At 41.7% G+C, this 70,755-nt stretch overlaps 1 protein-coding gene across 1 annotated transcript; it reads left to right on the forward strand.

Moving 5' to 3' along the window:
* The first annotated feature begins 23,667 nt into the window (after positions 1-23,667).
* Positions 23,668-60,697, forward strand: snphb (syntaphilin b). Its single transcript, XM_050063842.1, has 7 exons — positions 23,668-23,858; positions 39,100-39,232; positions 55,226-55,351; positions 56,018-56,125; positions 58,198-58,347; positions 58,548-59,193; positions 59,353-60,697. Exons 2-7 carry the CDS (start codon positions 39,183-39,185, stop codon positions 60,583-60,585), a joined length of 2,313 nt encoding a protein of 770 aa, XP_049919799.1. The 5' UTR covers positions 23,668-23,858; positions 39,100-39,182; the 3' UTR covers positions 60,586-60,697.
* Positions 60,698-70,755: the final 10,058 nt, after the last annotated feature.

Below are 70,755 nucleotides of genomic sequence, written 5' to 3' on the forward strand. Positions count from 1 at the left end.
CCCTGAGGCCCAGCAGGCCTTCACCCGTCTCAAGGAGCTCTTCACATCCGCCCCAGTCCTTAAACACCCTGACCCCGCCTTACAGTTTGTGGTCGAGGTGGATGCTTCGGATTCTGGAGCTGGAGCGGTGCTTTCCCAGAGAGACCCCCAAACCAACAAGCTGCACCCCTGCGCCTTTTTTTCTCGCCGCCTGTCCCCCGCTGAACGTAACTACGACGTGGGGAATAGAGAGTTGCTGGCTGTGGTTTGGGCTCTACAGGAGTGGAGGCACTGGCTGGAGGGCACGACGGTTCCGTTTTTGATTTGGACCGACCACAAGAACCTCGCTTATCTACGCTCCGCCAAGAGGCTAAACCCCCGCCAGGCCCGGTGGGCACTGTTTTTGAGTCGCTTCAACTTTTCCCTCTCCTATCGCCCTGGTTCCCGCAACATTAAGCCGGACGCCCTGTCACGTCTCCACTCTCCTCCCTCGGACTCGGAGAGTCCGGACCCCATCCTCCCTCCCTCCTGCTTCGTGGGAATGGCCTCCTGGGAGGTCGAGTCCATCGTCGCGGAGGCACAAGAGCGGCAGCCCGACCCTGGTACCGGACCCCCCGACCGGAGATTTGTGCCCGACTCGGTCCGTTCTCAGGTCCTCCAGTGGGCCCATTCATCGAAGCTCACGTGTCACCCCGGCTTTCACCGTACTCTCCAGTTCCTCCGTCAAAGCTTCTGGTGGCCCAGTATGTACCGGGACACACGTGAGTTCGTAGCCGCCTGCTCTGTCTGTGCCCGGGGGAAGACCTCTCATCAACCCCCCGCTGGTCTGTTACGCCCTCTGCCCATCCCTAGTCGTCCCTGGTCCCACATCGCTCTGGACTTCATCACGGGGTTGCCCCCGTCAGAAGGTAACACAGTGATATTGACTATCGTTGATCGATTCTCTAAGTCTGTTCATTATGTGCCACTCCCTAAACTGCCTTCTGCCCTCGAGACTGCCCGTCTACTAGAGAACCATGTCTTCAGGCTTCACGGGATTCCTCTCGACGTGGTGTCGGACCGAGGACCCCAGTTTGCGTCACAAGTTTGGAGGGAGTTCTGCAGGGCAGTAGGAGCCACGGCCAGTCTGTCATCAGGCTATCACCCCCAGACCAACGGCCAGACAGAGCGGGCCAACCAGAACCTGGAGTCGGCCCTTCGTTGCGTCGCTGCCCATCACCCAGTCTCATGGAGCTCCCAGCTCCCCTGGATTGAGTACGCCCATAACTCCCTCACCAGTTCGGCCACAGGTATGTCTCCATTCATGTGTTGCCTGGGCTACCAACCCCCCCTCTTCCCAGAACAGGAGGCTGCAGTGGCGGTCCCGTCGGTTCTGGAACATCTCCGGAGGGTGAAAGAGGTGTGGAGGTCCGTCAGGGCAGCGCTCACCCGTTCCGCGGAGAGAAACAAGCGTCTTGCTGACGCCCACCGTTCCTCCGCCCCTGCCTACCGTCCCGGCCAGATGGTGTGGTTGTCGTCACGTGATCTCCCCCTGGATGTCGAGTCACGTAAGCTCTCTCCTCGCTTTGTTGGCCCCTTTGAGATTTTGAAAGTGATTAACCCCTCTGTTGTCAAGCTCAGACTGCCGGATTCCATGAAGATCCATCCTTCGTTCCATGTTTCCCTGCTGAAGCCTGTCAGCCCCAGTGAGCTCAGCCCTCCGACCGTCGCCCCGCCTCCCCCCCGGCTCATTGACGGCCATCCCGCCTTCACGGTGTCTCGGATCCTGGATGTTCGCCCGCGGGGACGGGGGTTCCAGTTTCTGGTGGACTGGGAGGGGTACGGTCCTGAGGAACGGTCATGGATCTCACGGGGCCTGATTCTGGATGATTCTCTGCTCCGGGAGTTCTACGCGGCTCATCCGGACAAGCCTGGGAGAACGCCAGGAGGCGTTCGTTGAGGGGGGGGTTCCCTTTCTGCACCTCACGTCACAGAAGCAGCACATAATGGGCCACTGCAGCCACAGAACCAAGATTCAGTTTGCTATAGAAATGTAATTTGTGACCTTTGGTAAAGAGCTTATTCCTTGCAATACAATGGCACAGTATTTTTAGATTTCCTGAAAGGACTGAACAATCTTGACTTATTTCACCCATTTATTTCAAGATGTGTCCAGCTCATTCAGAAACAAAAAACACACAGCAACAATTAATATAAACAAGCACGTTTATTCAAGATAACTCAATTAAAGCAAACTATTGTGTGTGAAATGAGCAGTCAGTATAGAAGTACAGGTGTTGGGTACTGTGAAACTGTAAGTGCCAACTTAAAACTACCGTTAACACGGAGAAAGGGTAAACTAAACACAATAACACCATACAAAACCAAGCTGAGTGCCTAAAGGGCCACCAGCCTTCTGTGAGGAATACAGATATGGTCATCTTGGAATCATCCATCTTATAAAGGCTCCCAGCAGGTGAGACGAATCCCTTAGTAAGGTTGGAGAGGCCAGGCTATCAAGGAGCACTGAAAGAGACCCTGTTTAGACCTGGTATTAAAATGTATTTTGGGTGATCCAATCACAACTGAACAGCACTAAATACAAGTCTAAACAACCATCAAGGCACACTGTGTTCTCAAACCACTTGCTGAAGAAGTCTAGAAAACATTTGACCACATATCTTTTGTTGTATAAACTCTAATGCATCGTGATGCAAGGACTATGTCATCAGTGCAGGACGTGGTGGTTGTTTTGGTGACAGCGCTTAAAAGAATACTCCGACGATTTGGGAGTTATGCCCTTTCACTATCATTTTCATATTGAGACAACATGATCAATATCTTTTTTGTGTCTGTACATCCAGTGGCTGGGTCTCAGCGGTTAGCATTGCAGCTTAGCTTAGCGAATACAGTTGAAGTCTATAGGGGGTCAGTAGCCTACTCGGTAAAAGTGAACAAATAAACGTTAAAGAAACCCTGAAGCTGGCATTTCTACACGTGCATTTAAAATAAACATGTTTAAACATTAATTCGAAAAACGAGAGTCCTTTTTAGTCGTTTGATACAAAGTTTGATACAAGGAACTATAGTGTATTTACGTCCTGCGCTGTGATCCATGGAGGGATACACCGGTGAGCAGGCACAAGCACAGACGTAGCCTGTAAACAAAACGATATCTCCCGACTACAGTAGCTGCAATTGACGACTTTGAGCATGATTTTGAAGAGTTTCTTTTAGCAGACACAGATCCAGAGCCATACCTGTTTGAGCTGGAGTACACAGATGAGGAACTCCAGGTGTTGGATGCTGAGCGGGCGAGAAGAGAGGCTGAATCCTCCCAGGCAGTGGAACAGCAAGGGGCCGAGGGGAGACGGAGGTCAGGGGAGGATTGGTGGTGTAGCTGCGGGGCTTGCCAACCTATGCCTACGGAGGTGGAATCATTTTGCTGCACAGAATGGGATTAGGTGCTACCATCGTTGGGGACGCTAGAGATATATCACCAGGAGTAAAACCGCTGCAGAGAGTGCATCACAAGGAGTGAAAACTTTGCAGCAATCACTAATCCTGGCGTGATCGAAACATTTTTTCATGAAAAAATGCCCCAGGCCTGCAGGAGCTGATGGACAGCTTTCAGTCGAGTGAGTAATATCATCCGTGTCGTCTCTTTGTTTGGTTTTAGTAACCTAGCGTGCCTGTCCCAGAGCCAGCTGCAGCTGTTGCTCACCGGTGTATCCCTCCACGCAGGACGTAAACACACTATACTTCCATGTATCAAACTTCTTCTAAAACGACTAAAAAGGACTCTCGTTTTAAACTTCTTCTAAAACGACTAAAAAGGACTCTCGTTTTTTGAATTAATGTTTAAACATGCTTGTGCAGAAATGCCAGCTTCAGGGTTTCTGTCAAGTTTATTTGTTCACTTTTACCGAGTAGGGTACTGACCCCCTATAAGTGCAATGCTAACCGCTGAGACCCAGCCACTGGACGTACAGACACAAAAAAGATATCGATCATGTTATCTCAATATGAAAATGATAGAGAAAGGGCATAACTCCCAAATCGTTGGAGTATTCCTTTAAAGCTTTATAACTCACCCTTTTTATGTCGAGTAGGCTGAAATGGTGCGTGACCAACCATCCCATGGAAGAAGACGTGTTGAATTCTACTGACAGTGATATCTCCAGTTGTACTGACGCAACAGCTAGCATGACTAGCAAGCATGCTGCAGAGCAGCTTGCAAAAGTGTGGATGTAGTAACTGTGCAAGGGGCAGTAACGAAATCTGAACACAAGCAGTCAGCTGAAGACGCATGATAGGCACAGATGTGAACATGTGGGTCTAAACAGGCTCTGAGAGAAAAAGAGGCCAAAAAATAGTCATACAGCCCAGAGATATCACAGTCAATACACTAAAATTATGTGTTATGTCTTTTCTTGCAAGAGTTGAATTTATGTTTCCTGTTGGCTTCCAACGTGTGCTCCAGTTTCTACCATAAAGATGAACATTTTGCCTCAATTCCTTGATTCTCCAGTCTTCTCTGGTGCTCCTGTTCTGGCCATGCCAGTGACTCCAATGTGACTCTGAATGGGCCCTGTACAGATGATAGAAAAGTGGATGGGAGATTGCTGGTTGGAATCAAATTGATGCTACCATGATATTATCTTATGGGTCGTGCATTGGTCAGTCGTGGTGGTGAGCAGGTTCATGGATGGACCAAGCTGCTTCTCAGAGGCACAGGGCAGTGTTATAGAAGTCTTAGAGAGAGAGAGTACTTGGATTGGTGGGAAATACAGATTACCCTGCTTATTGCCTTCAGCCCTTGCTTGTTGCATCATTTCGGCTGCAAATGATGCCACAGCTCTTGTGACGTAGCTCTTCGTGTCTATTTACATGGCATGTCTACATTCCACTGTAAACACACCAATTGATTCAACCACAGGGTGTGACAATGAGATGCTGCTTCCTCTTCAAAAACACATAAACCAATGTGTGACTGAAGAATCGTGTTTCTTTGTTTAGGCCATTGTTTGCACAGGATGTCTCCAAGACTCACAGTTGTTGTTGGAACTTAATTAATGTTTGCTCCCCCTCAGTTGTCAATAGTGAATATTCATGTTTTAAACAGCACACACCCTCATTTTACATTTCCTCTTAATGAAAAGGAAAAAAAATAATGACAGTATAAGTCATATCCACATCATGTTATATGAATATAATGTAGTTTTTTACTCACCATTTTGTGTCTTTGCAATTTCTTTTGAAACTTTAAATTAACGTAAAGCACTTTAGACAAAGGTGATTACCAATGCCTTTAATAGCTTTGTTAATTGATAGTTGTAATGATAATCCATACCACTGACTAGGTTTCACAATTGGTATTTACAAAATTGACAGCTGAACAGGCTAAATTATATGTTGCAATCTCCACCTTCACTACCAGAGGCTCAAAATTACAAAATCTCCCTGTAGTTAGAATGATTCATGGCCTGTAATCACTTGAGGCTACCCCACACACATACACACACACACACACACACAGAGCGCGGAGCCTGCAGGATTGTTAAAGACAGTACTCATCCCTTTCACCACCTGTTCACACTGCTGCCCTCTGGAAGACACTGAAATGCTGCACCTCCCGACTGAGGAAGATTTTTTACACAGCCATACACAAACTAAACTCTCCCCCCAAAAATCCCCCTCCCTTCCCCACCACCACAACAATTTGAAATTGCACTACCATGGACAGATGTACAAAAACTACATATATCTTGTCCTTTTTATAGCACCTTATTTAGCATATTTATCATAATTCAGCCTCATCCTGTTTTAATGTGAGGGTATGTGAGTGTGTGTTTGGGCAAACTGAATGGAACAGTTTTTCTTTTATGAGGGACAGCAAATTGCATTCTGTGTGAACGTACAATGACAACAAGAGCATTCATTCTTTCACTCATTACGGTATTATAGGAATCTTTCAGTGTTGCTGCTTAAGTTCAAAGTGTCACAGTATTTGCAGTCGTGGCATTATTGATGCATTCTCATATACAGGACCTTTCAAGTATAGAACAAAACATGGCAAATTGCAATTTACAGGATTTTTTGGAAAATCATAAATTGGACTACGAAGAAACTTTGGCGACCACACAGACAATATATTTGAGGGGTTATATATGAATTTTTTGGGATGTCATTTTGTTGTGGGCTTCAGTTAACCGAAATTACTACTACAGTTACTATTCTATAAATAACCTCTAGTAGTATCTATCTATCCAGATAGTTTGTTTTCTTTTTTTAATCCAGGCTTGTAAATATATAAATGGAATTTCATTTATCTCTTTGCAGAATTGGTGCCCAATAGAATGGGGATGGACAGAACAGATAAGCCACAGAATTAACTGTCTCCAGTTTTCATGGGAATATTTTCTACTGGAAAGTGTTGAAAATGTGTTGAAGAGTGTTGAAATACGCATCTCTATTGTATTAAGAAAAGTCTCTGAGTAACTTCCTCAAACACAAAGGACAAAAAAACAACAATCTCACTACAGCTGGTAGTTAAAAGTTGGCAGCCCTGCTCAAGTATTCTCAAACCAGACAGCATGCATACTAAATACGTCTGACTGACTTTTGAGTGTGCTGTTGATGGATGCTTTTCTCCCACAATTTTATATTCAAAGGATATGGAGGAGTTCTGACAGCTGTAAAAATTAAAATAAATTATGGGTAGTGATGAAACAGCTCCTGAAAGATGATGGAAAACAAAATAACCTTCAGAAAAGACAATCTAAGAACTAAGTCAATTACTTACAGCCACTGAGGTATTTAACCTGGCCTGACCTCGCTGATGCACTTGCCACAGTTTCTTTGGTTGTGTTCTTCAGAAAACGAACTGCAGGCTCCAGTTGCAAACAATCATATTTATTCATACCAGCATGCATAAGGTTGAATAAATGTCCATTTCTTCATTTTTCATCCTAAACAGAACACCCAACTTTTAGCATGTTGAACAATCTCCTGCGCCACAGCAGTCAAAAACCATTTGCCCTTCCAGGGTCAAACACCTGGCACCAACAATGTCCTTCCTACCTTCATTTACCAAGCTCAAATAGCCAAAGTAAACCCCAGTGCCGGGGGGTCTGATCCTGGACTGCCCCACCTTTCTAGCAGAAACCGCAACCTCCATCTTCATGCCTGTCAGTTCTTGGAGGTCACTCCCAGGGGCGTTGCTAGGCACACAGCTGTGCAGGGACACAGGCCTCCAGTCAGAAGCCAACCTCCGCCCCCTAGTTTAATTTGGAGTCGCAATTTGCGAGACTCATGTTTTTGGCGTTGACACAACAGATAAGAAGTTTGAACCACTAGACTTTAAACCAGATGATCTTACCTCCCTCCACCTCATTCTCATCTCTCCTTGTTGCTTCCCTGTCCCTGCCTCCTCTGTTCTGCAAAAAGAATTTCCTTATGTCCATGATGACGGTAATCCATCAATGTGTAGTGGTATTATATACTTTTGGTACAAGGGCTTTACTTGACAACATGTGTGGGCTACTGTCTGCTGATAAATTTGCACCGTGGCCCGCAGCAGCTTGCCTTCCAACTCCAATTTTGCGCTCCACTTTTAACACAGATTTCACGAGTGACACCTACTCATGGAATAAATTGAAAGCAGATAAATCATAAACACAAATATTACTGATGTGCTACTGCGGTGCTATGCTCTTCAGTGTTTTGAGTGACCACAGTGTAGGTTTGGGAAAAACTGAAAACTGATTAGTGTGTATGGGAAGAAAGGGAAGGGAAAGCTTTTACTGATTTTTCTTTTTAGTAACAGAGTTGTCTTCACTGTGTTTGGGCATTTATGATATTACCTCTGTTGCTCTGGGGAAGATACTCTCACAAGAGACAGAGGAGGCTGGTGAATACTAAGACTGTAGTGCCACACAAGAGATGAGGATAAACATTTTTTTGCTTATTTAGTTTTCAAGCTGATCTTTTTAATCAAGAAACCTCGTTTATCATCAATCATGATTTTCTGAAAATGAGAAAAGCCTTGATGTGAAGCGGAAAGTACTTGACACACTTAAGTAAAAGGATTATAGTGTATATAGATTTCATATTATTTCATGTTTATGATATTTAATTTGTGTCATATTTCTATCCTTATTTAGCACTCAATTACTTTTTTCCTTATTTCTCTTGCCTCTGACTCTTGAGCTGCTGTAACATGAATTTCCCCACCATGGGATTAATAAAGCCTTATCTTAAAAATGTAACTTTTAATGCGACTATCTGTGACAGGTTAGATTAATGGGGCTCACCATTACTGTGTCTTTGTGGAACTGAATCTAATCCAGATTTTGCCAAAATACTAAAAGACCCACTAAAGTTTCCTTTGTTGATTATAGTGAGTAAGCTGTAAGTACTTGACATGCCTCGGAGCCTCAGTATCATACATATCATTCGGTTACTTTGTAACCTTGGTTCTCTGAGTGAGGAGATTATCTCCCCACCCAGTAGTTATATCATAACTATGGGAATTATTCCCATCTGGGGTAATGGACATGGAAAATAAATAATCTTTAAGACACACCACTTAATGTGGCCGGCATGCACCAGGCTATAAAAGCACCACCTTGCGCATGCACCCACTGATTAACATTGATTGGAACAGGTGCAGAGAGGCCTTGAGCCTGGAGAGATTATCGCCTCACTCAGAGAACCAAGGTTACAAAGTAACCGAACGTTCTCTATCGTATCGAGATGATCTCCCCACCCAGTATTTATATCATAACTATGGGAACCCTTTAAGACACACCAAGGGCCACCCCCCCCCATCATCAAAACGGGAAGGGGTGGGACCCTGACCCCCACAGTCCGCTCACCCCCTTATGAAACTGTAATAATAGAGGCGGGGGAGCACCCTGATAGGCCCCCGTCCCCCACTACCAGTCCTACCACACCTAGCGCTTAGCTGGCTGCGGGCCCTGAGAAAGGGCTGGTGGACGTCTGCCAAAATGAATGGCAACAGGCTTCCCTTTGCCTAGCAGACACGCAGAAGCAGTTCATGCATGAAGCCGGATTATCACGAGCAGACACTGCTTCCCCAAAAATTCCCAAACTTAAAACACAGTTGTCATGTTTCTTGTTTGTTTTTTTTCCACAAGAAGGGTCCTGCCAGCTTACATCCTCTCTCTCTCTCTCTCTCTCTCTCTCCTTTTATTTATTTTTTATTTTTTTTTGAAGAGTGACATCACTGTAGCGTGACCAGAAAGTGCACTCTGTAGCTATAGCAATAGTGCTGCTAACTTTCTTTAATTAGTTTCAACAAACAGCATGTTAGTGTGGCCACAGTATGGATTATTTCCTTTGACACCGGACAGTGGGACACTTTCACTGGAGGGAGATGTTTTTGTTGTAATGAGGAAATGGGAAGCCTCCACAGGCGCAAACCGGAAAACCAGCTCCACCTCGCTGTGGCTAACTGTGCAGATAAGCTACTCGCTGCCCCCTGACTCTATCGGGTTGGAGCAAGCAACTTAACCCCTGAGGAACGTCGCAAACTGCCCCCCAACTCTGTCAGCAACAACCTCCTAGAGGAATGCAGCACGCTGCCCCCTGACTGAGTTACTGTACGTTCACACCAGAAGCTTCCAAAGAGGCAAAGTCTGTCGCGGACGCCCAAGAAGCACGAAAACTATTCATGGCAGCTTTGGTCGCTCTAGTCGCTCATCACGTGAATCACTGAACGTTCGATCATGCTTGTCAATTTAAAGGAGCCGCAAAGCGGACTACTGGCTTGAAAGCAGCGTAGTTGCTGCTTGCTGTTGTCCAGTCAAAAAGCTCAGCTGGCCTACAGAAAGTTGTTGATGTTTGGTCAGTGAAAACAGAAAAACAGAAAAGGTATGTCATCCGATTCAAACCAAGCAAGAAAGACTTGCATGCTATGTCGCAACATTAGCCAGCAATTCTCTCCTCTATTACTAGCATTACACACTTTAAAACTCACTAGACCAACCAGCTACCTCCGCAACGCGGTCCCAAGCCTTTTTATTTTGGTCTCTGTAACCAAACAGCGACACATTATAAAGGACTGAGTGGGCGCAAACGCAAGTAATAACCTTCTCAATATCCATTGTCGAAACAAGTGTGCTGTAGGGACCAAAGTTACATGGCTTGTTCTCTGGAACCCGCTTAATTGAAACACGTCAGCATTCCAACTGGTTGCCGCCGAACCGCATCAGAGCTCATTACCATAAAGTTAAAAGAGTTTGAACTCTCTTTCTGCTCTCACGTCGACTCCGACAGGTGGAAATCCATGAATCAGTGGGTGCATGCACAAGGTGCGGCTTTTATAGCCTGGCGCATGCTGGCCACGTAAAGTGGTGTGTCTTAAAGAAGATTTATTTTCCATGTAGATTCCCCCAGACGGGGATAATTCTTATAGTTATGATGTAACTACTGGGTGGAGAGATAATCTCAATATGAAGAGAACCACTAGTTACAGGCAAGTTAATAACACAGACACTGGGGTGTTTGGTTACTCTTACAGGGCACAGGTTAGCACTGCGATCACTATATTGATCACATCCCTCTTTTTTTCGTTCTCATTCCAAACTCATCAAATACCGCTGCTTTGACAGTGATTTCGGTATCAGACACCTTCGGCAAAAGCCACCTTTCGCGGCAGTATGATACACTGCTGCATGGCATCAGTTTGAAATGCTCCCTGTGACAACACAATATAAGGAGCTGGGAGGTCCCTATAGGGTGGGCAGAAAAGGGGAAGTGGATGGGTCCAACAAACCCTGGACTTTAACCCAGGAGCGGGCTGTTCACTTCCTGTATGAATGTAGAGCCAAGCCATTTATTTCAAAACCCAACCACACTTGTGAACAAAAATGATCTAAAGCTCAATCCTGAGGCTGTTCTGTAAATAGTTTTCTGATAAATAATAAATATAGCAACTTCTAATCAATCCATATCCAACTTCTGGTTAAATCCCACTCATTTAAGGTTTAAGTCCCACCCACCTCTGGTTTAAACCCCGTCCATTCCAAGTACAGACACAGACACAGATAATTTAATTGGTTGAACTGATACAAATACAGATGCAGGTAATGGTGTACTCACATGTCTTTAATTGCTATCATGGTATGGCATGGCTTCATAAGATTGCTCGTGTTGAAATTAGCAACACTAGTGCCACCTCTCACACCTAAAGCCTTGCATACTGTACAGGTTGCCTTTTTATTGGTGGGACTCTCCAGTGTAAGATGGTGCCAAATTGCAAATTTTTTGTATTCTGCTCATGGCTAACTTTACACTATTTACCCAAAATCAGTTCTTCTTAATCGCTCTAAAACTACTGCCGGTGGTTGCACAGTGCAACTTACTGTGTAGGCTACTCTTTTAGAGCTGCACAAAGAATCAATTTCTGTTTATTATCAACTATAAAAACTCTAAATAAAAAAACATCTGACAAAAATTGTCAATTCAGTGTGGAAGATACATCCTTAGATGCGCTGGGACACATCACCAGTGATGTTCATGAGATGTGTTTCTTTCAACATCATACACCCTTCCTCAGGTGCTGCAGCCAGGACCAGACCCTGGCTTGTGTCCCAGCAGCATTGGTCCACTGATCTTTCTTCCTGATCCAAAGCCATCTGGAGGCTTGCTCTGCTGCTTCCATGGTTGACTTGATGGCTTTCCTTTTTGCAGCACCACTGCACCCCACCTCAATGGGCTCACAGCATAATGAGAGAGTGAAAGCTTGTCAGGTTATATTGACCACCTCATTATCTTTACTCAACAGGAAAACCCTCCTGCTTCCTGAGTTGTATTAAGTCTATTCTGATGCATTATTGCCAGTTATGTGTTTCAATCCAGGAGTCATGTTAATGATGTTTGAAACAGATGCTTAATAGCACATTTTTCTTTAAATGATTTGCCAGAAGAGGATGAATGACTAGTTTAAAATTAGATGTAAAACAGTGTTGATGAATGACACATCTAACAAGATAATCATAAAACTGATATACTTCAATAGGAAATTAAGTAAATGTGAAAAATGTTTCCAAAAGAAATTAAGAAAGACATTTTCCAGTCTTAAAATATTTAGAATCCTGAGTAGTTCATTATAATTCATTCTAGGAACTTCACTTCGTTTGTTTGCATACTTTCTAATTCCATCCTGTAGTAAGCTAAGTGAGTATAAATTAAGAATACATATTGTAGTGGCATAAATGTTATGCATCCAGTCCATTCTTATCACCACTTTGTAAAACTGCCACCGACACTTTGTCACTTCCCATGACCTGTGATATCAAGGCCCAAGGTCCCCTTTGACGTCTTTGATGAGACAAACGAGACTTTCAACCAACTCCAATGTAAGCCCATCTATGGTAATATTTGATGCTGAGAGCAACTTATGTGGTTTGAACAGTGGGAAAGTCCACATGGGGTGGAAGACAGGGGACATGAATGTGTCAAATAAAACAAGACTGTCACCCAGGGAGAGTTTTGATGGTCGATGCACACTTTTATCACTCACGTTTACGTATTTATGTCATGTTACATAGTTGTAATATAACAAAAGCACTTATTTTAACCCAAACTTGATTACTGCCCTATGGTTGTATACCTCCATGCACCAATCAAGTTTCCCTCAGAGTTTACATCCATGTCTGTAAAAATGTGGATGCGTCACACACATTTTCCCCCCCTACAGCACAGAAGATCTATACGATCAGCACAGTTTCAAGGTAGGCATCCTAGTTTAGTGTCACCAATTCAGTGTCTGACCAAATGTCTCCCCTTCTGTTCCTGAGATATGGTGCTAAATAAGGACCAGAAAGGAGTGTTTTTGCAGAACATTATGATGTCACAGTGCAGTTGTTGCAACTTTGACCTTTTCTGATATAAAACATCATCACTTTATTATTTAATCCTATTGGACATTTCTGTGGAATTCTTGAGTTGTGGCCAAAAACATATTTTGTGAGGTCACGGTGACCTTTGACTTTCAATCACATAATTCTAATCAGTTTATTCTTCAGTCCAAGTGGACATTTGCGTCAAATGTAAAGAAATTCCCTTCAGCTGTTCTTGAGATATTGTGTGTATGAGAACGAGACAGATGCAAGGTAACACTGACTTTGACTTTTGACCACCAAAATCTAGTTAGTTCATCCTCAAGTCCAAGTGAACCTTTGTGCCAAATTTGAAGAAATTCCGTCAAGGCATTCTTGAGATATCGTGTTCACACTAATGAGACAGACAAGGTCACAGTGATCTTGACCTATGACTACCAAAAACTATACAGTTCATAGTTGAATCCAAGTAAATCTTCATGCAAAATTTGAAGAAAAAAAAAAAAAATCCCTCAAGGCATTCTTGAGATATCACGTTCACAGGAATGGGACAGACAGACTACCCGAAAAAGTAATGCCTCTGGCCACAGCTGTTGCCGGCGCAGAGGCATATCTTAATCTTAATCAATCTTAAAATAAAGATCTTTTTCTCAACCTTACTGAAAAAGTCCCCTCTGTACCTTTTCACATGCCCAGATTCCCAACATTTACTACCTCAATCATTGTCATTAGGCTTGATCATGCCACCTGTGCCTAGTTAGACACAGGGTGAAGCCATCAGTTTGTTGGCTTATGTCTCATTTAGTCCATAAAATGTCAAATAAAATAGGGTTATAATAATGAGGTTTATGTGCTTTTTGTTGCAGTGTGTATTAACCATAAGGATGTATTGTAAGTATGATTTTCCCTTCTTTTCACCTGGGCTGCGTTCAGCCCTGACAAAATGTAGCAAAATGTGTATTTAAACAGAAACGGTGGTGCGTTGAACTCTGTTGTATTACAAAGGTGCAATACCAATACTGCGGGGTATTATTATTTAGTTTAGCTCAAAGGGGTCTTATTGGCTTGAAAACCCAACCTTTACACTGCCAAAGCAAGTGTGAAATAAAACAAAAAATGTTTGCATAATAAGTAGAGATCTACCAGACTTTATTTATAAATATGTCACTGATTGGGGACACCTTTGACACACCCACACCTCAAAGCCTGTTGCACACCTTTTTACACAGTTTCAAAGAAACATGACGTTTAACCCAGAAGCTGTAGCAAATCCATAGCAAAAGGGCGCCCACTGCGCACTGTTATTGTGGTCACTGGCAATCTGGGATCAAGAGGAGGGGAAGGACCCCGTAGTGTCTTCCTCCCTCTGTATGACCAGACACCGCTGACCAGTTAAGTCTGTAGGAGCATCTAAATCAACCTAGGGGGAAGTGATTATAAATATTTGCCATAATGAAGCATTAGAGGCATTTAAATGTTTGCCTTTTTCCTGTTAGGTTCAGGTTTCAGTGTAATTTCCCTCTCCGGTTTTCCTTAGTTCCCTGCAGTGGTTTAGCCCAAACAGGCAACCCCCATATGGTGGATTAGTCCAATTAAGGTGGTGCCAGGAAGGGTTATATGAAGCTACTTGGGAATTGACTGTGGGGGAGTTGTTGTCAGTTGCAGCTTGTGGTGAGGTTGTGTTATTTCTCTTTATTTTCTCCATCTTATTTTCTCTCTGCTAAATTTCCTGGAACGTTTGTTCTTCTCTGTTTTATTGGGATTTTTGCTCGATAAAGCCACTTTATTTATATAGCACCTTTCAAGCTTAAACACAATGTGCTTTCTCAGTTAAAAGGTTTATGGAATAAGGACCACATTAAGTTTTAGCTTCACCTTATTGCATAAAAATCAATACAGGAGAAGTTGAGGACAAACAGCAGGGACACAGAATCAACAAACAAACCGGATCTAGAGTGCATGATTACAGTGAAAATTTAAAATATAATATGTTTTTAATAAATAAAATGGGAGAAGGGCTGGACTTTAATAGGCTTTGCATTCAGCATCCTGGTTGCATTTGGTGTGCTTGTCTACAGCGCCTCCCCAAGGTCAAAATTCCCAAAGTGCAGAGAACAGTGGTAAGGATCTGGAAAGCTATACACATTATATTTAATTATTACTTACATAAAGATTCCCACACCACATGAACATACTGAGTAATAAAATACTCTCCACTAGATATTTAAACACCATTTCCAAGGTAAGTATCATTAAGATAATTTAACTGTCTAAATAGATTTTATTTTAACAATGTGTTCAGTATTCTCTGACATTAAAGTGACCATTAGTCACTTTTACAGGACCTTTAAGCCTGCTGACAATTTCTTCAGCAGATTCAGTGATAGTTAAAGGTTACAGTTTGTCAGAAGTCTGGTGTGTTGCTCGAAAACAACAAAGGTAATAAAAGTTGTACACTTTGGTGTTTCTGTGTTTTGAGTAATCACCCCTGACAGCCAGCCTTTTACAGACTCTCTTTTGTGGTTTATTGGACAGAAAATCTTTAATCCACAAAATAACACCACCGTTTCCACTTAAATCCAACAACCTTTTCAAAACACATGTAGTGTCATCGGCTGAAAATCAATAATTATGATTCTAACACACACTTTTTAGGCTTTAAAGGAGCTATATGTAAGAAATCTAAAGCAAATAGTCGTAAAATCCTCCTAATATGTCACAGAGACTAAGGAATAATGTTCATATAACATACTGATCTCACCGACAACAATAGTACAGCCAGAATATTCGCATTTAAAACATTTTCAGACCTCCCGCCGCCCGCCTCCGCCTTGATTAAACGCTGAAAATAAAATAAAAGAGGGAGACAGGTTTTTCCTATTTTATCTTATTTTGTTTTGTTTCTCCCTCTCCTCTCGCTGGAAGCGTCGGACCTCCCGCCTCCCGCTCCCGTCTCAAACACAGAGGTCTCCATCTCCGCTGAGCACGCCCGGCCTGTTAAATAGCCTGTAACCGTAACAACTGTGTGACACAAACTCAGTGCTTTGGTCATTAAATAATGTCGGGCTCGGTTCGGGTTCGGACAGAAATATGCTGCCCGTGCCGCACTCTAACACACACACACACACACACACACAAACACACGGAAAACCGGACATTATCATCAGTTTATAAAAAACCCCAGGGACGTGAAAAGTGGACATGTCCGGGCAAAAGAGGACGTTTGGTCAGCCTAGTTTATGTTTTGAATTTGTGTTTTGGCCTGTTGCGCCACACATCGCCGTCTACCAGTCACGCAGTCAGTAGAGTCTCAGCATCAGTTACAGTTACGACTGAACTACAGCAGCACGGCAAGCAGCATTAGCAGTGTCCCGGTACATAGCATTAGCAGCCGGCTCCTCCTTAGCTGTATCCCGGCAGCAGCAGCAGAGAAGCCGGACTTGCTCGAACGGTCCGCTGGAAAACCGAAGATCAAGGACGCGGCGAGAACGGTCCGCTGGAAAACCGAAGATCAAGGACGCGGCGACGCGGCCCTACCACGGCAGCCGCCCGTGGGCAAACAAATCAGTCTCCAGCGTGCCGCTGTCCAGCAACCTGGAATCTGTAGGGGAGGGGGGGCGGACACGACTCGCGGCAGTATTTTGAATTTGAGTGCAGTAACCGTTTTGACCACATTCTTACATACAGCGCCTTTAACTAAGATTAAAGTTGCAATATCACTACCTTAAGATTTTTTTTTTTACATGCACATTAAATGATTACTTAAAACTCTCTCCACAGACAGCAGTTTTCCTCGGGATGAATAAAGTTCTGTGTTATCCTACCTGAACTTTGACTCGCTGTATTTCGGACACTTGATGCAGTAAATTTGTTTTGCTGCTTTAATCAATGCACACAGAAGCTTGATTGCCCTCCTCGACTGTGGGGGAGGGTGTTCCCAGTCGAAACAAGTTGATTGATGCTTTTTACTCCCCAAAAAAATCATATTAAAAAAAAAAAAATACCAAGAGACACAGTGTCTGGACTATATTGAACACTCAACCCATTTCCAGACATATACCATTTTAAATTCACGGTATCCCGCAGCAGGCATTTTTAATGCTCTTAATGCATTTTTTTTATCAGATATCATTGAATACAGTGTAATTGTTTTTTCAGAACACTTAAATTTAGTTGTTCTCTATTCTCTGACAGCGATCGGTCATGTCTGGCAGAGTAATGTTACTTCTTAACTTGCAAAGTTATAATTAAAGGTGAAATAACGTAATAAAAAGGACTTAAAGACCTTAAACACTGTATCATCATTTAAGATTTTTTTATGTATTTATCTAGCTTTATTGTGATTAAAATCCCCTTGAAAATAGTATTTTGGTGACTCAGACTCTCTCCACATGGAGCCTCCAGTCACAAAATCTTCCTGCCATGACATTGGAAACTTATCCTGATTTCTGATGCTTTTTTAAATTATGACACAGATATATATATACCATGATGTCTGAAACACAGTGAGTCTACATTACCTTACCTTATCTTATATTATCCTATTTTATGTTATCTTAATTCTCTTCAAGGTACATTCATTGAAAGCAGTTGTGACATTAACCAGTTCACCTCACTGTGTAACTTTTGTCCAAAGTCCTTGTCCAGAACACATTATGTAGGACATACTTAGTTGTCTTGTGTTTGAATTTAAGTCAGCATTGCAGCAGAGAGGATCAGCTGCCCAAAAAACTGTTGAGCAGTTGTACCACCACACAGATAAACAAGTCTGAGTTCTACAAAGATGTATAATTTATAGGTAAAATAAAAGCTTCGACATGTGGACATAATGCACACCATTTAGAGAAAGTGATGGTATAGTGCCCTCTGCTGGTAAAGGATTAGTATTACAGTAAATGGCGTTGAAAAATTAAGATAATTAAACAGTGCTCAGACCTACAGTACATGTTCTCATGTACAGTACATGTTGGATGCAGGATCCCATAGGCAAAGAAATACAGACACCATTTCTTACTTATCACAACCATTATTTTTTCCAATACTGCTCTCCATTCCCTCAGTTACTTATTTATCACTTGTTTACACATTTTTCACACTGGCCCTAGCACATTTGGTGCCCTAGGCGAATCGAAGATCCAGATGTTCAGGAGGTTTTTAAATTAGCCACAGAGGTCTCCTCGTCTCCTAAACAAATGGAACCTTGTGATTTAAACCGATAACAACACTGAATAAAGCTGTTTCATGTTAAATAACTGAAAGGTAATGCATCATCTTTAACTTTCAAATCTGAACTGTAATAACAATGTTACTCATTCTCCGATCCTCTCTGGGTTGGCCAAAAACAGCCAGTCAGAGAGGTGGGTCAGTGTGTGGCTCATGTGTTGAAGAAAAATGTTACTTCCTGACCTTTGATGCAGCATTTTCCCCATCCTTTCTGGTACAGTTTAGGTCCTCATGGTGAGCCCTATAGTTTTGCAAATACTCCTCTGAGACAACGCATCATTAACCATGTTAAAATGTGTGTTAGGACCCCAAAATGAAATTCACTGGACACTATATATATGCTATACTAACCCATGCTTGATGAAAGCATTATGAGCCTCATCTGGCCTTATCTTATCTTGCGACTGGACAATGTAATTTTCTATCATTGACCTTTTATGAAGCACCTCTTTTACTTTTCCATGTGCTCTGGTCCGAGTAGGTAGCGCTGCAGCTGGGGCAGCTACATACTGTAAACCGCCCAACGGCCACATGATTGGCCAACGTACCTACACAGTCAGCCTTTGCACCTTAGTCCAGAAGTGGAGGCCCTGAAAAAAATGCTGGATTAGCATTTAACTAGCTATGAAATGTTATGCTTAAATAGAGGTGGTTAAGGTTAGGTTGGAAGAGATGATTCTGAATGTGCCACATTGTGGATTCAGTGCACTGGCATCAGGGGTCTGATTGTCATTATCCACAGCTCATATCTAAACAATAATAATGGTTGTCTCTCAGGTCTATGAGAGCCTGGCAGCCAGTTAACGTCCTGCTGTCAAAATTCCTCGAAAAATGAGTCAACAGTGACCCCTGCAGTCTGGAAGTGAGACCTGTTGGAATGAGCCACAGCGCTGAAGCCCTGTGGTCAAGGTAAGTGCTCTGTTGCCTGCATACAAATGATAAAAAATAATACATAGGCATTAATTTTCCCATATATTTGTACAAGTGGACCCCAAAGTATAAACATCACGTAGACCACATTTTTCAAATTCCCCCCATGTTTCTTATTCAAATTGAGTCCTAACAAGACAGTTTTCAACCTCCGAATCCATATTCTTTCCTGTCTCCTTCACTGGCCACCTGTCCACGTAGCACATCCAAAAAGGACAGAGTGGACCTGGAAGTGCTGTGTCAGAAGAGTGTTCAGTCTGCCCTTCCGATGTTGTTAATGTGTTGCTTGAGTCTTGTTAATAAAGTTTTCCCCGTCTCCCCTACATATTGCATCCCACAACACTGGTATATAATGACAGACACTAGATTCTGCCGTTGCAGGATGAATTTCTCCATGACTGGAGCACCTCCACCCCTGTGTGGATTATATATGAACTTCATTGCCTTGAAGCCCCAGTGGCTGTTCTCTGCTCTGCAAACTTGTCTGATAAATTTGGCTCTGACCTGTACATCTTTAAGGTTTTTTTTTTTTCTGAGTGCTGAGATAACTCTGTTTTCACCTGTTGTTTGTCATGATTGGCTATTAAGTTGGTTTTGTAGGTTTGTATATTGTTTAGAGTAGTAACTACAGGCACAAACTTTTCTGGACTCCCATTGCCATTTCTTTAAGGGTGCTGCTGCCTGACAGCTTCAAAGGAGAGATGGTGAGCTGTGTCAGTGGGAGAGAGAGATGGTAGGGTGCTTTGTTTTATCCATCCGAGGAGCTGCTTGGAGTAACCCCTCCTTCTGGAGCCCTGTCTCACACGTATAGGCTACAGATATTTTGAAAGGCAAACATTTTCCCCTCCATTTTAAAAGATAATTCCGTACACATGGCCTTCGTTTTTCTGTTCAACATGTCCACACAGATAAACAGTAACTGGAGTTTTGATAAATCTTCACTTTAGAAGACGTTTGAAAAAATGAGACCTAAAACTCATGTGAATGAGAGGCCAAAACATGGAGGAAACGTATCTATATACATATAAACAGGGCCTGAGGCTACAGAGAAGGATGGAAATGGAATGATGAAAATCTGCCATGCGGGATATAACAATGACCTTGAATGTGTGTTTTGGATGGAAGAAGCCTTCTGTCCATATTCTGTGTTCATTTCATCCACATTTGTGCACGTTTTCAAAAAGCATACGGATAAGGATGAAATGGAGCAGTACCACCAGAGATTGTGGTGGTGTAGTTTAAACAAGATGCGACCTTAGTAGACAACAAAAAAATTAAATAATGGCAGTACGGAACAAATTGGTAATACAGTAAAAATAGTTATTCGTCCACATGTTGGGATGTATATTAAGACCACATAGACAGTATCTGTTGTGTGAAACTTTTGACTCTGCCCTCTAGTGCCATCTACTGGCTGGATCTATGCCATTATAAAAGAGGCACTGTGGTATGAGGGCAGTGATGTTTATGTTTGAAATGGATGTAGCTTTTTTCATATGTCCGTAATTGTCCGATTTTTTTGAAGTTTCCTTGGGTGAGTAGTCCTGTGCTGTTGTGATTCAAATTTTCAAAAAACACGGTGGTGTCTTAAAAGTTCACAACTGGGTCCAAATTGCACTTTACTTTAATAGAGGGGTGATGGTTATGTAGTCCTGATAGCTTTTCTCTCCATACTGATACACTCCAATGATGTCGTCTAAAAACCTGTAGTAAAAATTAGGGTTCAATCAGCATTTTTCCAGCACCTCTCTTTAGAGCTTTGTGTGGATGGCATGTACCTGTGTCCCATTGCCATGCCCTCCACCTGTAAGTACTGTTTATCATCAAACAAAACATCATGACATTTCAGACAGATTTATAGTAATTGTAGAATTTCTGTGTCTGGTCTGTTACAATCTGGCACTATGGGCCTGCCAGGGAACTGCATCAAGAACTGTCAAGGCATGTGGCTGTTTGGGAATTTTAGGAAGAAGATAAAACTGATTAATTCCTTGTAAAGATTTTAAATGACAGCCCTCACCTGTGTTTGTAGCTGGATACTTTACCTAATTGGTTTGTAATATCTGGGGTTGGCCAACTGCCTGTTAGCCTCCATGGTATACTGTTACTGTTATACCAGTGTGGAGGGTACAGGTCCCTACGCAGCCCCTACCTGTCAAAAACACTCAGGGAGAGAGTGAAAGTCAACCCCCTCTCCAGCAGGCAGATATGAGCCTCATCAGACTGGACTAGCATGGGTAAATTTAAGATGCTAGACAACAATCACCAGGAGAGGTCCACCGAGGCAAGTAGGCCTGGCACCCCACCGAGTGCTCCAGGGATGACCATTTTTCCTGTAGGCTGACATGGAAATTAGCATCACGCTGGTTCCCTTTAAAAAAGCTCATGGGATTTTTCCATTAGATTTAGGATTATTGCTGAAAATAAGCTCTGTGGCAAACAAATGTGACTTAATAGAGGTTTTGCATGGGTCCTGGTCCCTGTTATTCAGCTCCACTGACAGCACCACCACTTTGACTGGTGAATGTGATAGAATGAGGTCCCTATCAGTTTGGATGTCCTGGTTGTAGAAAGTTTGTATATTATTCGTATTGGAGGCTCCTAAAAACCAAATGGGTTTTCTGCCCCTGAAGCTCCAATCAACTAACTTCCTGTTCTCTCTGGTTCTCTCTTTCTGGAGACGTGCTGTCACAGTCACTAACCTACTGGGTGTGCGCACAAAGACCTGAGGGGTGTTTTGTGGGATCAGAGGAGGTCTTATTAATTAGGCCAGCACTGCTTTGAAGACTTCTGTGTCATTATTTTATTGCCTTCCACCTCTTTTGTAAATTTGAGCCTGCCCCGATCTAAAGCCCAAATCCAGCCCTAGTGCCCTGTCACACCCTGAGGAAGCAGCAAGAACAACAGATGTTGTAATTCAGTGGAGAGGCCATCATCTCTCACAGCAAGATTTGACTGAAAAGGTCTGTAGGTTTGTAAAGATTTGCTGTAGGTCTTTAAACTGTATTTGAACTGTTTGTCTCTTTTAATATGTCCCTCGCTCCTATTTGGTCTGTCTTCTACCTCCCTCTTCTTCTTACACTGTTGCAGGGATGACATTTATTCGTAGACTAGCGTCGCCCTGGTTCCCTTGACAAACATTGGATTTTTGGATTATTGCAGAAAATAAGTCTCTGTGGCAAGTTTAATACGTACACATTTTGTTCAACAAGATTATCTTCACAAATTAACACCACTCTTATGATACTTGAGGCGTAACTGCATTACCAGAAGTACAAAGCTAACATTAGGTAATAAACAAACTTTCCCATAGTCGCATGACTCAAACATCGCCACCACAACGAGACTGTGAAGCTGCGGTCAGCGTCGCTCATTCCCACATATGTGTCAGTTCCCAACCTCACCTGCAAACATTCTGACCATTCATGCCTACACAATAAATTGATTATCAATAGACTTGAGTCTTTTTCTGTCCTGCAGGGAACACATGTTTTTTCACTGTGGTATCAACAATTTAATGTCCTGCTCAACCATATGGTAGAGCACATTTTGAGTTACTGTATGTTAATGACAAATGTGTTGAATTTAACCCAACCTGATTGAGCTATCTCTACCATTCGGTTTAGGCATACAATGCTACAAAAACAATCCACTAGATGTCGCTGTGTCTTTAAATAGTTTGGCTGTCAGTTCGCCTCCTACAGGGAGTCAGTGACAAAAAAGTCACTGCAGACATTAGGGCTCTGTGTGGCGAGATTTTGAAAGGTAGTGTGTTTATTCGACATGTTATAGTTTCAGAGGTTTTACTGAACAGATTTATGTAACTTTATACAAAAAATAAAAGTCTGATGAAGGTCAAATCTTTTTAAAAAAAAACTTGTCCTACCAAATGATTGATTTGGACTTTTATGTTAAAGGTAGAGAAGCTGAGCTCGTCTGGTGACCTGTCCAGGGTGTACCCTGCCTCTTGCCCAATGTCAGCAGGGATAGGCTCCAGCCCCCCCGTGACCCTCAAGAGGATAAGCGGTTAGAAAATGGATGAATATATATATATATATAGATAGATAGATAGATAGATATAGATATAGATATGTATGTATGTATGTATACATATAATGAAATAATTTCAGAAGAAGTGAATTTTTTTCTTTCCGTCTAAAGCCATGCTCAACCAAATCTACAGTTTGGTAGAGGATTTTTATTTATTTTTTTAACTACAGGGTCTGTTTAAAAAAAGAAAACATTGCTTTTTGTTATTATAGTCTCAAGGAAATAAAAATGCAATGGATATTTTTTCCATCCCTTTGTCCTTAGAACGTTAAAGGGTTAAGAAAGACATGCATACCTGTCGGTAATAAGTAGTGACACTGTGTTCTGTTTGTTTGTTCTTTGTTTGTTTGTTTGTTTGTTTGTTTTGGGTTTGCTTTATTTATTTATTTACTTAACAGTCATATATTGATGCTCCCTGACGCAAGCCCCTGCATTTAAACGGAGGGCCAAGAGATGAGCTATCCGTCCTCCTACTGTCAACATTGGGATGAAACTGTAGCAAGATGCCGCTGAGTGAATGTCTGTCACATTTAAAGCTGACTTCACCGCGGTGTGTTTCCCTTTAACAAACAATCCAACGTAACGTGACGCAGATGCTTCCATCCTTATACCCTTGTGTCCATCCTCACGCGGCAGCCATCCAGCGCACCTCCTGCATCCCCCTGGCCCAGCCCCCTTCTCCTCTCCTCTCCCTCTCCCCGGGTGTGTGTGCCAGGATCACCGCTCCATCCAGCGGAGCTCTTGGCAGAGAAGCGCAGGGAAACAATGCAAACCGAGACGATGGAGCCGCGAAAGGACTAACGGCGCTACACGGGAAAGGGGGCACAGGTAAGCGAGGCCTGGGCTTGTCATTGAAACCGTCAGTGCTATTGGCCGCGGCAGAACTGTCATTCTGCGAAGGGTGCTCCTCGGGAGTACAGAGAGTGTGGTGCAGCAAGGAAACAGAGTATGATACATTATGGAGTAACCGTGCAGGAAATGTGTGGAGCTTTGTGTTTATTTGGAGCCGAGCTGTTTTCTGCTCTGTCTGTTTATTTTGCTGCAGCTGATGGAGGGATGCTGCGCAGTGCGCTCCGGCAGATGTTTGCGCGTCTTGTCATCCTGTGCGCCCAATGTTTGAGCGTGTAACTCCCCCAGGGCCTTAGGGCGTCAGATGCATGTTGTCCACCGGCGTCAGCGTCATAACATGATATTTAATTGTACTTTTTACGGTGAATGGAGACGTCCCTGAATTCTCCCCCCGGCCCTGCTTTGCGAATCAGCTCACTGTGTCTTAAACCCAAAGTAAGTGACATCCATGTTTGTAGGCAGGGAAGTCGTGACAGGTTGCACAGCGCTGCAGTTTGACCTTGCAGCATTTCTGTTTTTCAGGAACGCAGGTCCCACCTGACAGTTAATACAGGCTCAGCTCTTTTTGTGAGCCTTTCAAATGTTGCCACTGAATTACTGCAATAATATCAACGCTTTATCTGATTTCCTGGAAGGCTGTATGGGGTTAGCTCACTGTTCATTGACTTCCATTTCTCCTGCACATGTTAACTAGAAAAACCATATTCCTTACTGTAACAACACAGTGTTCACTCAGGAATGAATGGATATAGAGTAGAGCTGAGTGAGCGAGATTCTGTCAGAGCTCCCTGAACAACCTTGGCAAAAAAACAAATGCTTTGATGCTCTTATAATTTACTTCTCTGGTACCCAAAAATGCTCAAATGTTGTCCGAATTTGGCATTTGTATACAACAAAGGGCACCACATAGAAGCAGGCACTCTTGAATGAGTGTGTGAACATAGACAGACTTTGAGACAGTGGGCCCCTGGGCAGAGACACATGAAAGTCCTCCCACCCCACTCCAATGTAGGAGCGAGCCATCCAGCATTAAAGGAATGCTTTTGAGTCACTTGTTTACTGTCCTTAAGGACAGGTCACTTTTGTCCTTTGCAGCATGGCCATCTTGTCAGCAGCAGGCTCCTCCATCCTGTTCCTCAGCACTCTCAGCCAATGGCAGCTCTCCTCCTGCACACGTTACACACTAGTGGCGGACTGACCGTCGTCATGGTGACTTGGCAGTCGTTTTCACAGCATGGTGTTTGCTCAGATGCACCCATGGTGGGAAAATCTCTAATTTTGCCTTTTTTTTCTCCTGTGATAATTCTAAGCACAAACACAACTATTGATCTGTAACAGTGTAACACCGCAGCAGTTCTCTCACAGGACCACATGCAACAGTTCATTTCAGGTCTTTATTTGTGCAAAATCGCCAAAGGCTCCTGCATGTTGTTTTTCATTCCTCTTGTTTGCAGTGAATGGCGTCCATCTCCACTTATAGTGCTAATCACACCATTGAACTCCCTGGTAGCTTTTACTGCAGGAGAGGAAAGAGTATTTCCATCTTAGTGGCTGTTGCTGGCTGTGGCCATGTGTTTCCTGTATAGGTGCTCCCGTATACTCTCATAGTCCAAAAACATAATCACCAGAGGTGTGATTGTGAGTGTAAATGTCTGTCTGTCTTTATGTGTCATCCTTGTGATTGTCTTGTGACCTGTCCAGGTGTACCTCGCCTCTCACCCAGTGTCAGCTGGAACTTTTCATCTCAGTTGCTAATAGCTGAGTAGATGTGGGGGAAAGTACAAGTGTAGACGACCCCAGACATCTGAAAATAGTAGTAAGCTTAATGAGATAGTTTAGTAAAACATCATGGAAGACACTGGTTTCCAGACTTTTGGGGCTAGTTCCCCTTTAAAGAAACAGACCATGTCAATATAGCCTGTCAGGAAGGGGCTAAATAAAAGTTAAAGCAAAAAAGGGAACAACTGGTTAGGGTTGCAGCGCTATACCGGTTTCAAGGTATACCATGATATGAAAGTTGACAGTTATCATACTGTGTACATTTGCTTATCTACAATGTTGGTTAAAAAAAAAAAAAGCAGCTGGACGGTCATTTTTCAGTCATTTTTAAAGGGGAGACTTTTTACAACAAAATGATTTCAAGTTTCAATTATAGTGATAAAATGTTTATTCAAACAACAATAACTCTTCAATTTTTGCTTCATTAAGTGTCATTCTGACTGATTATAATATGAATTCTGCAATAACGTGATACTGCGAAACCACAATATTTTCTGAGATGGTTATACCGGAAAATCTCATACCATTGCAACCCTACAACTGGTGTGGCCATTTTTAAAGGGGTCCCTTGAACTCTCACCTCAAAATATCTGAATAAAAATGGGTTCTGTGGTTGCACACAAGTTTCTCATTTTGTTTGTTTGTTTGTGATTAATGTTCAATATTCACCTTTTACCTCTGTTTTGGTCTCCACCAACTCCATAGGGAAATATCTGACTTTTTATCTGCTATGTTACCAAAGAGATATGTTCACCAGCTAGTTGCAAACTGTGTCTGTCTGTCTGTTCAGTGCTGAACTGGTAGTGTTCAGTGTACTTTTTCACTAAAACAGCTGCCTGCTGCAGCTGCAAACAACGCTGATGATGAGAAAGTTAAAACTTAATCAAGACAAGTTACGGACCAGTGACAATGAGCTGCTATAAAGGTCTATGGAGCCAAGGGGAACTGCAGAGAGAGCAAATCCTCTCACATGGATGCAGTCATGTGATCCACCGTTAATGTAAACATAATTGGTTATAGCTGCTTTAAGCTTTTCTCAAATTTAACCCCCAAATATTTCTCTTTTATTTGTCACTCTCAAAGCTGCATTATTCAATACTTTATATTAATGTCATGTGATAGAGGGCACTCTTGTGACTTTAGTGTCTTTGAGATCATTGTTTTTGTTTAACAGTCCGCAGCTTGACTGTCGAGGTTCAGTCTTCTTTATCAACCCCACATCCAGCTGTTTTCAGCAACAAAAAAAAACCTCTGATGAATACACTGTATAATACCCAACACCAAACAACAGACAGACAGTCAATGTTAGTGACTCGCTTGCAGCTAAAGAAACATAATATTCTCAGGAGGTGGTGGAGACCAAAACAGAGCAAAAAAGAGAGTAAATATTGACCTTTTATTTGTCCAGTAGACAGACACATGACTTTGAATGCAAATGCTGCTCCATGTCCGCTTACTGTGTAAAAAGACAACTGCTAGCCATGTCATAAGTATATAATGCTATTTTTAACATACAGAGAGAGATTAAACTTGCTCTCATAATCTGTGATTGTACCCACATCATGAATGGAGCCTGATGTCGACAGAGAGAGTGAAAGAGATGAATGTGTGTGGTCCTGAGTCTCCTCCCACATGGCATTAACGTGACTGTCAATATTGATTTCCTGTTTTTCTCAATGCTCTTTGCTTGTCTTGCCTCTGAGAAAAATAGTCCACACAGACTATTAGCCTGATCACTTAGGCTGCAGCACTCTGGCATGCTTTTAATCGCTGCTGCTTGGCTTACTAACGAAAAACCCATGGTGTAAGATATTTTGAGCATTTGACCTGATTAAACACAGATAGTCCCTCAGAAGTTATAATGACGCCATGTGCTTTTTACCCAGAACTTGCAGCCAAATGACGGCTAAATCTTATTCAAATCCTGTGAGAATGTGATGTAAGAAAAGTGTGAAAGAAACCTTTTGACAGGCTTAATGTCAAACTTGGCCAAAACCCTGGTTAATAATTGAAGTTTTAGTAAAATTGTCTATATCACATTCTCCTCCCTCTTTTCACCCTCAACCTCTGCGTTAAGCTTTGATTGATGGTCCAGTAAGAGCTGTGCTTTATTTTATTGCTGTGCTCTGCTGGATCTTAGCTAAGCTAGTCTGCATCCTCTGCAGCAGTGGGGTGACTCTGCAGGATGGACCTGATCTGTGTGCGCTGTGAAAACCAAAAGTCACAGCTTGTGCTCTTTACTGAATGTTATTTCCATCCTGCCTTAACTGAGGAGACATTTGATGGATGCGTGAGTATGTACTTGACTCTTCTCTAGTGATACTTCACTTCACACTTATGCGCTTTCATTCTGAACTACATGCATGTCCACAGAGCAACAAAGACGGAAATTGTCGCTGCTAAATGTGCTGCTTGCCAGTCTGCTCTGGTTTATGTTTTCCATCAGTGCAGCCACTTTGGAGTAACTGCGGTGAAGGCTGTCTTAGGGTCAGTGTCTGCATATACCAGCATGCACTGCACAGGAACTGCTGTAAAGCAGTCGGAGTGGCCCAGTGTAGGAAGTGAGTATGTTTATGTGCTTTAACCTGACTTTATAATGCTTACTGAAAGCCAGTTTGGTTGCTTGACAAATGTGCAAACACAACATGCGCTGCATACAGTTCATCCACAGTGAAACTCACTGAAATTTTAGGACTCAGTGAGCAACTGGAGCTCAAATACTACCACTTGGCTCTATGTGGCAGCTTGGATTCTGTCATCCTGGCAGGGGACAGTACTATAAAGACGCAGTCTGCCTGGCATTGCTACTGCTTTGCTTTTGAGTTGGCTCTTTATTTGCCCCTTGTGGCTGATGGGGGATAAACACCTGCTACACTGGAGATCTCAGTAGCCACAGTTGCAGTGGGTGTTTCCTGCCCTCTGACCTCAGGGGGCAATAATGAGCCCAGTCTGGCTTGGTAGATCACAATCAGGTGCATGACACACAAAAATAAAATTAAATTCTTGCTTTATTGGAAGCATTTTTAAATAGTATGTTTGGTTTTTACAAAAGAAAAGGCGTTAAGGATTAGGACCAGGCTTTTCACATCAAGGACCTGGGCCTGGATCTCAGTGAACTTGACCACGAAGTCCAGTTTGATTAGTGTGAGCACTACGTACACAGTCCACTTGAAATGGTAGCAGTTGGCAAATAGAGTTGCAAAGGCACTACTTTTGTGTTACTTTCACCAAAATGAGCTCAGAAGAACTAATGTTCATTTTAAATGGATGAGGGTCATGTTGTTCACAGCAGCTAATCAAAGCACAGAAGCTCCAGTTTATTACAGTTCATTTCAAATCCAGTGCTGCAGGTCGGACCCATTCATGCATTCACATACAGTGGTTACCACTTTGTATTAAAATCCCCTGCTGATATTAATAATAGGGTGATGATATAAAATTATTAAATAACCTTTTTAAATAAATGAATATCCTTGGACACAGGGAGGGTCAGGCAGAGGATCAAAGTCTGGTAATTATGAGTTATGGATCAGTATTTGTGGGCCTGTGATATGAAACACAACAAACAAATGTTGAGGTTAGCACAACATATGGAATGATGTGCGAGTCAGTTACTATGGCAAGTGCCAATTAATATTATGGAGCTGGAAGACCCACCTGCTGGTTCCCAGTGTGCCGGTCAGCAGCAGTGGAGAAAGAGTTGTTAATAAAAACGGGACTGTGTGCCAGCATTGCTCCGAAGTTTTTGGGGATGAGAATGGAAACACATCCAACATATGCTAACATCACCCAGATGTGCTGATCACTGGGACCAGGAAAAAAACAAACTGGAGGCCATCGCTCTATTCCTGCTGCTTTCAGGCAGCCTTAGGACACAAAAGCAGAACAGAATACATTGTAGACTTTGAGGGTATATTAATGGAAACACAATGAACATGATAATGCACAGAACAGCATGACCCAGATGTGCTGATCACCGGCACCCTTTTATAATGCAGTCTGTAATGACATGACAAGACACAACAACTTTCAGGGGATGTTTTTTTTGGTGACACACTGACAGAGGTGGAGGGGTGTGGAATAATAAACAGTTTGTTTCTGATGGTAACACATTAAAGACTACCCAGTATTGCGATCAAAGAGTAGTGTTTAGTGTGATGCTAGTTAGACTGATGTTATGTGTCACAGAGTTTCAAGTGGCCTAAAGCCAATTTGTGAGTGAAACAGTGAGCGAGAAAACAATGAGTGAAACACTTTGCTCCTGTCAGTATTGATAAAAGATCCATGATAATATATTTATAAGGGCTTAGTCTGCGGTCACTACCACAAAAAAAAGCTTGTGAGTAGTAGACACAATAAATCTTCTAACAGAAGGCTGAATTCTGGGGCGTCAGTGGCTTAGTGGTAGAGCAGGCACCCCATGTACAAGGCTGTTGCCGCAGCGGCCCGGGTTCGAGTCCAGCCTGTGGCCCTTTGCTGCATGTCATCCCCTCTCTCTCTCCCCCTTTCACACTTAACTGTCCTGTCCATTAAAGGCAAAAAATATCTTTAAAAAAAAAAAAAGAAGGCTGAATTCCAGTTAGATGCTTTAGTTTTAAGGATCCTAGTATTTTGTGTGCAGGTGCAGGTGTGTGTGTGTGTGTGTGTGTGTGTGTGTGTGTGTTGGGGGAGATCTTTTTTAATCAGCGCCCAGTTAGGATATATAAAACCCTCGCCCCTGCAGCTCGAATCACTGTGGAATCTCAGCCACACAGGACTGGGGCCAGCTTGGCTTGTAGTAAGAAGGCTCAGAACTGGAGTTACATCCAGGTCACTACTGTTTGTAAGGCTAATAACTGATAGAAGCATTGCCTACAATGGTCCACCTTCCAACTTCTCTTCCTCTCTCTCTGTGTTTTGTTGAGCGTATTCTTTAGAACTATTTGTATGATATCCTACGAATTAGTGCCTCATGAACAACATTACATCCTTAGCGTACGATATATAACAATGTAAAGTTACAGAGGTTATGTTTTGGAAAAGAAACACGGATGAGTTTTTTTAGGTTTAGGCAAATAATGTCACTGTGGTTAGGCTTAGGGAAAGAAACATGGTGAGGATGCACCTTAAAATGACTCTAAGTTGACACGACTCCAGGGGAATGTCCTGGGGAAAAGTCTGCGTTTTTGTGACCAATCCACCACCCCAACCTGCCCCCTTACAAGACCGCTTGGGACTGCCTCCTTGTTCACTCCCGTAAGCACATTGGTCACATGATTGCAGGTTGCATTGGTTACTGTTGTTGTTTGTTAGAAAAGTTGTTCATTTAGCACATCGCTGAATGTGCTAAGTCTAGCACTGGCATTAAATACAGTAGATGCAGCTTTTATCTGTAACTTACTGACCTCTGTGTTTGATATGAAACAGAGGAGTCCCACGTGTCCTGCTGTGAACCACAGGGACCAAACCTGGCAACAGCTAACGAACAAACATGGTCACCAACACAAGCTCCAGTGCTTTTTCATTTCTTTTAATGATTTCATTTCACCTAAACTTTTCACACACCATATACTATAGAATATGTCAGTTCCACAATTAAACTTTTAACCTCATCTTATTCTCGCACAGTTGTGAGTATTTCCCAGGCAGATGCTAATAGAAGCTGCTGACTGTACAGCCTATCAGGATAAGAGAATGAGTCATCATCATCATTTAGTCAGATAGAGCATCTCTGCCTTGGAGGGTTGCAGCGCTGCATTCAGCTCACAGATGTATTATTTAAATCAGATGAAAGCTTCTCAACTTATGGATTTAAAGACGTTGTGTACAGGAATAGAGATAAGCCTGCATGAACCTTTACTATCAAAAGAGCCATTTTTTATCAAAAATGATTTAAAAGAAATATGTGTGGAGCCGCAAAACATATTTGAGGCTTTTAATGAAGGTAAAACAGCCTATAAAGTCTGAATGAGCCTATACTAATAGTCTAAATGAGCATTCATTCATATTTCACCACAAGATGGTTACTCTGCAGGGCACTATTTATGATTATTTGGTACTTTAACTTTGCTGAGCTGGCAGTGAAAGCAAACAAATGTGTCCACACACTACTAAATTCTCTATTTTATTCAGATGCTTTTACTTTTTGGATTTGGCATCCAAGCTAACCAGCTAGGAAGACAGGGGACGTGAATTAGGGCCAACCAGTTGTGCTGTGTTAATGTTGGTTTGACTGGACTATATTGGTTTATCAAAATTAAATTATTTTTTCTGTCAACTGATTTATCAACTGTTAAGTTCTGTTACTAAGAATTGTATTTAATTGTGAGTGTGGTATAGCATCCTAAAGTTTGATTTCGCCAAAGCGTGGTGGCATGGCGGTCTGTCTTTCTAGTTTGATGCGAACACAACAAGGGTTTTTGCCTGAACATCACGTCATCTGTAAAAAAGCTGAAGATGAAGAGAGGATGGCTTCTACAACAGGACAATGATCCTAAACACACCTCGAAATCCACAATGGACTACCTCAAGAGGGACATGCTGAAGGTTTTGCCATGGCCCTCACAGTCCCCCGACCTGAACATTGTTTAAAATCTGTGGATAGACCTCAAAAGAGCAGTGCATGCAAGACAGCCCAAGAATCTCACAGAGCTAGAAGCCTTTTGCAATGAAGAATGCGTGAAAATCCACCAAACAAGAATTGAAAGACTCTTAGCTGGTTACAAAAAGTGTTTAGAAGCTGTGATACTTGCCAAAGTGGGTGCTAAGTACTGATCATGCAGGGTGCCCAAATGTTTGCTTCAGGCCCTTTTCAATTTTTGTTATTTTGAAACTGTAAAGAATTACTATTAAAAAGTAATTTTGCTTAAAATATTGAAGAAATGTGTCACCTTTAACTTAATGCCTTTCGGAAATCAGTTCATCGCCTACTTACTTAAAGGGATAGTGCACCCAAAAAATTCAGCCATTATCTACTCACCCATATGCCAATGGAGGCTCAGGTGAAGTTTTAGAGTCCTCACAACACATGCAGAGATCAAGGGAGAGGGGGTAGCAGGAAAACTCCACCTAATGCGGTGTACAGAGAGGCGTTAAAGCTACAGGCTACAGTGAGGCTAAAAACAGAGTTCAAATGACGTTTTTCCAAACAACTTTTTATGCCGGGGCTTCAGGACAGTTGGATCACAATGGACGAGCAGTATGGAGATATTTTGTGGTTTCAATTATGTGTTTGTTTTTGGACGTTTTATTCTGGGGCGCCGTCAGCCTCCATTAGGTGGAGTTGTGTTGCTACCCCCTCTCCCCTTGGATCTCCGCAAGTGTTGTGAGGACTCTAAAACTTCACCTGAGCCTCCCTCGGCATATGGGTGAGTAGATGATGGCTGAATTTTCATTTTTGGGTGCACTATCCCTTTAACCATTCAGTTGAAGAAATTTTGACCACAGGTGCCCAAACCTTTGCATGCAACTGTATGTTCCACCTGCCTATCTTGTTTCACTTGGAAATACAACCTTATACTAAAGCTAGATCTCAAAATGCTGTTTCATCTGGACTTAAAGCAGATTTTTAAATTTTGGACAGAGCCAGGCTAGATATTTCCACCCTGCCTCAAATCTTAAGCTAAACTAAGCTAACCATCTCCTCGGTCTAGCTTCATATTTTGTTTACAGACATGAGCATGCTATTGTAGTATATTATAGTGTAGTTTCAAAAATATCCCGCTATTCCTTCAAAATCTGACATAAAATACTTTGAGGTTGATATCTGTAATGTTATCAGTACAATTTTAATAGTATAGTTTCTTCGGCTAGAAAAAGTAACACTATGCACCAAAACATCTCACAGCCCTGCAGATTACGTTTATTGTAATGGAGCAGTAAAAGGAAAGTGACATGTCAGCATCTTCGTTATGTAAAACTGTAAACAATGAATGGTGACAGCAAATGGTCAGCGAGGTACATGCTGATGTACAACTCAGCACAGCACACTGACTCAGCACAGTGATCATCTCTGCACGACACAACATGAACACAGACATGGAGACACAGATAACACACACAGCAGGTAGAAAACATCGCATTTTCTTCCGTGATTCAGTGCCTCTCACTGATCAGTGCCCAGACAGGAAAAGTGTTAGAAAGGACCAAAGGGGCTTTGGATGAGCAACACTCAGCAGCACACAGCCATATACACACTCAGTGTTGAAAGGATCTCCTGCATTAACAGCAGTGACTCAGTGTTATCGACCCCGGGGCTGTCTAACAGTCTGTAAACCTCTGTTTGCTAGCATTTGTCGGCTGGGAACGCACAGAGATTTCAAGCAGGCTCTAGAGTGTCGCTGGTGGGAGTGAGTCACACTTTCCCACACACAGATACACACCCCCTCCCTCTCCCACTCTGCTCAACCTATGGGGTGCAAGTCGTGAGTTGCATTACCACTGCAGTCTGCTCTGTCCTGATGAGGGGGGGGGGCTTTATTAACCCTTTGAGTCTCTGCATCAAACTCTTTTCTCGCGTTGTGTTTTGTTTAGTCCTGTCAACTCTGTCACTGTTTGTCTACTTTCAGCAGCCAGTATATGGACCTCCATGCTCCAGCTGTGCAGAACAGTTGTTTTTGAAATACACTAAGATTAGTCAAGGTCAAATCATCATGGATAGCAAGGGCACACTGTCTTTCATGAGAGAAACCGCAGTGTCTCCTCTGCTGCAGATACACAGGGGGACGAACAATGACTGTGTGTTCGTTTGTGTGTGTGTGTGTGTAAAGTCATGTCTTTTCACAGTTCCGTGTGCGTCCAGATTATCACACTTGACAAAGTGGTGTTCTCTATCCATCAAACATCCTTTCCTCATCTACTCCTACTCCTCCTGTCTTTCTCCACTTCCTCACCCTCACAAGGTCCCTGACACGTGCCGCCTCTTCCTTTCATCTCATTGGCTTTCCCTTCTCCTCTCCTTCCTCTCCCCTTCTTCAACCCCTCTCTCACTGCCGATCTCTTTTCTCTACGTCTGTGTTTCCGTCTCGTCAGCAGAGAAGCTGCTTGCGTGTGTCTACCTCACTCGGGCTGTTCGTGGTTGGGGATGGTGTTATGTAACTTAATAAATCCTGTATGATGTGCCGTGATGTGGTTTCATCTGTTATGACAGCAGCCAGAGCTGGAGATCATGCTGCCTTCTCGGGCCAATGTCACACTCTGCAGAGTATTACAATATTATGATAACTATGTTACACAATTGACAATGAATATTTATACACTTTTTGTCCAAGTCATACTTATGTCATTTGTACATTAAATCTCAGTGACAAATAGACATGACTGATCTTATTCTGTCCTTTTTTTCCTTAAGTGAATGCACGTGAAGGATATCTATCAGTCATCAATCTGTTGCCTGTAGCTCTGATCTAAACAGTCCCAGCAGACAATCAAATTTAAGTAATGGCTGCAGGCTTGTTCCCATTCATTTTTCCTGCATCCTGTGTTTCATCTTCATCTCTTTGATTCACTATTGAGACAGTTTGTTACATCACCTTTTTATAAATGGATTAAGCAGATTGATAATTAATTGGAATTGAAAAAAAAAACATTGATTAAACAGGATTTGGTGGAATTAGGCCTTTTTACTCTGGATTTAACTAAACACACGCAAGCTGAACAAAATGTGCAGCACTCAACCCTGTCTGACATGTGTGTCTTCATGTGTGCATTCATGTGTGTGTGTGTGTTTCCCCATGCATATTAATGCAAGAGGATTGTACGGGGAGATGTAGTAAGAGAGCGAGCAGGTGGTGCTTTGACCCAGTGTGACATCTGCAGTGTCACAGCCAATGGTAATAACAGATTTTTGTTATTATTTATTTTTCATTAAGACACGGTTTGTTAAAAACACAGCGAGAGTGTTTTCTTAATGTGGGCTGTGATGTATTTGAGCCAGCTTGTGTCATTGTGCATTCACTGAGTGACTGGTCAGTGTTACATTTGTTGGCTGTGTGAAGCCTTTTGCCTTGATTTTTATGTCTCTACGCCGGCAACAGCCGTGGCCCGAGGCATTATGTTTTCGAGTTTGTCTCATTCTCATAAACGCAATATTTCAAGAACAGCTCAAGGGCGTTTCTTTAAATTTGGCACTAATGTCCACTTGCACCCAACAATGAATTGATTAGATTTTGGTGGTCAAAGGTCACTGTGACCTCACCAAGTATGATTTGGTCATGAAGGTAATCATGAAAAAAAATAAAATGATGAAGTGATGACATTCTAAGTCCAAAAGGTCAAACGTCAGCTTCACTGCGACATCATAATGTTCTGCAGAAACACGTTTCTGGCCATGACTCAGCATCATAATTCAGGAACAGAAGGGGAGACATTTGGTCAGATACTGATGGTGACACTAATCTTGGGTGTCCATCTTAGGGTTAGGGTTGTATAGATGTTCTGTGCTGCTGGGTTGAGGATGTGTGTGAAGCATCCATGTTACAGAATTTCTTGCTTCTTTGCAGCAACATCCATATTTAAAGCATTGCCTACTGTCATGGCAACGTTTGAGTCTGGACAGACATGGATATAAGCTGTAACTGCAATTGACAGGCTCACGGAGGCGTTCAACCACGAGGCAGTAATACTAATTTTTCTAATATATTTTGATTGGATTTCACACAAATGTTCGTTAAAATATTGGCCACTTCAGCCCCCCAAAAAATCATATATTGTCCAAGTGTAGAAATGTTTCTCTCAAAAATAAGTCACTCAATGAATCTGTGTGTTGTGGTTGAGAGGTTATGACGTGCAGAATTTTAATCAGCTGTCTCTACAACTATGATCCAGCCCTTCAACAAAAATATTTGGCCCCTCGACAAAACTTTCATTGTTTTTATCTAAACTTTTATTTTTAAAAAATGTAAATCTACTGTAGATAACATTGTAAATACATGGCTCATTTAAACCTCAGTTAATATGACTTGAACCTGCCCTCATGTAAGGAGAGGCATGCAAACCGTGGACACTGTGTCTCGTTCTTTGTCAGGCTTTTTGAACAGCACATGGTGGTCAAATAACTAAGTACTGTGAGTGAAGTGACACTTAATAAAATATATAATATATATATATATATATATATATATATATATATATATATAAATATCACAGATAATATAATCCACTTCACTTCAAGATACAGGTGGTGATTATTATTAAAGAAATACTTTATGTAATACTTGCTGAAACTGTTGATATGTCCTGACAGTAGTACATGAGGCAGATAATATGTGAAAAAAATCATGTTCCTCTGCCTCCTCGTAGCGCTCCTAATGGCATTTGCAAAAATCTACTAACAAAAATAACCAGTCAGAGCCAGGAGGTGTCTCTAACACAGTTGTCAATCACTGCTCGTGCCCTTGCTGCACAGCCAACAATAGTGGAAACGGTAAAGACAAGTAAACAGGGGAAGACCCACAATGAAAAGCAAGCTAAAAAGAAATAAGTAAACATCGGAGGAGATTTTCCAAGGTAGAGAGAGCTTTGGTACCTGAAAGGATTCAAAACCAAAATATGAGTGACTTGACCGAATAAGAGCATGTGCGGGGGAGGCAAGCTGTGTATTCAGTGTGAGCACGAGCAGTGCTAAGCCCCTTTTATGCTGCCTCTTCAAGGTGGGAATTTCACGCCAAGGCACAATCGCAGAATGGGGGCACAGAGTTATCCCCCATTTAAGCCAGCATCAGAGGTAGTAACAGCGCTAAAACAATGTATGTAAAATGGACAGCCAACAGGACAGTTGTGATGTTTTGACAACATGTTATGTGTATGACCCACCGTGGGGTATTTAAAAAGTAGCTGGTAGCAGCTAGTGGCTAACTCAAAGACGAAGAACAACAGCCAAAAATGTCCGAAAATAAAACAATGAGGTCTGGGAGCTACTCTCCCAGCAGAGGACGAGATCAGCCACCATTTAACAGGGATGCATGTCAGCACGTTGTCTGAAGTCACACACTGGAGTGGCCATTGTTTGGTTCTGTGTAAAAATGCAAAGATGGCATAAAGATGGACTTTGTGGCGGCCCTATAACGTGATCTCTGTGTAGAAAGGGCTTTAGACATTCCTTAGCTGTGATTGGTTGTTTTTCTTCAGGCCCAGTGGATTGTTGCAAATACCATCAGGAGCACGGTGAAGCCAGAGTAGCATGATTATTCAGATTACCTGTTATATGTACTTATGTCAGGGTATTGTGATAGTTTCAGCAGTTTCAGGTTTTGCTGATCTGGTCTGGTGTACAAGCTTTAACCAGTTAGATTTTTTTATGCAAACCGGCTGAACCAACATTTCTCATTACGACACATTCTGGCAAATTAAAAAGTAGCCTGCATCAGTAACCTGTACTGACACTAAATTCAACTTGTATTGCAATTGTAATAAACAATGACAATGTGATTCAAATAATACTCTGTTTAACAAACTTACTAATTAATGGAGATCAAATTTCAGTAGAGGGGCGAATGGTGCATGTTGTGTGTGTTTACCAGGAGGTTCTTGTGTTTTTTGGTGTGACAAGACATACTAGAGTTAGTCTCTCAAAAAAAGCTGAAATAGTGGTATAATTCGGTACAACGGTCTGGTCTGTTGTCTGGCTCAATATCAAACCAGTTTGACAATTTTTACACTGGCCCAAGTCTATGGCAGAGAAACAACACAGCATGTGGAGGTGTTACAGCAGGAAGGTGACTTACAGCAGGCGCCTCACATTTACACACATACACAAACCTGGCACTTAGGGGCACACTAAGTTGTTTGTGTGATGTATTATTGATGCAAATTATCCTCCTCTCTTCCCCTCCATGTGCTTTTTCCTTCTATCTCTGTCTCTCACTCTCAATGTGCCTCTCTGTCTCCCAACAGATACTGGCAAGACTTCATTACATACACCATGAATACCATGGCTGTGACAGAACATATTTACATTTGGCCTTTCCAGCTTCATAATTCCAGAATAAGCTGTGTTATCTCACTGATAGGGATAATGATGAAATGTTTATGAGACAATCTGTCCTCATCTCCCTGCATCCACACAGCCATGTGTGTGTCTGAGTGCTCAAAGCGGCAAATGGGAACCCTCACATGAGGTCACACACATGAACAAACGAAGCACACAGATGTGTGTCCTCACATACAGATGCAGATGCAAATGTCACTTCACTTTGCTCAGTTCAGCTACTCTCACTGGTATTTCGCCTGAGATGAGGCAAATGAGTGATGACTGGGTAGTTCTCCCGAATGGCTGAGAGGTGATTGGCTGCTGAGCCCTGATGTCCTGTCTTTGCCAAGTAAGTGTCAGCTTGAGTCAGCAGCACCATGCTGCATGCTGAGGCATTGAACGCAGGGGCAGTCAGCAAAACTCATTCCTTATTTGTGTGTGTGTGTGTGTGTGTGTGTGTGGTCACTCACTGGTCATGTCTCTGTTTCCCTCCAGCCTCTCAGTGTTGAGCTGAAGAACAGAGAGACCAGTTGAGGACAAAAGAAGCAAAAGGTTGCGCAAGAGGTCTGTCTGGCCCCATGTCTGCCCCTGCTCCAGCCAATCGGAGGTCTGCGCTGGGCTCTCGCCGGTAGGTAGCCAATAAGGACACGTTACTTGTTTTACGATGTCAGTGTTAGGATATTCAGTAAGATAGCTACAGGATAGCCACAAGAAGTATCTCTAGAGAAGAAAGGTTTTAAAGGAATACTTAATGTATAATAACATAATCATCAAAATATAATTTGTTACATTTGTCATCATTTATTACTTCCCTTGTGTTGCGTTGAATTCATGAAGAAAATGCTGTTTTTCTTGTGTGCTTCCACAGTGAACGAAGAATCCAAAAAAGGGGAAATCCTTGATGAATTAAAGTCATAGGGGGCCACGTTTACCAACAACAAAACAAAATCAGAGCCTCCGTTTACAAACTCTTGCAGTACAATCCAAGTCCCACTTATCCACTTGTACGCTCAGTATTTCCAAACACATGCATTTTTGCAAAAATCTGCGCTATTCAAAACACTTCCATGTGCGAGTAGCGTGCCTGGGCAAGCGTGTGTGTTTGAACTCTGTTCGTGCATCCCATTGAACAGAGTTCAATCACACACGCTTTTCCAGGTGCACAGCTCATCTGTGCATGAGATTGCTTATGCAGAATCAGGTTTTGGATTCTTCGTTCACCCTAGACACGTGACAAAAACAAAATTTTCTTTACAAATTTGACATAATACAGATGGGAAATTGATAGGGATGTCCCGATCACATTTTATTTGCATCCGATCCGATACGAGTCCTTTATTTTGAAACTGAGTCCAATACCGAGTCCAATCCAATACTTTGCAAAGCATGAAGAAAGAAAAAAAAATGCATCCAAGTTGTCCCATAAGGTTTGTTTTTTATTTAAATAGTATCCAAAAAGCTTATCTGTGGTTCAGCAGCACAAAATGTAAACAAATTCAATATCTTCTTCTTGTCTTCAACAAACAAAACAGGCCTATATCTTTTGTAGCGGTTTGACACATGAAACAAGTATTTTTCTTTTACTCAGTCAAACCCCACAAAGAAACCATAAAACCTATAAAACAGGTCCTTTAACACCAAAATTAAATTGTTTTTACCTGGTTTCTGTAGAACACAAGAATTATACTCAATTTTCAAAAATATAAATACAACAGTAATCAGTTTCAAGAAAGTATATATTTTTTCCACCAAAGAAAAGAAATGTTCTGCTCCGTTCAGTCAGTTCAATCCAGTTCAAACAAAAAACTCCACTCCGGGATTTCCAAATAACACACAGTTCACAGTTCACAGTTCAATTCAGTTCAATCCACACATTTCGCTAAACAAAAGGAAACTCCACCCCAGGTTTTCCCGCAACCAAGGAGGTAAAGAAAATCCACTGTTTGCTGTGACTCAGTTCAGTTTCAAAACAATAAATCAACCCGGTCCTAAGGTTCCAAATAAGGAATAATGAAATGGAAAGTAACCCCCGGCTTTTGCCAACTCACGGGACCGTGGGTGAATGCCGTAACGCTCCAGCGTTGTTTCGGGCGTGGAGGCTCCATAGGATCCCTTGATATCCGTGGCTGAATTTCTGATGTGAGGCCGGTGGCCGGATGGATGATATTCCACAGGGAAGTGCACCTATTTCGCGGACTTTGAGCGGTGTGAAATGCCATGGTAGGCCGAGTACGCAGAGGACTTCTGGTTCATTTCTCACTCGCCGGCGACTCTCGCCATACTGCCAGGAGCGGCATAATGTAGGGGCCGGTCTACCTGGGCTCAGCCGATTGAGCCATCCCACTGGCCGATAGCACCAGCGGGTGTGTCTGGAGGTACCTCAGTGTCTGGAGGTGAACAACATAGATGAAAAACCTGGCCATTGTTGTTGTTTTAATCTCGATCTTTTATTACCGATTCCGATTTTGTAAAACTAACGTGATCGGTGCCGATCGGATCGGGACATCCCTAGAAATTGATGTACAAAAAATGATCTTGTGGGTAAAGTATTCCTTTTACCTCCGTCATTGCATATTGCAGTGTGATGGGCCTGGTTGTGTTTATCAAGTGTCTCAGAGCAGGTACTCAGTCCTGGCCAAAAATCTTAGAGTGATGTAACCCTGGTCCTACTTTTGTGACTAGGAATATTACCATTTAATCAAGTTACTAACTTTGAAAATGACTCCTATCCCTGCTGATATTTGGGAGTTGCCGTTCTGTGGGAGGACGGACATTACTGATGACAATAAGGTAATTGCAGATACAGTTTGGTGAAAAAAATTTTTTTGTGACTGCCATTGTGCACAGTGAAAAAGAGAACACATGTTCTCCACAAATAAAGAAGTCCTCTCAAACTTACAACAACAGAAAAAACGTAGTTTTGCCACAGTGATGATTTGGGTCTGTATCAACCACAACTGCAGCAATAATAAATCGGAACTTTGATTTTACAGCACCTCCAATGATGTACAGAGTCATTTCAGTTGCACAAGCTGCTTGATATTGTTCATATTGTTACCTAAGATCAGGTTATATTACAGAAATAACTACTTTTGCCCACCTGTAAGGAGGACCTATAAGGTAGCAAAGATTGTTGTTGAGAGGGGGGTGGCTCACAATTCTCAAACCTCAATAAAAAATATCCCATTGGACCCAAAGGCCATTTTTCCGACAGTCTGGTATCCTGAAAACAAACACCTATTGCTCCGACTTGCATTTTCCTTGAAATAGCTATCTCCCAAACAGACGCACATGGCTAATTATTACGCAGAATGGCAGCCCTGCCCACTATGGCTACTCTGCCTCTGATTGGCTAGCACTTGTTTCCTTCATTGGTTGGGTTGGTCAGGTTTAGGCATGAAGAGTGAGATTGGTTAGGGTTAGTAGAACATCATGCAGAATGAAGTAATCGAACCTTCCTACTATGGCGACTCTGCCTCTGGCTAGTCCTCGTTGCTGTTGCTTGGGTTGGTTAGATTTAGGCATTAGAAGTCCTGGTAGTACAGCCACCTCCTGTTCAGAGCACTTTATGCAAAGACTCAATCTGGCTGGTAGATGAATTGGTTAGGGTTAGGGTAAGAACATCAGGGTAAGCCAGTCAGAGGGAGAGTAGGGTTAGGGGTTAGGGTCATGTCTTGCCATAGTAGGAAGCTCTGATGATGCCATTTTGCATAATAATTAGCCATGTGCTTCCATTTGGGAGGGTTTGGGGCATATTTTCAGAGAACTGTCCCTTCCAAACAATGTGCGGTTGTTTTCAGGATAATGGGCTATCAGACACAATTTCCTTTCAATCCAGTGGGACATTTTTTGGACTATTTGGGCTTCAAATTTATGGACTGACAGAACAATGGAATGGCACCGTTGAAAAGGGAATTGGACAGTGGATGAGAGGATTCCATGTTTCTTTTGGTGATATGCTCCACAGTCCACAGGGGCTTTTCTGATGTAATTGACAATACTGCACAATATATGCAAGAAGCAGCACAAATATAGGTATTATAAAACATGAGGATATGTCATGCAGATGAGTGAAGTTGCCTGCTGTTACTAATTGTACAGTGGGATGCAAAAGTTTGGGCACCCCTGATCAAAATTTCATTTGCTGTGAATAGTAAAGAAATAATGAACTGATCTCCAATCTTTAACAAAAGGCATGAAGTTAAAGGTGACACATTTCTCCAATATTTTAAGCAAGATTACATTTTATTTCAATCTTTTCCAGTTTCAAAATAATGAAAAAAGAAAAGGGCCTGAGGTAAAACTTTGGGCACCCTGCATGGTCAATGCTTTGTAGCACCACCATTGGGAAGTATCACAGCTTCTAAATGCTTTTTGTATCCAGTGAAAAGCCTTTCAGTTCTTGTATGAGTGATTTTCACCCATTCATCCTGCAAAAGGCTTCTAACTCTGTGAGATTCTTGGGCTGTCTTGCATGCACTGCTCTTTTGTGGTCTGTCCACAGATTTTTAATGATATTTAGGTCGGGGGACTGTGAGGGCCATGGCAAAACTTTCAGCTTGCTCCTCATGAGGTAGTCCATTGTGGATTTCGAGGTGTATTTAGGATCATTGTCCTGTTGTAGAAGCCAGCCTCTCTTCATCTTCAGCTTTTCCACAGATGGTGTGATGTTCTGCACACTTTTTTCTCCAAACATACCTTTGCTCACTACCTCAAAAAAGTTCTATTTTCACCCAGCCTTTCCTAATGGTAATTGTGAACAAGCCATAGCCCCTAACAAGCTGATTAAGGTCTGAGACCCTGGTAAAAGTTGTCAGAGAGCTCAAATGTCTTGACTTGCCCAAACTTTTGCATGATGCTTCTTTCCTTTTTTCCACTCTAAAATTGTACAAAACAAAAATAATATTCATCCTTAACTGCATGCCTTTTGGAGATCAGTTCATTTTCTACTCACTTAACTATTTACAATAAAAGAAATTTTGACCAGGGGTGCCCAAATTTTTGCATGCCACTGTATAAACATTTGATTTTTTAACCACGTGAGCGGCTTGCTAGCATTTACTTTAAGTGCTTTTTGGTAAATATCATTATGACTTAGTAACTTGTTTGTCTGTACATATAAAGCCCCCACATAATATGTTTATATTCTCTGCAGTTTGAATTGTATCACTGTCTTATATCTCAAACAGCAAGTGTCATAGAACTACGCTATATCATCATCATTTCAACGGCTTTTCACTCACTTCTACAGCTGAGTGTGTCATGAAACAGTGATACCACTCTCCTCAGAAAAGTCCTTCTCCTTGCTGAAAGTCAGTATATGAATCTTCGTCTTCAGTAGGGGTGTTTGTAGTTGTAAGTTAACTTTCAGCAACATTCCTACAAGTGATTGCACTTATCCTGCAAGTGTATTAATATATCGTTCCTATTCACATTTTCTCTTTCTTTCATCAGCCTTTTCTTGAGTGTCTGTTATTTTTTGTAGCTCAGTTATGTAGCTACAAATTAAACTGTTACATTACCTTTTTATTTAGATTTGTGTGTAAAGGCACACTGTGTTTGCCCTGTTTATGTGTGTGTGATGTAATTATTTCTAAACTGAACATTTTCTAAGAACAGCTTTCTTCCAACTCAAACAGCTGTTGTAAGAACTCTTATCCAACTCAGTACCACTTTCTTATATGTGCCTGTTGGCAATGGTTATGAGTTGTAGACAACTGCATGATAAATAGTTAACAAATAATTTACTAAAGCTTTGTAGATCTGTTTTTAACCATTTAAAAGTACAAACATAGGGCTGCCAGGATGTGAAAAATCTCCCTGGCTGGTGTTTATCCCCCTCCTCTTTTTACCTTTTTAGTTCATCAAGTAGAAGCCACCGATGGACATTCTGATCTCTGACCTTCAGGAAGTGCTGCAGAGCACGTGAATTAAAGTTATTAACAACTTACTGTTATTAATGGTATATCTCTGCAGACCACTTGGCTTATTAGCAAGATACTCCATACCTTTCACAACCTGGCAACCCAAAAGTTTTTGTAAGTAAAGAATTATAAAATATTTTTTAGCGTTAATAACATAATGATAAACAGCCTAAAAGGCCCATGCCATATTAGAAAGTGGTACCCTGAACTCTTACTCACCTCTCGTTCTTTCTCCCTCTCTGTTGGTGTCATGGATGAGTCAGCATTTTATTCCAGTTTGTTCTTGTACTTTTTGTCATTTAGCTCTAATGATCCTGATGGAGGAGCTGTGGTATTACTGACAATAAGATGGACTTAAATTAGAGGCAGTCAGTGTTCTCTTACACATTGACCTGTGAAAAGCAACCTGAACACACTTTATTGAGTATATTGATGTGTTTCTCTTACATCTACATGACCTCTGTGGCCTGTTTACAGCAAGCAGTAGGCATAAGACCATGTTATTGAGATTTCACCCCCCAAATTACCATTTGTATATCAGTTACTCCCCCAGTGTTACATTGAATTTGTGAAGAAACATTTGTTTTTCTTGCATACCTCCAGTGAATGAAAAATCCAAAAACTCTTGATGAAATGACGTCAATAGGTTTCGCTTTTAAAACTATTCATTTACAAACTTTAACACAACTTGTGCAGTATAATCCAAGTCTCATTTATCCAGTCATATGTTCAGTACTTTCCAAACAGACAGCCTTTTATGACAGGAAACTGAACTGAAAGTGAAACTTATGCTCTTCAAAGTCAGACTCCATTGAAAACAAAAACAGTAATTTTACCTTGCTGAACATTGGAGCTGTTGGTCTATCGCTGCCTTGATCAATTATGCTGTGTCTCAAATCGTGTACTTCTATACTTACACTTAATATTTTGAGTGCATAAGTGCATTCACACTGAGAAGTATGGAAAAATGCAGTGCACTATGAGTACCCGGATGGTGCACTCAAAACGGTCAAGAAGTTCAGTGTGGAACTACGGACACTTCTCACCCTCAATGGTCGCCATCTTGGCTACGTAGCAGAAGGGGAGGGACCTTATTTCAAACTGGAAATGGCAGCTGGGGACTGTGCGACCGTGAACGTCGCTGCGTTGTACAAATACATGTGTTTTTTGCACTAAGCACCACTATACTGTTGTCGGATATAAGCCAGCAGTATGTTTGTTGGGTTAATTTAGCAGTCAGTGATGATTTGGTACCGTGAACGATAACGCGAATGCTAATGCTAGTTTGCTAACTAGCTAATTTGCGGTCGTCATTTCCGGTGAGTGCACAACAGCCGTGTTTGGTTTGAGACAACACTACCCTGTCGAAATTCGCGCACTACACCAATAAGTACACAGTGCACATAGTATACTACATGGAAGTGTACTAACGGAAGTATGTGATTTGAGACACAGCACAAGTCTGTGTTATTGTGTGACCTTGGTGTTTTAAAGTAGTAAGTTGCCATGTTCAGCGAGGTATAATGTAGGGGTGGGGGGAAAAAATAGATACAGCATCGTATTGCGATATTTGTGTGTGACAGTATCATATCATCACACAGTAGCAAGTATTGATTCTTTGTTTTATAAATTATTAATATGGCAAGAACAAATTACACTTTAGGTAGCCTACGAAAAAAAATATAATGGCTTTTTCAGTCCACTAGATACATTTTGCTGCCAAAAAAAGTGCTGAAGTGAGATTAATAGATTGAAAGCTTCAACTTAACTTACTGTAACTTACATAAAACAGATGTTAACATAGTTTTCCTTTGAGATATTTACAGTTGAAAAAAAGGCAGTAAATCACAATATATTGCAATATATGTTATTACAGTACTTTCGCAATATATTTCAATTGAACTAATATTGTATCGTGACTAAAATATTGTGATGATATTGTATCGTGTTTCCTAACCCTAGTAAACTTACTGTCTTTGTCAATGTGATCTGGCTTTGAAGAGATCATAGGTAAGATTCACCTTTAGTTCAGTTCCCCGTCGTAAAGGGCTGTCTGATTGGGAAGTACTGAACATATGACTGGATAAATGAGACCTAGAGTGTACCGCACGTGTTCTGTGAGAGTTTGTAAACAGCTGTTTTGATATAGTTTGCTGTTGTTAAGCATGGACTCCTTTTACTTTAACTCATAAAGAATTTTCTCAGTTTTTGGATTCTTTGTTTACCATGGAGGCATGCGAGAAAAAAAGTTTTCCTCATGAAATCCACATAACATGGGGCGAGTAATTGATATACAAAAGGTTTGTAGGGACGTGTGTTCCTTTAACCCTCAGACTAAATGTTCTTACTCTGCAATGCAAATGCTGCAGTAATGCAGTATACAGACTGTATGTTTTAAACCTAATGTGTACAATAGGATGCATTGATTTACGTCTGTGGTCCAGTTTTACACAGTCACTACTTTAATAATATGGAGAGCCTCTTTGGCATTAATATTGGCTGCTTATCAGAAGAATAAATGGTTTGACTGCATATTGCCAAAAATCCACTTATACTAATTGTGTGTCAAGTGATTTTTATGTGTTTTGACCAGTCATCTCATCCAGATGTTGCAAGCCATATATTTATGTGTGGGTCACAGACAGATACCCTCTTAAACTGAAGCCAAGATGTCTGGTCAGTGGTCATAGTGGTTTTATTGGTATGGTAATATGTAGCTACAGACAGTTCAATCTGTAGCTGTGGTGTCCTCCTCTCTTTCATCTCTTTTCCTCAGATTCAACCCTCTGAAGGTGTTGCAGCCCAAACGTCGTTTGCAGCAAATACTGGCATCCTCGCCCGTCCCTGTGCCCAAGCCGGTATCGGGGTCGGGGACGGCTGCGCCAGCAGCCACGGCGCCAGTGGCCATTCCTGTGCCCGCGCCCCCTGCGTGAGACTCAATTCAGTTTCAGTCTCAGAGAGCATGCTCCGTAGCTGTAGCTGTAGCTTCGGCATGCACTGTAGCCACTAAAACAAGACCGAGCACACAGGCAACATTATGCTACCTGTCTCACTTTGACACTGTTTACATGAACAACTGGAACTCTCAGTGTTCATATTCAGATTAGAAGTTGGCATAAACAGCAGCAAACGACACAGACTTGTGTGTTTGTGTTGTAATGTCACATCACCCCAGAGTCTGTTGATGTCCTGGCAGCAAAAAAACACAGCCCTGTACAATAAAAAGACTGTCCTGAAAAATACATATTTTTCGTCTTACCTGTATTGCTATTTATCAATCCAGATTATTTTGGTGTGAGTTGCCAAGTGTTGGAGTTATCCGCCATAGAGATGTCTGCCTTCTCTCAAATATAATGGAACTAAAGGAACTAGATGGAACTCAACAGCAATGTCTCTTTCCAGACATCATGACCCTGACTCAAGATTATCCACAATTTCTGTCTATCGAACTACACCCATCAGTGTAAATTCAAGAAAAGAGACATCTCTACGGCTGATATCCGTAACACTCAGAAACTCACACCAAAACAATGTAGATCAGGGGTCTTCAACATTTTACAGGCCAGAGACCCTTAGCTCAAAGAGAGACATAGCAGGGACACCTACTACTGTACATACAGTTGCACTTGTGATAATTCTCTGAATATTTTCAGGTCTTCTTATGTTTGCACTTGTCGGTCGCTGCTAAGTTGCATGTCTCGCCTCATCCTCTTTTCTGGTAGTTTCTGAGGTGGATGGTGTGTCAGAGTCTGTTGCTTGAAAAATTATAAAACTATCCATTGTGGCTCACAAGAATGTCCAAGTACAGCTAATTGGTCAGTATGTTTGAGAAGAATGTAATTGTTAGCTAATTACTTCATCTTACCATCATAGATAAGTGGCGCACAGTGATTAAGGGTCCACTAGCTTACATGATTGCACAAGGATTCATGGGTAACAGTTAGTACGTTTACATGCACAGTTAAGGCGAGCCATGTTGTTACTGGCTTCCTCTACTACTACTACTACTGTTGCGCATTCAATGCTATCCGACTTCCAGGTTAAAGCCCAGAGCGGAAACTGTGGAGCATGTGCAGAGGGCCTAGTCCAGCTTGTGTTCAACTGACTGTACATGCAGGAATAATTCGACCTCCAATTGCATTTTCTAGGTGTGTTAGTCCAACTTTGAGAAATTTGATTTAGTACAATTTCAGTCAGACTAACATGTTTACATGTATTTTTAAAGAAAATAATTACATTTTCAAACAATAACATGGTGCCCACACACACACACCCACTGCTGTAACTCAGAGGACTCCCTAGGGGTCACGGACACCCTGTTGAAGACCCAGAATCTAGATTGGTAAATAGCACCACGGGTAAGAGAAAAAAATATGCATTTTTCATTTTGGGGTGAACTGTCCCTTTAAGAGTCACCAGGTAAATTTGTACTCTAGAACTGGAGAATTTCTAACACCATTTGGTCCATGTTCCATGTTAATGTTTGTAGCATGAAGTTGTGTTTAGAGGCTACGTGCACAGTAGAAATAGCGCAATCATTGTGCTGTGGAAGCATACTGTGATCAAAAGTGATCACTGGTCCACCACAGCTGTCAGTCAACACACAATGTTTGTTACGAACACTAACCAGTTCAACAACAGAGAGTTGGTGAGACACCGACATTGCCTGAAAAGAGAATGTGCTTTATGGTTTATTAAGAAGTGAGATGTGGCTGATCTAAAATGATTTCAGCCTCTGGAGCAAAGTCTCTGTCTCTACCAGGAACAAACAACATTGTAAAGGAATATTCCTGTACTCCACCCACTCACACTAACCAACACCTGACTCTCGGGCAACACTCGGCTCCTACAGTCTCCCTACAACTTCTCCCACCAGACTGTCACCCACCACCTACAGTCCAGACACAGGTCCCATTCCAGCAGATGAATGGGATAGACTGTCAGACCTGAAACACTCTTGTTCTGTGTATTCCGCCCCCTTCCAGGCTCACTGCTTCAGCTGCTTCCCTCTGCCTGTTTCTGTTCTGTCTTGGCTTTTGTCATATATTGATCTTCAAATAACTACCAAGTAGTCAATATCTGGCCTCCTCCCTTACTGTATCACACAGGACACGTATACTCAGCACAACTCTTTCCAAGGAGCTTGGGAAAGTTGAGGGTAGCCAAAAGAAAAAAAGATGTACATGTTTTCAAAAAGAAGTGAGTATTACACACTACTGTGTTAGTGTGTCAAATAAAGTCTCTGTTTTGGTATGCTAAACAGCTGCAAACTAAGTGTCTGAATACTACAACAAAGTGTAAAAGTGGCGCATGTGGATTAATAACATGTTCCTAATTTCAACTCTTAAATTACAGCTTGGTCAGTGGTCCTGCACTTCAAGCTATGACACTATACGTACCCTTCTAACATCACTTTTGCACGTCAGGTTCCACTCATTCCATGCATACAATGTCTTTTTAAAACAAACTTCTGTTATCACAAGAAACTACTGGTTAAATAGGTATGTTTGTTATGTTAAGTATGTGATGTAAGTTAAGTATGTTACGTAAGTCAGCTTACATAGGTAAGTTAAAATAAGCCAACTTTGTCATTTGGTTTCACACAGGGCATGAACAGTGATCCTGTTGACCCATCTATCCTACCTGAACTCCTCTGTACGCAGGCTTTGTCACTTTTAATACTACATTAACTGACTTCTTCCTTTGCGCCCATCAAAGGAAGATGGGCGCAAAGGAACTTAATCAACGTGAGCTTACTGGAAATTCTTCATTCATGGGAAGTAATTGCAATCCCTGTGTGCGGCTGTGGCTCAGAGGTAGAGCGGGTTGTCCACCAACTGGAAAATCAGCGGTTCAATCCCCACCTCCTCCAGTCTGTATGTCGAAGTATCCTTGAGCAAGATACTGAACCCCAAGTAGCAGGTGGCACCTTGTATGGTAGTCTCGGCCACCAGTGTATGAATGTGTGTGTGAATGGGTGAATGTGACTCATAGTGTAAAAAGTGCTTTGAGTGGTCAACTAGAAAGGCGCTATACAAGTGCAGGTCCATTTACCATAATAGATCCATCATGGGGCCTTATTCAGAAAAAATAGGCACAGTAGTCAATGGCAAAAATAGCAGATAATTTTTTGATCCCATAATATACATCACCAACTAGCTAGCTAACTTGCTAACTTAGCTTTGTTCATAGCATAAATGTAATGTTATCTTACCTGATGTGTTTTATTCAGCAACTCCTGGTCATTTTATCAGCTGGGAAGCAAAAGACAAGCAAAACCTGTTGCTAGTGTGAGCATATGCCACTAGGAAACACAAAGCTATTATAGATTCAATGTGAGCGAAAGCTATGACGTCACTTCTGTGGCTTTTGTAGTTTTAAATTATGTATTTTCAGTCTTATATTTCAATAGTTTTACAACAAACTATGATGCGCGATCTTATCTTATCTTTTTAAATCTACAAACATATGTGTAATTCATGGCACAGTTCAATTAGGATCAATCAGGAGAATAATTACTGAGCATATTTTTTCCAAAATAAGGTCCTACAGTGGTCCCCAAGGAGGGGGAGGGACTTTGTTTCTCGTTTATGACTGCCACGTACAGTGTCATAGTTTAAAGTGAAGGGCCACTGACCAAGCTGCCGTTTTGAAGAGTTGGGAGTGAGAGTGTGCTGGGAGAAAATTCATTAAGTAAAAAACAACCATCTCAGTAATGTCCTTTATACAACAATATCTAACTAATGTTTGCTAGCATTAGCCACCATATGCTAGTGTTCATAGCAGACCATGTAAGGCTGTAGCAGCAACACCCTTGTGTGTATTGAATTGAGCAACCGTTCATTGATTGCTTATGAATATAAACTCTTGTAAAAGTAAGATTTAGTTATTTTGTCCTCTAAAAGTTACACAGTCTCACTTGAAGGTGCAACATTTGGATAATTCTCTTTCTCGCTCAGTTTGTGTGTTGAAAAAGTTCCAGCAGGTTAAGTTTATGTATAAAGATACTGAGTTTGGTGCAACACTGTGTCCATGTTTTGGATTTCAGTGTGGCAGCGTAGAGTTATCGGGTCCTGTGTGACAATCCCTCATGGCTGCTCCGATTGGTCCCGCTTGTTTCCTCTTCCCTCCGTGGAGGCCAGTGATTGGGCAACAGTCATGTTCTTTTAAAGTAACAGGTCATTGCAACATTCACTGTGTCATACAAAATCACTTATTATAAAACATTTACAATATTTAGTGTCAGCGAGGAATGTCTTGACAGAAGTTGCCCATCACAGATCACCCCTCCTTTTCCTGTCTACCACTGATGTAACTGTACTGTGATACTCAACTAATTTATTTTCCTCAGCAGAATAATTGAGGTGAAAATATGTGTTTATTTTACATTTATAAACATTATTTGGATAATATGTGGTCTTACATGGTTTCTAAGGTGATTTGGGCGAATGTATCATTGTGTGACATGGATTAGTTTAAAGGAATAGTTTGGCATATTAGCATTAGCATATTAGGAAGTATGCTCATTCGCACTCATGCCAAGGGATAGATGACCAGATCAATACTACTATCATTTTGTTTGATTGTTAAGCATAAAGCTAGAGTCCATGGAAGTATTATCAGAACTGGATACTAGATCCCAAGATGGCGCCTATTCGGTCCAATCAGAATTGCTCACCTGGTGCATACGCCAAAAATGTTTCAAGCTGTTGACTTTACTCCCAGGGTATGTGGCCCACTGAAAATGCACAGTAGTGTTTCTCCTGCTGGCTATTTCCACAAGTTCCTGCTCAGCCAATACACTTCACATTGTGATGACACCACAGATTTTTAAATCAGTTTTCCTGCCTCAAGATAAGTTTAAAAAAAAAAAACCTCCATGGATCAAATTTTCTCGACGAAAGAAATAATAATTGATTCTTTTTGCTAGTCGAGGTGGCCTTTCAACTGTCTCTTACAGTGATAGTCCATGGGAAGAAGTTTTTGAGCCGCAGGGGAATTTTAAGCTGCAATACTGGGAGTGACCACTGGAAAAAATTGAGAGCAAGGCTGAGCGGTGGCCCTGTATCCAGTTGATCCATGCTAGAGTCCTACTACTTGGCACAAAGACTGGGAGCACGGGGAAACAGCTCATTTGAAAGCCAAATCATCCAACTACCAGCAACTTCAAAGCTCTCCAATGAACACATTGTTTTATTGTATTTTCAGGAGAAAGTTTCATAAAACAAAAATCCTAGATCAGGGCTTCTCGAGGTTTTGATGACTGGGAGCCATTTCAAGGAGCCAGCATATGATCAAGGGCCACACATTTTCTGCGACATACTGTATAATACCATGACTTTTGATGACTTTTGTTTATGACATATTATACTATGACTTTTTAAAAAATACTGTTCTGTGAACTTTTTTTGACATACTATACTATGACTTCTTTATGCCTTTTCTGTGACATACTGTATAAGACTTCTTGATGACTTTTCTATGACATACTATATCATCACTTTTTAGAAAATACTATACTATAACTTTTTTTGACAGACAGACTTTTTTATGACATACCATAGTATCACTTTTTCTGACTTTTCTGTGACATTCTGTGTAAGCCTTTTTTATGACTTTTTTATGACATAATATTCTATGACTTTTTATGACATGCTATACTAGGCTTTCTTTCAGACTATGACTTTTATGGCATACTTTCTATGGCTTTTTATGACTTCTTCTTGCTTATTACTTACTAAACTATGACCTTTTATGACTTTTCCCAAAAAACTATACTATGACTTTATAGTGACTTTTTTTACATACTATGCCATGGTATTTTTATGACTTTTATGACATACTGTACTATGACCTTTTTACATACTATACTATACCTTCTTTATGACTTTTCTATGACACATTATACTTTGACTTTTTGATAACTATTAATGACATACTGTGACTTTTTTATGATTTTTCTATGACATACCAAACTATGAATTATTTGGCATACTTCACTATGACATACTATGCTATGACTTTTTGTGACTTTTCTATGACATACTATGGATTTTTAATAACTTATTGATGACATACTAAGACTTTTTTAAGACTTTTCTTTGACTTACTATACTATGACTCTTCCATGACTTTCTGTGACACACTATACCATGACTTTTTTATAACATTTTGTATGATGTGATTTTTCACATACTAAACTATGACTATTTTGTGACTTTTGCATGACATACTATAGTATGGCTTTTTGGAAATACTATACTATATCCTTTTGGAAATACTATAGTATGACTTTTTAGTGACTTTTGTATAACATAGTATGACTTTTTAATAACCTTTTTGACATACTTTGACTTTTTATGATTTTTGTATGACATACTATAGAGTGATTTTTTTGACATACTAAACTATAACTTTTTGGAAATACTATAACTTTTTTTAGTGACTTTTCTATAACATACTGTGACTTTTTCAATAACTCTTTTGACATACTCTGAATTTTATAAGTTTTCTATGACATACTATATGATGACTTTTTTAGATGACATATACTAACACTTTACAAAAACTCAATCTGTCTTTTTCTCTATGGTCGCACCACAATGACATCCTGGATTCTCAAACCTCAATTTGGAGTGAATGAACCTAGCTGTTTCCTCCTGCTTCCAGTCTTTATGCTAAGCTAAGCTAATCACCTCCTGGCTTTTAGCTTAACATTTAAAAGACACACAAGAGAGTGGTACAGAGCTTCTTCACTCTTGAGGTGAATAAGCATACTTCTCAAATAGCTGTTTTAATTAAACATTATAATCTGGCCTCATAGTGCAGGATGAGGTTGTCTATATTATGGGCTGAGGAAGAAGCAGGGAGCAACTTCATCATCATATTGTGGTTACTCTACAGAAGAAGAATGACTTTCCTTGTGTTGTGTGGAGAGAAAGACTGGCAGGGATGTTGGATAGTCTTAGGGGTTGGATTGTGTTTTATCAATTCACAATCAACTATTGAGTGGACCTGTGTGTCCTTTAATAGTCAGCCAAGATATTAGCAAGCAAATGTAACCTCTCTGGATAAGAGTGATTTTATTATCATGTTCTGACAGTTTTTTGTGTTGTATCAGAGGTTGAATTTGTGTCTGATTATGTTTGTGATGTCTACCTAATGTTCAAAGCAGATCTGCTGTGTGTAGAGACATTTGTGTGAAAGCTTGTTTTATAGTGAAAGGCTCTGGATGATCAGGCTGTTTTGAACAAATGCTGCTCCCTTGCTTCTCTAATCATTAGAGTCTCAGAACATTTTATCTCCTGTGATTGTGTTTCAGAATGCAGAGCGTTAGCTTGTGTTCTGTGCCAGTAAAGGCCTCATAGCTGCAAATGACTTCACATAGATGTCTCATATGGGAAGCTAAAACAAGCAGCCAGAGCGATTAAAGCTGAGCTATCTGGCTTTCCTTTTGCAAAGCATTTAGAGAGCCTTTCCTTCTGGGCCCAGTCAGTGTTTGAGTGCTTGTTGATATTTAGCATCTACCTGCATCTCAGGCTCTGAATGAATTAGGTGAATCCTAAGACATGCTTTAAACCAGAAGGCTTTGTCACGCCTCAATAGTGTGCATACATTTGTAGCATGCACATTGTGTCAGTGGTGTGATCATCTGCTGTCCTTTGTGATTTAACACCTTGTTGTCTCTGCCTGGTCAGGTTTGACTACTGCAGGTTCATAGAGCTAGACTACGTCCCTATGGAGACAGGCTATATGGTCTCAATGCGCCCGACTAAAGGCTATGCATCAACCAAGTCGCCAACTAAAGGATATACTTCCACCAAGTCTCCAGATCGCCACAGCCGTTCAACAAACTCTCCCTCGACCCCTCGCTCTCGGTCTGTCCTGAGTCCCTCTTCTCTTCTCCCGATCAGTGTTGACTTTCTAAAGCATGGCAATGATGACACCCTTTGCACTGTTGGGAATGTTTCATGATGTTGCATTATGGAATACATCTGACAGAACTGTTTCCACAGCATCATGTCTAGTCTACCCTGTTAATCCTGTCTTCTTTTCTTTCTGTTTGTTCTCTTCCTTTTCATATTCGTTAGTGCACTTTATTGTTTTGTTTTGAAGAATGCTTCTCGTTGTTATATCATTCTTTGGATTTCTGGTTTGGTTTCCCATCTTTGCAGGACACATTCCCCTTTTGAAAAACATCACTGTCAGTGCCCAAATGAGTGTGTTCTTTTTTCTAAGACAGAGCTTGTGGGATCACAGTGACTTTTGCCTCAGAATTTGTAATTCATCTTTGTATTTTTGTGCATTTCGGTGTTGTATTGGCATGTTAGTGGACCGTTTGCTCCATTTGTGTGTTTTTTTAATGTGGTTTCAGATGATGTCATGATGGTTTTGCTCAACAGCTCAAACTTCACTGTAACCTCGTTTGGAGTTTGGTTTCAGGGTTTTACGAGGAAGAGGTTAACATGTTTCCTCTTACTTTGGACCAGGCGGACACCAGCCGCGCCCAGTAATAGAGATCCCCATGGCAACGCCTCCCTCAGCAGCAGCAGCAACTCAGGCTCTTGTAAAGGCAGCGACTGCAGCCCCACCAAAGGGTAAGACATCACAAAGTGCATGGCCTGTTCCGTAATGGAGATGAAAAGCATCTCTAAGTGCTCTCATCTAATGTGCTCCCTAGAATGAGTGGTTGCACTCATTTCAAGCCAGAGATACAAAACAAAACTGACACTCAGTGAATCAGTAAAAATCCACACAACATTACAACACTATTTCTATTCTACAGCTGCTATTTCATTTTAACTTAATCTAAATGATGAAGTGATGTAGGTGGAAATTCAAAGGTCTGGAATGCAGGTTTATAGCTTTTTCTTTATTTTTTATTTATTTATAATATCAAGTAAAATGATTTACTCCATTTGATTTAGTAAAAGTTTCTTAAGTACATTTTTAATCTTTTAAGGCTGCTCTAATCAATAGGTTTATAGTTATAGTGGTTCAAAAAACTATGTTATGTAAAAGGTGTCACTTGTAATGACAAACCCACGGAGAATTATCACCTGACTCTACAGTTCCCCTCAGCTCTATGGAAAGATTTAATGTATTCAAACTCACTGTTTGGTTTCACATCTCATCCGCATAGTTTCATGAGACAGGAAGCAGCTGTTTGGTGAACATAGTGGAGCATTTGGCCAGTAAAGAGGATGGTATTTCTCTCAGTAGTTGGTGATGACCAAGAAATTGCTATTTGGAGTGAACTTGGGAATTCCTCCTGTCAGGGGAACACAAACACGATTCCAAATGAATGCTAATGTTGCTCTTTGTTTCCTGCATGTGTGAATATGCCTCTGTAAGCTAACACATTGGCCATATAAGGTGATAATAGGTCAATGAGAAAATAAAGAACAGGAGAAAATGGGAGAGAACAAGTGGCAACCTCCAGGGCTGAAAAATGAAGCTGAAGTTCCAAAAACTGCAGTTCCTTTAATGGCCACTTGAGGCTGGCTCCTGAAACGAGTCAACCCCCATAGAGCTCAATGTTATAATGCTCAAATTTACAGCAAAAATAACCATGTTTACAGCTGGGTACAAAAAATGGTTTTGGTCTGTGTAGCTATTTTCAAAATTCATGACAACTGCACATGGGGTGATTTTGGTTCTGTTTACATTTGACTAAGGCTTAAAGTTATGCATGTTTAAGGGCGGGGGCTGCTTGAGTGACAGGCTGTCCATCACCACAGTCTGTGGTGTGAACAAAATAATTAGAGGGATAAAGATTTTAAGTTTAGGGTTAAGCCACTGCCCCCTAGTCACCAAAACATTACAAAGTAGGCAAGGGCTGGGTACTCTTTGTTATAGCCTGAAATTTTCAGATTTTAAATTATGTCTAAAGACATTTCAATTAGCAGAGACAGGTGCATGAGGTAAAGATAATTGTTTAATACAGATGACAGGTTTACATAGGAACAGATGATTTGATGATTAAAATTTGACAGAAATTCTTTGGAACCTGAGGAAGTAAGAACCTTTAGTAATCAAGGGGCGTCTGAGCAGCAGCAAGATAAAGCAAGATAAAATTGGCGGATAAACCCGCCTAGACTAGCCAGTGATGGGGAGGTGGAGGGTGCGCACAACTGCAGCATGAAAGAACTACAGGCAGAAAGAGAACCATATTTAAAACAAGAAGCAGTAATATGATTCGCTATCAGAGAAGGTGTGTCACTGTGCTTTTGGTTAACTGTGATTAGCTGACAGAACAGTTGATGTCTCAATTGACAGCCCCTGACAATGACAGCAAGAAATTATAAGCAGGCATGTGAGGAGTGAATGGCAAAATTACAGACCTAAGAGTAGAGTCTTCCTGGTGAACTTTTGCTAAAGCTTTGTACATTTTACACATATAATTTGCCCAAATAAAATACAGTCTAAAACTGATCAGTAAATAAATTAATGTTAATTACGAACATAATCAGGTGTCCAATGCCAGCTTTTGGTACTTCACAGTTTTTGATAGTCAGGTTTATTTCTGTCACTACCAAAAAAAAGAACTGAGGGTTAATTACCTACTGACAAGACATATAAAAAAATCAAAAAGCATCACACTGAAGTTAAATCAGTTCTAAAGAACTCAGAAAAATAACAAAATACCTTTTAAATGCTTGTGTCCTAGACGTCATCAGAAGTACACATCATGTACAGACAACCATGGCATCCGGCCCCCTCCACCAGAGCAGTACCTCACACCCCTGCAACAGAAAGAGGTGTGTATCCGACACCTGCGGGCCAGGCTAAAGGAAACCATCAACACTCTACAAGACAGGTGAGATACTGAGTTAGAAATAGGTATTTTCAATATCAGTGGGGAAGTCAGTTTTGATATTGTCTGTCTGTTGTTAGGTTTTTCCTGAAGTACCCCTAACACTAACCCCAATATCTTTATCCTCCTAATTCATTTGCGCTCTCCTTTTCTCTTCTGTTCTTTCCTTTTCCCTTTTCTCCTCTCCATGTTCATCCTCTTAGGGACACAGAGATAGATGAGCTGAGAGGCCAGCTTTACAGGATGCAGGAGGACTGGGTTGAAGAGGAGTGCCACCGTGTGGAGGCTCAGCTGGCCCTGAAGGAGGCGCGCCAGGAGATCCAACAGCTCAAACAGGCTGTGGACACTGTTCGTGCCAGGCTCAGTGATGCTGGGGGGCTCAGCGGGGATGTAGGGGTCCAGAAGTACTTTCAAGACATCAACACTCAGAACCACAAGCTTGAGAACCTTTTGCTCAGCATGGAGCTAGCCCAGGCTGGATTAGCCAAGGAGGGGGAAGCCATGTCAGGCTGTCGGACCCGTGTTGGAGGTTCCGCACCTGCATCGGTATCTGGGGAAAGTCCAGGGGGAATGCCCAAACCAGCAGTAGGAGGGAGGGGCTCTTGCTCCTGTGACGGTTCCCCAGCCCGTTCTCTGACCCGGAGCTCCACCTACACTAAGCTCAGCGATCAGGCGCTTGCAGACCGTAACGGCAATGGCACAGACTTTCCTTGTCTGTCAGGTGATGGTACCCAGGACAGCGGCTTTGTGTGCTGTGGGGAGAGCAGCGTCCCCAGCCGGGCTGACCTGCTGTTGGAGGCTGCCTTCCTCTCTGAGGAAACAGCATCTTTACTCAACTCCTACGCACAGACATTTTCCCACTCTCTACCCAGCTCTCTACCCCACTCTCTATCCCACACTCTGCCCCATTCTCTGCCCAACTCTTTGCCCAGTACTCTGCCTCACACTTTCTCCCATACTTTACCTCATTCTTTCCCTCACAATTTGTCTCACTCTGTGCCCCACACTATGCCGCACTCCTCCACCTATGAGAAGCTGTGCACAGGCGAGCGGCTGGCGCCCTTGCGTTGCGGCCTGGGTGGGGTGGGCTGTATGAGCCATCCCTGCTTATCCCACCACCATCTCTACCTGCACCCATTGCGTGAGACAGGTATTCAGACAGAAAGCTGCCCCATCCCTGCAACGGCAGGTTACCCCTCTGATCTGGATACCATTGCGGAGCAACGCACTTTCCGCTCCCAGGCCTGCAGCCCCACCTCCACCTGGATGTCTGATGAAGGGGAGGAGGAGCTGGACTCCATTACTACCACAACTTCAGTAACCACAGCGACGGTCATGAGTACAGCCACAGAGCCGATCCCAGTCACAAAAACGCCGCTGGTCCCTCCCTTACCCCGGTCTGCTACTGTGGCGTGTTCAATGGAAACTCCTCAGTGTGGGGGGAAAGAGGGAGTGGAGGCAGAGGAAAAGCAAGAGAAAGAGATGGGGGAGAAGGAAGCTGCTGCAACAGAGAAACAGGAGGAAACAACAGTGATCAGACTGGGAGAAAAAGAGCAGCAGACACAAATGGGCTCAGTGGGAGGGAATGAGGTGGAAGTTCAGGTTACAGTGGAGGAGCCAGCACCAGGAAAACTCTGTGATTTAGCAGAGACATCAACAGGGATGCAGGGTGAGCTGAAGTTTGGAGGATGCTGTGGAGAAGCCAGACAGGGTGAGACAACACTGGAAAAACTGAGTATGGAAAACATGCAGCAAGAGGTTGGTCCATCAGCAGCATCAACCCAGGTAGAGACGAAAGAGCTGAGTCCAAGTCCCCCAGGATTATCACCAGATGCAGAACAGCCTCAAACCTCCCAGCCGAGGAGATCTACTTCTCATGAGGAGATAGCTGGTGTCACTGTAGTGGAGTTGCATGATGAGGACGATGATGAAGATGAAACAAAAGAACAAGGCGCCACAGGGGGCGCCACAGCAGAGGAGGGAGATTCATCCGACCCTGGGACGATTCAGAAAAGCTACTGGAGTCGTCACTTCCTAGTTGATCTACTGGCAGTGGCCATCCCTGTGGTGCCAACAGTGGCATGGCTGTGCCGCGGTCCAGTCCGTGACAGACAGCCCATGTATCATATAGGGTCACTGCTGCGAGGTTGTTGCACTGTGGCGCTGCACTCACTGCGCAGGGGAGGAGGGTTAAGGCATTACCCCGCGGGCGGGGGAGACCTGGGCGGATCACAGATATAAGAGGAGAATGAGTGCAGCACCTCTGTGGTCCTTATCTACGACCTCTCCTGTATGGGTCTGTGTCCTCAGCTTGTTGAAAGATACCTGCAGTGTGAGGAGAGGAAGAGAAAAAACTTCCTGTCCTGCATGCCTCATCAAGGTTACTCGCTGAGGGAAGCATCAGGAACAGGAAATGTGCATTTATGACTCTGATCTCTGACTGGTTAAGTCTGTTCTGTTTGCTCCTGCTCCTTATTGTCTCTCACCACTGGTTCCTGCTGTTGCTACCAAGATGTCTGCTAACACTACTGACTTGTGCAAAACTGAATGAGCTGATTGAAATGAATGATCTATGCTTTGATGTTTAACGCTGATTGTTTCTTTTTTAAATGCAGGGATATGTTAAAGGTTCATTGATCTGTTAACCAACAAGGCTGTCTCAATTCTGACATGCATTCATGTGTTGGTGAGTGTGTACATGAAATATGTGTATGTATGAGAGTGTGTCTATATATAACCAAATGGTCTGGTTGTCTGCAGTGGATGAGCTGCACTCTGCTCACCTTAATTCAGACTTCACACGTGTCCTGTGACTGCAGACAGTATGGGCTTTTCTTTAAGTCTTCAAGACTGAAAAAAACATGGAGTTCATCTAATATCAAGAAACAACAATGTAGACATAGAAGTCAGGTTGATTTTAAGGATAGAACACACCGAAACACACCGCAGCAGACACTTTCAACCCTCTGTTGGAAAGCAGATCCATCATGCAGTCAAGCCAAACTGTTTAATACTGTTGTTTCTGTTTATGCCAGGCAGACACTGTGCAGATTAAAAGCCTTTGCACACCAAGTCCGTATTTTAGTATGCATCTTTTAAATCCGTCATCCGATAAAAATGGTTATGCACAGAAACCTTGCACACCGAGTCCGACGCGTATTGTTGTTCTATTTGTTGTGAAAATTCACAATATGAGACCAAATGAAAGGCTATATTTGCGCCCTTGCTTCTCTCCACTGCAGGTACCTCCCTAGCTGTTGTCAATCTCCTCATGTGTCTTGCATTTGAAGGCTGAGCTGTCTTCCCTCTCTGTCTCCACACTATTGCTCTCTCCATCTTTCTGTTTGCGTACAGTCCTCATCCTCTATTACATCCTCCTCCTCCTCTTCATCATCATCCACCTGAATGTTACTATCTGACCCATGAAGTAGGCTATCTGAGTTATGAAATAATACCATACGCAGAAACTCAAGCCTCTTCAAAAACATTAATGACAGACCAAAGTTTCTGAGTCAGTGTGTAAACATGATTGACAAAAGGTGAGGTTGTATTTTTTTATTTTTTTTAACAGGCAACAATCTTGGACAAAGAAATACCGACTTGGTGTACAAAGGCCTTTAGCCAGACTTTAACAAAAAACTGATCGCCTCTGATTTATTTTACAGTGTAGATGAGTTTCTGCAAGTCAGTTGTTGTTTGATGTTCAGCTTGAGGGGACATGAAGTGGAAATTCAGACAAAAAACAGCCCTGCGATAAAACAAAGGAGCCATATGTTGTCACAGAGAATCTGTTTTGAGCAACAGATGTGTAAGTTTGACTTTGCAGTTTGAGCAGTTCCACAATATCTCTCATGGCTACTGTCAAAAGATGCGTTATAAATGGTAGTGAACTTGTATGAAGCTGGAGCCAGCGGGCCATTAGCTCAGCTCAGCATGAAGATTGGAAGCAGGTGGAAACAGCTAATCTGGCACTGTTCGGAGTTTATTCTACCAGCAAACCAGAACCTAAAAATTCAACAAGTGAACACGTTATATCTCGATATCTCGACTTTTATCCGCTCCATGCACAGCGTCCCTCTGGGTTCTGGCTGGGTGAGTCCTTTACTGTTTCTCTCAACCACTGGTGGAATAGTTTGACATTTTGGGAAATATGCTTATTAGTTTTTTTGTCCTGAGTTAGGTGTAAAAATTAATATCACTCTCATGTCTGTATAGGCCTACTAAATATGAAGCTACAACCAGCAGGTGATTAGCTTAGCCTAACATTAGTATTGGAAGGGAAACAGATAACCTGGCTCTGATCTATCCACCTGCCAGCACATCTAAAGGCCCTGACACACCAGGCCAACTGTCAGCCATCGGTCAATGAGTGCGTTTACATCGACAACCCATCCCCCCCCCCCCCCCCTGCTCCGTCAACTCTGTAGCATGTGCATCACTTGCTGTGCTGAACATTCATGCCTGTCTCTGGGGGCTGCTGAAAGCTGTACTAGCAAATTTAGGAAATCACAGACTGGAGTAGNGCGTTTACATGACAACCGACCCCCCCCCCCCCCCCCCCCCCCCCCCCCTAAATCCTACACACTGAACCTTTGATCCAATTTAATAGAAAAAGACAAGTTGTGTTTTGTGGGGTTTTACATGCTGGAACTATTTCTTCCTTTAATGACACCTCTCAGCCATTTTGTTTGTGTTGTTTCCTTATTTCATATCTTCATATCGCAGTCTTTGGGCTTGGATTTTAGGCCATGAGAAAAACAATATGAACAACGTGGACATTATGTTTTAAGGTGAACTTTTTCCTGTCCTTGTACCCTGAAGCTTGTATTTGAAGCAAACTCAGCTGAACTGTTGAATTACTGAAAAAATTGAACTCAGTTTGGATGACTTTTATTTCACATAACACACATATGAAAATCTCTTCAATACAGTCAATCTCATAGGAAAGTCATATAATGATGGGACACTTGTTTGTAGATACTCACTGGCTCAGTCTGACACGTTGATGTAGATCTGAATGAAGTGCGTTGTGCTCAGTCTGTGCTCCGTGCTGTATATTTCTGCTAACTTAACGCTCTCGTGGTGTAGTTTAACTTGTCACTCTGGTAGTGTGTATTTCAAGTCCGCTGTACAAGAGTTAGTCAGTCACTGCGAATAAATCAATTTTATTTGTCTAATAGATCATTCTGCAAAGAATTTCTATACGTAGAGTGCTACATGTAAGTTGACACTCATAATGTAAATCAATAAGATATCTGGGTTGTAATCGCATCGAGGATCAGGGTGTTTGTGTGAATGTGTTTCTTGAGAGCACTTCGATGAAAGTGGCACCTGATGGCAGTTTCCTTCTGTTTGCTGAAGTTGTGCTGATGTTTAACTTTATGTGTAATAAGTGCAAAAAAGCAGCCTGCAAATCAAAATTCGTACAATTGTCAGAGCCTCGTGACCCAAGCGTGGATCGAGAAACACCCTGACACAACCAGCAAAATAATCTGACACCAACTGAATTGTTTAGTTCTTCGGTGAAGAAGTAAGCAGCATGAAACTTTTTTTTTTTTTTTTTTACAATTTGGTTGACATATTTTGCACTATTGTTCACTTTATGAATTTTAAGCAATTACTTGAAGTTGAGATTGTATGTGTATCCAAAGTGTTGTGTGTCCACTAACTGATTGATCTGTTGGTCTGTAGTGTCGATTCAGTTTGACATCGTGAGGACATTTCAGGTAGATCCTTCTAAACATGTCATTATTTCTGTGAACACTGTAAAGCAGTTGCCTTTCATCCATGTTTGATCTCAGATCTTTACATCTGACCATAATATGTATCTACATGCCATACAAAATAATGCTGTTTGTAAAAACACACACTGGTAGAGGATGAGCAGTGTTTATGCTCGTGGTCATATCACGTAATTGTCGAACATCGGTGACAATCATGACGGTCCCTGTCTGTGTTTGGGTTTTACTTCATCGACATGAAGGATCCACAGTACCAGCGGCCATTGTCAATGCGTTGACATCCATGAGAAGATTGAAGGAACACTTTAGAGACACAAAGGATGGCCTTTTCTCCCCTTGACACATTTGCTCATCCATAACTTCAACATCAGTCTTTATCATGAGTTGTGCACTAGTTGTGTTCCTGTCTCCTGACTGTATAAGCCACTTGGCTAAAGTGGATGGAGGCTAAAACTATTTCATGTTTTACAAAAAGCCATATAATCCTGTGAGGGAACAGGTGTGAGAATGTTGGAGGTGGCCTCCTCCCCCGATGTCTAGTGAAAAAAAATCTTTGATGATGAAAGTCATGTGAATGATAACTACTGTACGTCACAACTGTACTACGATTTCAGTCAGTGATGCTGTGTTGAGAGGTTCAGGCTTATTGTGGGTAGCAGCAATTACTGACCTCTATGCACACAGTCTACACTTCAGCTGCTTCTGTGGTTATGTATGTGGGTGTCTGATAAGTTTATTACTTAACTGTAATGCACTGTTATTATTATATAACGGAGCCCTCAAGAAGCCCTGAAAGATGTTTTTTTTTTTTGTTTGTTTTTTAGGAGGATTAGGGCCAGGTTAAAAAAAATCTTAGATTTTGAGAATAAAGTCGTAATATTACAAGAATAAAGTCATAAATCTAAGAGAATAAAGTCATGAATCTACAAGAATAAAGTAGATATATTATGAGAATAAAGCCATAAATCATACGTAAGTTGAAATACTACAAGATTAAACTCATAATTTTAGGAGAGAAAAAAAAAGTCAGATTAAGACCAGAAAGACCAGAACATGGTAGAAAAAGTGACAAAGTGTGTACAAACAGTGTTGGGGGTGACAGTAATATTAGTTTTAGCAGTACCAAAGTGATATAATGTGATGAGATTGCAGGTGATTATTACACTTACAATGTCATGTAATGTGTTACCACCTGGGTCCTCCAGCTCCAGTGTATTAATTTGCCCTCCTCATAGTGACTGACCAGGTCGCCATTTACAACTTTATTCTTGTATATTTACAACCTTATTCATTTAATATTACGACTTTACTCCTGTAATATATTACGGCTTTATTCTCATGGATTTACAACTTTCTTTCTTGAAATCTAAGATTTTTTATCTTTAACATGGCCATGGCCTTCGTAGCTTTGGATCTTGAGCACACAACATTTATTGTTGGCACAAGGTATTATATTGTGCACATAAGACATAAATCCCATTAGTATGTTAGCAAGGTATATTCAGCCTGAAGCCAGAGTTTTCAGTGTCACGAAGGTGACTCTATTTTAACTTGGCTAGATTGTTATGACAACTTATGCTGTACACCTTACCTGCTCCGGTGCCGTTTACTTTCAGAACTTGAAAAGAGTTGAAAAAAGGTTCTCTTCGGAGGGAGATTGTCATTAGAGACAAAACAGATCCATTGGGTTTTCCTGATGACATTCTTTATGAGTGATGCAGATTCTCATCTGAGAATATGCTACATGTGCAAACATGAGTCTTCATGGTAAAGATAACAAGAGGCACTCAAAGTGAGCCATAGCTTAGCTCAATAATTAGGTTTGTGCGCACCACAAATTGTTCAGCTGGAACAGCAGTAGTCAAAAATTCAGTTTGCCTCAGACTTTGTCACTAATACCCCTATTAGACACGAACAGACCAACCAGTTGGCTGTTACAGGTGTTTACGTGTTAACATGCCAAAATGAGAGATGAGATGTTTGTTGCTGTTACACATGAAAATTTTGAGGTTTAACCAAACAGCAACCTCCAGAACTGAAAAATAAAGTCGACACCAAAGTGCCAAAAACTGTAGCTCCTTGAATGGCCACTGGGGGCTGGCGCCAACTGCGAGTCAATACCCACCCTTACAGCAGAAATAAACATGTTTACTGCCTGGTACAAAAAAGTGTTTTTGATGTCTATAGATAATTTCCCCATTTATGACAATGGCACAGAAGTGGGGGGCACTTTTAGTGACAGGTGTCGTCACAGTCAATGAGTCAGATCCACCCCTTGCACCTCTAGGGCCCCACCCTCTCATACAAATATGGTCCCTTCTCTCCAAAAAACCAAGATGGTGTAAAATTATCTTTTTACAGTCTGTTATGTCAACACAAACAAACTCTAAATGTTCTCTAAACACGCATTTTAATGTTGTCTGCAAATGGCATTCCATAAAAACCTGGCTTAACAAAGAAAGTTGATAAACACTGTGGTGATACCCACTATCTCTGACCAGGGTTTTGGATTATGTTGCCCCAGCTAAGCAAAGAAAGCATGGCTAGGTTGAACTTGCTTTGTGATACATTTCTCCAGTGCACAAAACAATTTATTTAACTTTTCATTAATACCTTGTGCATGCAGAAGATATTATGCTGTGTGCGTAAGATAATACCTTTTGCACACATTATATGACACATACTTTTGTGCATGCAAGAAAAGAATGAAGATAACAACATTATGTTCTTTTGTGCACACAAGTTTTAAAAAATATACATTTTTGAGGGCCTCTGTATTTAATTGTTTTTTGTTTTGTTCTTTGTTTTTCATCTGCTTTTGTGTATAATGTATGCTGGTGTTTCTAATAGGCCTGTATTACACCTGTATGTCTGCACTTACTTGTCCTTATAGGGTTTGGTGAACATAATCACATCCTTGGAGCCATTTAGCTCCCCACGTTTCCCTATTCAGTGGGTAACACACATTATGGCCTGTAGTATCCTTGTTTAGGATTTGAACCCTTGTCATAAATGCTTTAGTTTCAGAAGAAGCTTGAGATGCTTCATGGTAAGATTTGATTTATCCATTAAAAGTTTAATCTGACTTTCCTTCAATCAATCTTTACCACACAGCACTTTATCAAAACCCATTCCAAGATTACTGCGATGCCAAGGAGGCCATTACCTACGACGCTGTCTCTGCAAGAACGTTGTCGTACCTCACAATGACCCTGAATACACCTGAACTTCCTGCTGTAGTGGTGGTTGTGCCAGTGTACAGTATGTGAGTGGAAGGGGGAGGGGGGTTACTGAGTGATTATATACTGCGTATATCCTTAAACACATATGATGCTGAATATTTCTTGGGGAAAACAGGAGGAGGTGGGGGTGTTTGGCTATTTCTTTTGTCAATATTTGAATGTGTATTGTCATTTTATGCTTTATTCCTTGTCTGATTGTCTGAGTATGTGTTCCATAGCCTATGTAATGATAATTAATGTATACAGAGATTATACCAAGTCCTTTACCATCCTGCTATTGAGGGCATTCAATGCCTTGTATAGGAATTTAGCTGACATCATTGATATCTCCAGATAATGTAATGTAAATTAACTATTTTAATGGCAATAGTAGTGTGTACAGTTAAAGACATCAATGGGCTTCTTCTCCATTCACACTCCCACCACACTGTATAAAGAAAGACCAAAAGCCCCTATATTAAACAGCATGGAGGAAACGTTTCTGTTGTCTTCATCTCTGTGTTTGTCTGAATCTCATATCTCTGAATGTTTTTCCTTTCTTGGTATCATGACCTGGAAGATTAAGATTTTTAACAACATACTGTATGTTAAGGGTGTAGAATTTGGTAGGGATGGTAGGGACACATCTCTACCAATGTCCAGCACCTACAGAATTGTCACTATCAATAATTGTGATGAAAAGGAAATGGAATTGGAAATGGAAATATAACCACTGTTGTGCATCAGTGAATGTGTTTGGCACACCAGTGGTTAAAAATTCTCATTCTCTACTATGAGTCCCAGCTCTCTAACCCTAAATCACTCACAGAGAGGGATGACATTTTTCTGCAGGCTGATGGGGATGTTAGCATTGCCCTGGTTCCTTCATCAAAAAGCCAATAGGATTCTTCCATGGGGTTCTGGATATTGTCCAAAATAAGCTCTGTGGCAGAAGAAGAAGCAGTTTATGATACTTACACATTTTGTTCAGCAAGATAATCTTCACAAATAAACACTTCGATTTTTGGAGCCTAATTCCAATCGCCAGAAGTAAAAAGCTAATGTTAAGCTATAAAAGAACTACACCATGGTGGCATGAGTTTACATCCCTGCCACAATGAGGCTGTAAAGCCGTGTTCGGCATGATGAATTTCTGTAGTCTCATTTAGCCACTTGTTAAGACACATAGCTTCAAAATTAACAAGTGGGGTATTTGCTGACATTTCTTATGCCGTAGAACACAATGTGAAAGTCTCTTAAGCTTGTGTTGACCACAAACTTTATTTTAAAAAAAACATTCAAACCCCATTGACTTCAAGATGAGGGAACCGGGAGTGTTAAATTCTCACTCATTTCCGGGATTATAGGAGTCACTCCTGGGGCACTCTGTAGGAATGGCTTTGCTGTTTCTTACTAACATGAGAGGCTGGAGCTACATCTAGTTGTAAGAAGTGCAAAGCTCTGTCAACTTGATGTGCATGTAGGCCTTGTTTCCACATAGCCCCATATGCGAGTCAGCTGGAAGTCATTTCAACCCTATGAGAACCTCTGTAATCTCTGATGTGTTTGTGAAAATCCTCCTTCCATCGATTTCAGTTTGTAATTTGCCTCAAGTATGTTAAACTTTTGCTCCAGCTTTCCAGACCATACATACTGTGCTACAGAATGTTAGCATTAAAACAAATTAGCAAACAAACTGATGAATGAAATAGAGCTCTTTATATGGATTTTTTTCTTGGTGAAAAATTCCACGTCATGTTTAGTCAGGGTTGCCAACTTTGGTCAGAGGGCCGGAGTGAGATTTTAGCTCGTGACGTAATATCTGCTTGTGTGTGCGTGGTCACAAACATACCTGGACACGGCGGCACATTTTATTTTTTTACCTTAAAAGAGTTAATATGCACATGTGGCAAACAGAAGAAATGAGTGTACATTTACATATTCATATCTATAGGCCTAAGCCCCACATACGTCCATAGACGTATATTTGTTTTACGGTGCAGATCAAGGTCGATTTCATCAATCTATGGTAGTATAGTCATCTGCTTAAAAAATCCAGTCCTGTTGTGACAAATAGAAAGATTTTAAGGGGGGTTCGGGGGTTGAAATTCACATGGCGAAATCCTATTTTCATGCAATTTCATACAGAAATAGATAAATTCAAGGACTTTCAATGACCTGTGTACACGCCGCTACAGTTCCAGTGGACATTGACGAGAGGGAGCGAGCCCGCGCCGCAGCTGAATCGTGCACGCGACGGATCCAGTGGACATCCAGTATGCGGTCCGGTCAAGCCACACAATGGGCAGGACGTAAAAAAAAAAGAAAAAGAAAAAATGGACTCTGTGACGGTGGAATGAGATTTCTTAAACGACCGTGAGAGAGTGACAGTCACGCCAGATGCATGAAAGTTGGCAACCCTGCCGTAGTCGGCTGACTGCGAGACTAGAGCTGCCCAATCAAAGCGAGAATATGGATTGTACACCGGTCAGGCGGAGTCTGCCCCTCTCCTCTCCCCTCACTGAAGTCTGGCTGCAAACTTCAACTCCGCCCACCTGGCGTACGGAAATGCATTGCATTCACTGGATAAAAAAAAAAAAATTAGACACCTTATCTCGTAATTACGAGATCAGGATCTCGTAATTACGATCTTGTAATTATGAGATCAGGAAAGGTGCCACATTAGCCACTGCTTCGCTCAGAACCACATAGGCCTACTGCACATCCACGAAGTGGGGTCGAACTACTGTAACCAGCTGCCACTCGGGTGGTGCCATCTTGACTATATCCCATATCTTTATTACAATGTGTATATATTGTAAATTACGACATAACTGAGAAAAAGTCATAATATTACGATAATAAAGTCAAATTATGAGATTAAAGTCGTTATTTAATGAGATTAAAGTCATAATATTACGAGAATAAAGTCGTAGTTTTTTAAGGAAATAACCAACAACAAACAGAATGCCAGATTGCCTTTCATGCCGTTGTAAGTAGCCTACTTAATTAGGTTCGGGAACCGGCACCGTGCCGGTTTTGTGTCAGTCGAAATGCGCTGTTTGTGACCCCGGGCCCAGCTCTGCCACTGATTGGCCAGTCTGACATTCTTCATAATACATACAAAACGTTAGTGAAACACATAGGCCTAACAGAAACATGCATTCGTTTGGGGACAAGTTAGTGGTAACGTTACTCGTTCCACAGGCCAAGGACCCCGGACACATACAGTAAATACACCGGTTGTAAGTAACTTTTAACATACGTGAGTCTTTGTGACTCTTGGCTCTTGTCCCCTAACTAACGCTTGTTTCTGTTTCACTAACGATATTTTCACCTGATTAAGTCACATCCCATTATTTCCCGTTATTTCCTCTGTAAACCTAATGTTACAGCAGCCTACAAGCATACTGTGTCAATAAATCAGCTCAGACACTGTTAGAAATGTA

Source organism: Epinephelus moara, chromosome 16, assembly GCF_006386435.1.
Source record: "Epinephelus moara isolate mb chromosome 16, YSFRI_EMoa_1.0, whole genome shotgun sequence".
Taxonomy (NCBI): domain Eukaryota; kingdom Metazoa; phylum Chordata; class Actinopteri; order Perciformes; family Serranidae; genus Epinephelus; species Epinephelus moara.

Coding starts and splice junctions, on each gene's coding strand:
- snphb (XM_050063842.1), top strand. CDS start 39,183: ATGTCTGCCCCTGCTCCAGCCAATCGGAGGTCTGCGCTGGGCTCTCGC. Junction 56,126..58,197: donor GACTGCAGCCCCACCAAAGG/GTAAGACATCAC, acceptor CTTGTGTCCTAG/ACGTCATCAGAAGTACACAT. Junction 59,194..59,352: donor TACTCAACTCCTACGCACAG/ACATTTTCCCAC, acceptor GTGCCCCACACT/ATGCCGCACTCCTCCACCTA.